We start from the raw sequence: 72089 nt of genomic DNA, 5'->3' as shown, positions 1-72089 counted from the left end.
CTTTATCCAGCATTGTTTACAGGCAAAACACTCAATTTACTTCTTATTTTTACTGCTCCAAACAAATTTATAAGTTGATTTATTACATATGCTACAAGCTATTTTATCACTTGGTTTTTGAGTAGTTTTCTTTAAGGATTTGTATGAGAAAACTGAGGCTGTATTAGCGGGTTTTGACATCGCATCACGTGCCATCTTTTTCCTTCAATAAAACCGATTGTCTCATTGACATTTTTCTCATCTAGATTTTCCCATCCTAGCACCTCTTTACGGATATCCTCATCGGCTTAACCTGTTACCATGACATCTTTTAGGATTATGTCTGTAAAATCTATTATTTGATTACAGCCATCATTTGGGCATTTACATGTGTACGAGCGTGTACTGGCTTTTCCCTTTTTACGGGCAGCAAATCCTGTAATGGTAATGTAAATGCGTCTTCAGTAAAATCCTGTCTTGCACTAAGAAAGTCTGATCGTCGTACAACAACTGAAACAGGAATAACTGCAAGATGCTTGATCATCCTTAAAAGCTCTTGCTCACTTAAATTTACTACATCTTTATGTCCCTTCAGAATAGCATCGCCTAGATCTTCTTCACAGCACTGGTACAGTTGACGACGTTTTTCTACCTCTGTCATCTCCATGCTATCTTTAAAAATAGTCCACTTTTGTACATATATATTCCAATCCTCTTCATTGCAGCCTGTCCCTATTCGAGGACGGTCCATCTTTAGAGGCTTAGGTTTTGAAGAATTTGCATTAATGTGAACATTGTTGTAATACAAAACATAATTGAAACTAGGTAAATACTTATACAATAAGTATAAGAATTAATAAATGAAACTCAAACTAAAGCATCAGGGCTTAATTTTACTTCAATGTTGAACTTATCACTAGAATTTAGAAATTAAAACAAGTTTTAACTCTTTAACACGCCATAGAAACTTCTTGCACCCTTAAATTAGTTTCGTGCACCCTAAAAATTTTGTGTCCCCAAAAAAATTGTTATGTACCCTGGTGTGCACCAGGGGCGTCGCGTGGTGCACACCAGGACGCTAAAAAATTAAAAATAAAGCGTACAAAAAGTTTAAGTTTTAGAATTTAAGCTTTTAAATCAGACCCTTCCTCAGCTGTACAACCCCAAACCACAAAAAATAACTCTTTGGTCAAGCTTAGAAATTGAGCATTAAAATGACGGAAAAATGTTTATGATAGCCTAAAACACAAGAAAGTTATGGTATTATGAAGTTGAACAAAAAAGACAGCCAAATGTTTACATGACCATCGTTAATTTCCCTGCTAAATAGTTTTTATTTTATTTTTTATTTGATGTTCACAATGTTCGTAAAGTTAGAGCTGCAAGCTCAATTTGTGTCAGCTGCATCTTAAATGTTTACAAGTTTTCAATACAAAAAATTTTGACAAGCTGAATTCTGGAGCTGCACAACTTTCAGCACCATGTGAATTAAATCATGATCGTTGTTAAAAATTAACTACAACGTAAGAACAATAAGACAAGTTGAACTTGAGCAGAAGAAACTCGAGCAGGTGAAATCAAACAAAGGCAACTCGAGCAGGAATAACTCGGGAAGAGGAAACTCGAGCAGGGGCAACTCGAACAGAACCAATTCGAGCAGTAGCAATCCGAGCAGGGCAACTCTAGCAAGACAAATCGAGCAGGTGAAATCGAACAGAGGCAACTCGAGCAGGGCAACTCGAATTAGAAAAGGGTAATGATATATATTTTTATAAGTATTACAATTTTTTATTTTTGATATAAGATGTGTTTAAGCTAATATCTAAAAGATCATTTAGCTTAAAAACTTGACGATTTTTTTTATTTACAACTATGTTTTTAATTTAGATACTTCAAACTCGGAACAAAATGCTTCAAACTTGACAATGAAATCTGCAGCATCCACTAACAAAAAGACCACGCGACGCCACTGGTAAGCACCAGTGTACACCTTGACGACCATTGATCTAAACGATCATATAACTTCTTCAGTTTTATTACAAATAGTTTTTAAAGTATTTTCGTTAATATATAAGAATTAAAAACAAATTATACAGTAATCTTCCTTTATTCTACCAATAAGATTACTGTATAATTTGTTTTTATTTATATTCCAGTGAAGTTACTTTACTAGGATCTTTTATTAGCAAACAATTAAAACTATATTTTGAACAGTTATATAAGAATTATAAATATTACATTATTTTGTTAAATAATTATTTTGTTAAATTAAGTATGAATTTAGATTTTTTTGATGTCAATCTCTTCAACAAGCTTTTTGAAAGCACTGATAAAAACATTTTCATTTCAGCAGTGAGCATTTCGCTTGCACTGTCAATGCTAATATTAGTTTCTAAAAGAACAACTAACCAGCAGCTTAAAGAGGCATTAGGAATCGATATATTCAAAAAAGTTCTTGCTAAAATTAAAAAGCTTAATGTTGTACTCAATTCGGACTCGGAAGTTTTGAAAATAAAACTGGCTAACTATAAAATTCGATCAAGAATATTTAATATGGCTGCAAAGTATAAAAGTGTCATGCAAACCACTTTTGGTTTCAAAGTACAAAACTTGGATTATAAAAATGATGCTTGTAATTGTATAAAAACAATAAATGGTTGGGTTACAAGTTGTACTAATGACAGTATAAAAGATTTGTTTTTTTGTATCATAGACTCTGGTACTGCATGTGTTCTAGTTAGTCGATTTGCTTCAAAGGTGATTGGCTTGACGAGTTTCATTATGATGTTGATCGTGATGGGACGTTTTATTCTGCGAAAGAGAAAACATCAACAATCGAAATGATGTGTGAGGAAAAATCATACCTACATGAATCTGAGTTTGATGAGTGTGGGTTTCAGTGTTTGAAATTACCTTATAAGAATCGAAATTTCACCAAGCTGGTTATTTTACTTTATAAAATGTTTGGCATCGATGATATAATCAAAAGTTTAGACGGCAAAACTTACGCAAAAATTAATGAAGACAAGTATTTTTAAAGAAAGCCAGTCTCGTTGAGATTGCCCAAGTTTGAATTTGAGTACGAAGCAAACTTAAACGATGTTTTGAGTTCGTTGGGAATCATAGATGCCTTTTGATGAAAATAATGCAGATTTTACTGCAATTTTCAAAGGTGGTCTGCAACAAAAACGTAGGCTTTATGTGAATGTAGTAGTTCACAAAACATTCGTTGGGATAAATGAAACAGGAACTGAAGCTGCTGCATCAGTTATGACTGTATCAGCCGAAATGTGCAACATAATGCAAATTGGGAATGCTGATTTTACTGTTGATCATCCGTTTCTGTTCATAATTTTGTACAAAAATCAAACTTTGTTCATGGGAAAAGTAAATTCAATTTAGTCAACTTAAACTTGTTTTGTCAAACTTCAAAAGCTACCTTCGTTACTTACCCATTTTTTTTCTGTCATTTCGTTCAATTAAGATAAGTTCTTAAAGTTATATACACCTAGACAAAAAGGTAATTTTTAGCATTATCACAAAAATAGTTGAAAGAGAATTGAAAATTGACTGACCTAAATAGATAAACGAATAACTCAAATTATTGCGACTAATTTTTTTACCTTAAGAAAGGTTTGCTTGTTGTGAAAAATTAAAAAAAAATATTCAACAGATATTTTAGTAGTATTCAACATATTACTGACAAAAAGTATAATTTCCTTCAATAATATTTTCATGGTTTATTTAAATAATTATTTTTTACATTTTCTGTTATAACCGAATAATTATAAAAAATTAGTTACAGTGCTTTTATTATAAAAATAACTTTAAAAAGTTGTTTGCATGTATTTTAAATAACCTTAATCTAATAAATACATAACGCAACCTTTATAGAATAAAATGTAAATGAAGTTAGCGCATACTTTTGCTCAGAAATTGTTTTTTTAAAAAGTCAAAAAATACATTTTCACTTAGTATATAATTTCACGTTTAAGCAAACATTCAAGAATATTCATCAGTAAATTTTTATGAAATTGTATTTTTGATTGTGAATTGGTCACAATAGTTTGACTGATGATTAATTTTACTGTTTTTCATAGGTTGTACTTTCTGGTATTTAAAGCAGCAGTTAAAAAGTGAAATTTCATCACTTAATTTTATTTAACCTTTGATGTACTTTATATAAATTATATTTTTATGCAAAGAAGATTACTACCAAGTTACTTATACTTACAAACTATAAGTTTAATGCAGAAATTTTTAACAAATGTTTCGTGTATGATCTTTGCACCGCAAGCTTATGTTTGCTTTTCTAAGTTATATTTCTGATCGTTTATATATTTGAAACTAAATCTGGCTGAATGAACCTGCTATAAATTAAAGTATTTTAAAAACTATCATATCTGTATATAAAACAGTACAACTTTTCACTTCGGTTTTATTGTTTTGTTATGTTTAACACAATACTATAAAAGATGCAGTCGATACAGCTTTAGTGAATTTTTGCTTCTTTTAATGTCCTTTAAGTGTGCGTGCAATGGTCATTCAACTGATTGCAGGTTTATTCGTTGTTCAGTTTTTCGTACACATTTTTCATTTTCATTGCAGATTTAAACCATTATGATACACATGTTTAATGTGCTAAACAGCTACGTGCTTGCTCAAAATTAGACTGGTGAAACAAAACTATGTAATCTAATTATTAAAATAAGTTAGAGTGGTAAAGTTTAAGAAGGTAAAGTTGTTCGAAGTTTGAAACGTTAAAAAAATTTAAAGAGACAACAAAGAAAAATAAAACTAAATAAAAATAAGTCATTTTTTTAAACAACGACAAAAATTAGAATAATTAGTTTAATTAATACTTGTTAACTAATAGTTGTTTTTTATAACGATTTCTCAAACACAATCTAATAACTATTAAATAAACTGAGGCATACTTTTAATCTTTTTTTTTGTCAAAACAGTACCGACGGACTATTATTATTAGCTTAAATAAAACTTAAAAATTTTCAAAGAGACATGCCTTGATATAACAAAATCAATATTTGAGTTTTTTAAATTTGCGTCTAAACCAGTGGTGGGCACTACTTTTCTAGTTAAAAGAAATGGTTTACCAAAATATTGTTTTATGAGCCACCTAGTTTTGAACAAATTGTCTATATAACATTTTTTTTAACTGCAGTAAAATTAACAACTGTTTATATGCCTTACTGTCTACTTAAGTTCAAAAAAAGCGCACAATTAGTAGTACTTCTTATTTAAAAGCTCAACTTTATTTGTTTTGTAATAAAATCATCATGCTAAAAGCACGTCGCGGTCTGCACGTTGTCCAGCCTTAGTCTATACATTTTGGTTACATAAGCCAAACATATGAATAGATAATATTATTACCACTGTTATAAAAAGCTGTCAAATTTTGTCCGTTTAATAGAGAGGTTTCCTGTCTTAGACTACTAAAAAATATGGTTTATATTAACTTTTTTAACAAATTCTATGAAATATCATAATAAATATAAAATATTTTTTTTATTTTAGAAGTTTGAAGTATGCTAAACTAATGATTATTATTACTAAAAAACTGTCCTACAACTAGTCAACATTTACAAATGCTCAAAATAAATTTTCGTTTTTTATTTTGTAATTTATTAAGCTTTAAATTAGTTTTAGGTATGTTTATTGGCTTAAAATTGTAAGAAATTTTATTATTCATTTGTATATAACTTAATTAGTTAATCTTAGGTTTGACTAAACCTATTTTCAAAGTTAGTATAAGGTAGTGTTTAAAATACGCACAATCTTATATAAAACTTGCGGATTTCAAATACTCCTTAAACTTTGTTTTTAAATTGTAATAAATCATGCGTATTTGTTATCGAAACAAATTGATGAAATTTCGTTACAACATTTAAGATATGTGGTTATAAATAATTTCTAATAAAAATCAAAACTAAACAAATTCATTAGATTACAGCAGCTTTTGAATTATTTAATTTATTATCATTTACGACGTTTCTCTATACATAATTTGTAACTACTTTAAAGGTGTTTGAATAGGTAAAAAAAACTAAAGGAGTATATTTAAATAGTTTTGTACAAATGTTTATTTTTAAATATTTATTTGGAATATGAGACAAATATTAACACGTTAAGTTGCTTAATTCATATTAGTTTGGGATTTTATACAAAAACCACCGTTGTTATTGTTTATAGGTATTTACTTTAAAACGTTTAGCGGACATTTTTTTCTCATTTTTTGAACCATTTAGAAATATAATCAATCTACCCCTTACGTACCTCAAAGTTAATTAAAAAATGTTGTTGATATTTATATAATTTATGAGTATATAGCTTATTTTCATCTTTAACAAAACTACCAAAGTTCTGTCGATAAGCTTTAGTTTAGTTGATATTTGATCAAATAAATCATCTTTTTACAAATGCCCTACAAAGTGCTTAATGAAATTTTTAAGTAAAAAAAATATTCTAAAAGAATGATTTAAAACTAGTCATCACCCAAGTCCAAAAGTTTTGGATCCGGCCGGATCCGGATCCAAAACTTATTTTGAAATTAGGCTTCGAATCCGGGTCTGAGTCCGAATATTTTAATAATTGAAATCCTAAAGATTTAAATTGCTTCTGTTATAAATATAGTACAAGTTTACAAATATAAATTATCTATTACGTTATAACTTATTAACTAAAAAAATAAAAGTTTTAACAACATCTTTAATAAATAATAAAATAATCTATTTTTATTGTAAAAACAAATTTAAAAACACACAAAAACTACGAACGCCTTGCTAAAAAGAACAAAAAAAAAGTAAGTTACATACACAAGAACTTAGTTTAAGTATTTTGATACGCATGCAAGCAACATTAACAACTAACTTGTTCTTTTGTTATTGTTTTATGTAAAATAAGTTAATTATCGAATTTAGTAAATGCTTAAAGTAGAAAACAAATCACAAACAAAATTATATACTTCATGTTTAACTTAAGATTAATTTTTTACTGTTACCAGAAATGAATAAGAACATTAACTTTTACAACCATTGATCACTATAAAGCAAAGTGCAATTGTCTATTATATGGAGCCGTGGTAAGTTTAAAACTGAGATTAACTATAGTAAAGACCTAAAACAATTAGAAATTACAATTTGAAAAAATTCGAGTTAGAGTTACGCTTTTACCATTACGAAAAGTAAATATAAACTAAATTAAGCAACTGTTTAAAAACGTAAAAGGAACTAGATTGCAAAAGATGGTTTTACACTCTTATACAACAAAAAAACTATTCCAGCTTTTTCAAGTTGTGGTGGAGAAATAAAAACTTTTTGCCGGACTTTGGAAGTAATCGATTAGGCTTTTCCCCATACAAATTACCAGCTTCGGAAAATAATCTATCAGAATACACAGAAGATGATGGTGCAGAAAGATATTTCCTTGCAAAGCTGGCAAGATGTGGGTGTTTTAATTATTTCAAGTTCCACCAATTTAAGACTTTAGCGTCTTAAATCTCTGCATTCAAATTTTCTGAACCAAAAAGGTCCTTAATTTCTGTTTTAATTTCTTCATTAATAGGATCTTGTTGCTCGTTCTGCTTTAAACAAAAAATAGTAAGTTGAAAACTTTTTCGAACTAAAATTTGCCGAGGGTTGTGGTTTAAGTTTCTCTGATTGCAATGTAAAGAATCACCAAATTTATTAACCTCACAACAGATATGCTTTTTAACATTTAATTTAAGGAGCTTTTTAACATTAGTTTTGAGATAATAAAAAAAGCGGAAAGTCGATATCGTGGATCAACAGCTTTTGTAAATAACAATAACTTTTTGTCATTCATGTCTAAGTTTTTGTTATAGAACCTGTTTGTTTGTTTTTGTTTACTTACACATAAAATATAATAATATATATGGAAGCTTCTTTACTTCAAAAATTGAAGACTAACATTTTTTAACTTTACTGAAGCTTACAAAATTATTAATGAAATCAATGTCTAGTAAAGTGAGTAGTTGTTGTAGCTAAATAGTTTAACAAAAACTTTCAAGACCGCTCGTAGAAAATATGAAACAGAAAAAAATATGTTTAATAAGTATGTGTTTTTAAAGGAAACTTTTAATTATCTTATGTTGCAAAAAAACATAAAAAAATGGTAGAACAACTTGCGATCGCAAACACGTATTGTCAAGAAGTTTTTCTTACACTTCAGAGCAGTAATTAAATGCATTATTGATTAATAAATTACTTCAATATGGTATAAAAGCTATTTTTGAAATTATATATTCAAATAATAGTTATGCATATAAGACACTTTAAACTTTTCTATATTTGCAATTAAAAAAACTTTATTATCTGAAAAGCAAATCTTTTATTTTTTATTTTTAAGTGTTACACAAGACAATCATGATTTTTTTAGCATATTTTATTAAAAAGCTCAGATAATTTTCATCACAATATTAAAGTTTAAGCATATATTATTTGTAATTTAATTTTTCTGTTAAACTTCAAAGAGTTGTACATTCTTTGTTTTTATTTTTTGTTTTATGTTTAGGATTCAGTACAGCTCTTATTGCCTCTGTAAACACATCTTTTAAGCCTTCTTGAGTCCTAGCAGAGCATTCAATGTACTTTTGTGCTCCAATAGTTGCTTTCATCATATAACCATCTTTAAATGGAACTAAATTGTTTTCGCTCTGAATGGTTATAAAATAACTTTACTTATAAATCTTTGTTATACTTTGTTAAAATAAGTTTTTTTTTTAATTTTTTTTGCATAGTTAAAAAAAAAATAAATTAAATTCATCATATTTCTTGATCAAAAAAGTCTTCGTTGATCACGAAGTTGTTTTCGCTCTGAATGGTTATAAAATAACTTAACTTATAAATCTTTGTTATACTTTGTTAAAATAAGTTTGTTTTGTAACTTTTATTTGCATAGTTAAAAAAACAATTTAAAATTTAATACATCATATTTCTCCATCAAATAAAAGTCATATATCGGATTACATACTTCGTGTCCTCGCAAGTCCATTTTTGTGCCGACCAGTATTATTGGTGCGTCCGGGCTGTGATATTTAATTTCTTCGCACCATTTCGTTTGCACCTTTAGGAAGGAAGCTGGAGACGCGACGGAGAAGCAAACGATGAACACGTCAGTCTCCGGGTAGGAAAGCGGACGCAGCCTGATTTTTTTTCACAAAAAAAAAATCATAATAAACGATTTAAAACACGCAAGCTTTTTCACAAAATTTTTGCATAAAAAAATTCTTTCTTTGTGTTATATAACTTTTAAAAATGTGAACATGTTTCAAAACTTTGCACGTACCTAAAACCTGGTACGTTCGAGAAAACTAAATTACTAAAATACATCTGTCATAATTTTCATGTCCCTCTGTGTTCCAAAACCCGATTTTGTACTCTTTTCCGTCCACAAAAACGTTTCTCTTGTCGTTGTCGAGAACTTTTGGTATGTAGCCTTCCGGAAACGTGGTAGTCACGTAAGTGATAATCATGCTGGTTTTGCCAACACCTTCATCTCCTACCAACACACATTTGATGTCCTATTGAAACGCTTAACTAATTAAATTATATGTTATTTTCTTCATCAAGTTTCAAAAAAAAGGGTTAACGACCTAAAGTTGTTGGTTATCAATTTTTTAGATTGCTTAAAGTTAATATTACGACGTGCAAAACTCTGTAAACTACTACACTCAAAGTGCTGTGTTAAGAAAACAACATTAACCTGCATTGCTGTGTTTTTTTGTGTATGACGTCAGAATGAAAGTTTTTTAAATTCAAGTGTACTATTAGTTTAAAAATAATAGAAAATCTAAGAAAAAAAAAAACAAAAACATTACAAACCTATAAAATTTTTCAAAACAGACTCTAAAACATCTTTTTGAAATGCTGACAGTTTTTAAATACTTTTAATAATCAATCACCCATATTTTAGTGAAGTTTTTTCTTTTCAGTTAAAAATTATAAGCAAAAACTAAAAAACACTTGTTCAGTACTAGTACAAAGTCAGTTTCCTACTAAGTTAACTTTAGGGTACTTTTATTTTTTATTGAAGAAAATTTTACTTAAGAACTATATAGAACTTAGTAGATAATATTTCAATGCAAAATGTTACCACTACTAAATCAACTAAATGTAAAGACTGTATTCTATATTAAAACCTAGCTAGACGTAAATATAACAAAGCCGTAAACGCATTAGATACTAACTATAAAAGCATTCCAATTAACATACAATATGTTTTTTAATTGTTTAAGCTGATCTTAAAAATATACTTTTTTTCATATCATTGCAATAATAACAGCAAGTATAATGTTTTCTTAAAAAAAAAGTTAGATTACGTACACTTATTCTATGAAACATTTATGATTAAGCTAAACGCAGTAAAATGCATATCCGGTTTTTTTTTTTCTATTGTTATTATAACAAAACATACAATTAAAAAAAAACATAAGTAGTAGTTTTTATTCTTGAGCTGTTTACAAGAACTTTAAAAATTTAAGTTAAAGTTAAAACAAAATGCGATACAAGAACTAGTTGCTTTTAAGGCACAAAAATCTTATTTCAGTTGGAAATAACTCTTTAGTTCTAGATTAATACTAGAAATGAAACAATAAGTTACAGTTTTTTATTATGTATTATACGTATAAATTTACGTTTATACCTTGTAAATACATTATAACATACTAAGTTGCTGACTAAACTAGTCGTTAACCTGCTAAAACAGTAATGATCAACTCTTTAATTATATGAAAGTTTTTAATAAATTTAATAAAATAATTACCGGCGTTTAAATATTTGTGTTTTTAGTTTGCCATGTAACATATTACTTTTGTAGTAAACCCTATTTTACTCAAAGAAATGAAAATAGATACAATTTTACTTTTACTGTAGGCATTGTGCTTTGTTTATTGTAAGCTTTAAGTACGCATAAAAAAGTTTTAAGTTCTGTTAAAGTTAAAAATTGGAGCGTTTTGAAGAATTCGATAAATAAATTACTACTTGCCATAAACAATTGAAAACTAAAATTTTTAAACAATCAGACTTATTTTTAATTAACTGACATAATTTAACGAGAATAATTTAGTATACTGTGTTTAAATATAAAATATTTATTTTAACATTATTATGCAACTTTTATTTTCGAGTCGTACTTAATCTGATTTTTCTTATATAGTTTGTAGAAACGATAGTTTTTAGATCCGTATGTAAAAATAAAACAATAAGCAAAAAAAATTATAAATAAATGCTTAATAACTTTTCAAATGTTCTCCTATATAAATGTTTTATAATATAGTTTACTACTATATTATTAGTTGATTACTTTATACAATTCACTGATACAGTGAACTTTTGTATATCTTTGAATTAGAGAGCAAAGAAAGGTTTAATAAAGACAAGGTAAAACTCGCAAGCTTCTCAAAAATATTTTGCTTTATTTAATCCATCTGCGCACAACTGAGTTATTCTAACCTTACCACTGTGCAAAGTTTAGAGTAAACTGGTTTGTTTCTTGGTTTTATTAGTATTTTTCTAACGAACTTTATACTTAACAAAACCTATGTTTACTAATTTTGTATTTCTATATTCTATAAAACTATGTAATTTAATAAATTGATAAACTTGGACAAACTTATTTATTACATTGATGTGTTTTAATTAAGTGTTTGCCTACAGTTAATGTTTTATTACTTTTTCTTTATATCTTACAAACATTTAAAAAAAAATTTATAAAATTTCAAAAGTACATTGATTAACGTTAAAATGAAGACTAAAAAAATTTAAATTATAAACAATTTTATTCGAGAGCTTCTGCGATTCGTTATTTAATTTTCTGTATTCGAAAAACACTATTTTTTTTAAATTAGCTAGAGTACTGTATAAATGAATTTGTTGACTTCAATACAATAAACAGTTATTCTGTGTTCTACGTTTTAAACCTGTTTAATTTTTTTAATGTTTTTTATCTACAGCAAGTAAGATTACTCACGAAAATATTTATATTCTGTATTTTACCTTATGGGTGCACGACTATTTAAATTCAGACAATTAAAACTATTTAAAAAATGTTTAAGAGAACATGTATCAAAAACTAGTATACTTTAAAATATATACCCTTGTAAGCTTATTAGTTATATACCCCTGTCGTGGACAAGACATTAAACTGTATCCAGAAATCGATAAACTAAAGGTTCCTTTGTACACCAGGTCCTAGGATATTATTATTTTGAGTGCTTTTGTTGTCGGTCAATAAATAGTACTTTAGCTACCAAACATTTTTTTGCAAAACTTTCAACATTTTACGAGATATTGCTAAACTATGTTTTAGAATATAGTAATTTTTAAATTTTCTAAAAGTAAATATTTTATACATAAAACAAGTCTTTTTCAACAACACAAATATATTTCAACAATTTTCTTCAGTGTGATTACAATTGTAACAAGGTAAAACAAATTTTAAACTTATATAGCCTTTTTAATTATATGAGAAATTATCAATCAATTAGTAAAAAAAACCCTAAACTATAACAAAAAATTAAAAACAACAAGGAAAACATAATTAACTGTAACATTTAAAACAAAACAAAATTAGTCTAATTTAAACAAGGATAATGAGTAATCAAACTCTCTTTGTTTGCATAATTCTGGCTTGTCTAAGTGAATATAAATAGCTTCTATTTTAATTAAATCAAAAATGTTATGTTAATTAATTTTTGTAATATTAAATATTATAATTATATTCACTTAGACAAGCCAGAATTATGCAAACAAAGAGAGTTTGATTACTCATTATCCTTGTTTAAATTAGACTAATTTTGTTTTGTTTTAAATGTTACAGTTAATTATGTTTTCCTTGTTGTTTTTAATTTTTTGTTATAGTTTAGGGTTTTTTTTACTAATTGATTGATAATTTCTCATATAATTAAAAAGGCTATATAAGTTTAAAATTTGTTTTACCTTGTTACAATTGTAATCACACTGAAGAAAATTGTTGAAATATATTTGTGTTGTTGAAAAAGACTTGTTTTATGTATAAAAATTAAAATTAGCAGACATATGTTTAAAATTTTAAAAAGTAAATATTTTATTTGTTTATTTTTAATATTATAAAATTGTTAATTAGGTTTACAACCGCTATTTTAGATTTAGGTTTTTCAAGTATATATTAATTTTTGAGATATTGCCTACTAAATATTTTTAAAGATTTTGAATTGTTGAAATTTTAATTGTCATTTAGTTGTATCTTATATGCCGTTTCATTAAAGAGAAAATATAAATAGTTTCAACTAACCCAGGGGTCGGAAAACTGCTGTCCATGAAGGGTAAAAATGCGGACCGGAAGAGTTTTTTTAAAGATGCGGTCTATGAAAGGTCCGCAAGTATGTAAATTTGGTACTAGAAAAAACTCATATTAGATATTCTGACGTGAGAAATTCGAAATTTACACTTTGAGTAGCAACCACCAAGTGCCTGCCGATCTCTGGTCTACTATGTAATCAAGCCCTTTAAACGCTATAAAAGCCGAAAAAAGATAAATGGTTTACACAAACTTAAAACTTAACTTGTACTTTATAAAATTAACACCAAAGAGATTACATATAAAATATTATTTGTGAAAAAGGGGTCTATTTACAAGTTTTCTTTGTTTAGAGGACTTTAAATACTAATAAAGTAAAGTTATTAGATATTTCTAAACTTCTATATATACAAATACAACAAAGCTGCATTACACTTAATCAAACCATTGATTTCTAAATCGATTTTAAAACTGTAGACAATAACCAATAAAATGTACTGTTTGTAATAAATTAGTGTCATAATTCAAAACAGTTGTTTTTGTTCGCAAGTACTCTACTGACATATTAACGAAGTTTAGCTACTAATACATATGAGTTGGTCAAAATTTTGCTTAATATGATAAAACTTATAATTTTTTTTTATCAGTCTTACAATTGAAGTTATACTCTTTTAAATAAAAATAGTAAACTTAAGTGTTAAAGTTATTTTGTAATAGGTTCAGCTCCTATTTAAAACAAGACAGTTTTAAAGTTAAATTGATTTATAATGGTCGTTCTTAAGTATTCAAACTTAAAAACTTGTTGTAAAATAGGATTAAGCTTTAACATATTTAAACATTGTAAGATAACGTTTAATTAGTTTTTAAATAAATGAATACCATTTAACATAAATTTTTGTAAGTTTTTTGTGTTCTAATACTTTGATTTTGCTATCTTTTAAAAGAGAAAAACTGTGAAACAAAAGTTAATTCAAGCGTATAAAAATAATAATATAGTCTAATAATTTAGTAAGTTATTATATTTATAACTTCTTATCAAATTATTTTTTACAAACATCGACTACACAATAATCTAAACGTATCTAATTATATTTTAGCTTTAAATACTAAATCACTAATTTTTCTTTTAATACGTGACCTTTTTGCAATTAAAACTAGTGTTTTAACTAAACAATAATTCATATCGTGATTTGTTTATGAAAAAACATATTTCTAATGAGTAATAAATTATTCTATTCGAAAAAGAAAACTTCTTATGTTATTTTTTTAGGATTATTTTAAAAAAAATATATAAAAATATCTTCAATTTTTTATTAATTGACTGAAAAGTCTTAGGTTTAAAATAACCATGAAACAAAAAAAGTCAAAGTTTATAATTTTTTGTTTGTTAAATACAAAACTAAAAACGAGAAAGAGTTTTTTAGTTTTATTTTTTAATTATATAAGCGTTTTAAGACTTATTATTGAACATATTATAAGCTAAGAAAAATATTTTTTAGCTTAACAATATTTTTTTTCAGCTTTAAATTTATGTAAGTTTTGCTGAAGATATTTTCGATATCTTGAACAACTTTGGTTATACAAAGAGTTATTAGCTTAAAAGGGCAAGTGCTAAAGCTAAATTAAGATAGTTCAATACATTTTTATCAAAAATATTTTTTCCTTTTTATGTAAAATACATCAAAACATTGGCAGTAAAAGATAACCAAAAATGAAAAAATTCGTTAAAAAACTTAATTATAAATATAAATAAGTAACAAAGTTTTTATTAAAATGTCTTATAATCATCATTTTTATACTTAATAATAAAATCTAAGTTAAAAAAAACAAACAGTAACAGCTACTGACGCACAAAAACACGTAAAAAAAAGTTAGAATCGTTATGTAAGGTAAAATAAGGTAATTCATGTATAGTCAAAATTGAATGAACTTCAGGCGAGAGATCGCACTTCACAGTGGTCTCAGGAAAGCCAAGCGCATGACTTTCGTCTATTAAGTTTCCGCTTTTGAACAATGTGCCTTTGTATACTTTCAAACCGATTCTCGATTTCTCATTGTGACGTGTCATTTTTAGATCAGTTGTCAGACTAATAATCACTTTGTGTTTTGTTTTGTTTGTGTCGTTGCTACAGCGAAGGTCAATCTTCAAATGATGAAAATAAAAATTGTTGTTGAATCGATTAAGTGTGAACTCAGAACAGTACACTAGTTTGTAGCATTTTGTAATTATGTTTTCCGGGTAACAAACTCTGAGGGTGCTAAAATTTTTCGTTACACAGTCCAGGTCGACCCAAACAATATTTTTCTGTTTGGCTTTCAAAAGCTCCGAATCATCGTTATTGTTTGCATCCAAACAAACTTTACTTCCATGCGGGTTTTTCAGCTGCAACCTGAAATTATCAAGATCGAAACCCGACACTTCGTAGCAGTGCTGGTCAAAAAGAACTTCTTCCACCATCTCGTCTCCGCTTACAGTGCCACACGTCATCAGCGCCCCGTTCGCGTGAGCGCCACCCAGTGACAACACTCGGTCACGTGTCAAGTTGCTGCAGTAGAAAACGTCGCTCGTGCCTCCGGTGAAGGCCAGCATGGCCGCAAGCGAGCTCCCGTTGGTGTTTATGACGTCATAGCTGCCGCCAGTGAGTTTAGCGTAAGCCTTCTCGATAAGCGGGACCAGAAAGTCGTCGCCTTCGGAGCGCTGGGCAAAAACGAGATCTCCGTTGTTTGTCGGCAGCCGGTCGTCTATCACAACACTCGTCCGCTTACCTAGCTCCCAAAACTTGAAGCTCACTTTGCCGGTGTAACTGTTTGACGTGACGTCATAGTTTGTTTCAACCACGTGGTTGAGCAAGCTTTTGTTGGCGACCAGGGCGGAAATGGCGGAGACGAGCCAGCAGTCGCGAGCTTCGGGTCCTTGTATTGCCGTGCAGCTTGCAGTGTTGAAGTTGGGAGTTGGGGTAATTTCGTGGGGCCGCTGCCAGTCGTAGTTTTCTGACAGCTCAAAATCCTCGTCCTCGTACAATTGAACTTCACTGGTTATCACCATACGTTTTTAGTTTTTGTTATTTTTATTTCGCAGTTTAGATTGAAAAAATCTAAAAAAATATGCAATTTTAGAAAAGTATGTAAACTTTTTTTTTTCTAATCTTAATTATTAAATAGTAATTTTCACGTGTAATACCTTTTTTTTGATTTTATTATATACAACTTGTTAATTTATTTGAAAAAAGATTGGTTAGTTTAAAAAAAAAAGTATTCTAAATTTTTGTCTTCAAACAAAGTTTAGAATTTACTACATCTGTTTATTAATCGAATTTTTATTTTTTAATGTACAAGTTTTAAACAACTAAAACTAAATTCAAATGCGTGACTCAGAAAAAACAATTATTTTTTTCCTTATTTACTAAATCATGCTAAACTATATTTCTTTAAATTTTAGCATATACATTAAAAAAAAAAACTTTTACATCGAATTTTTTGAATATTTTTGTTCTAAAAAATCAAAAAGCTGTAGAACTATCGTAAAGCATGTTATATTTAAAGCTACTTAAAAAATTTAGTCTTTCACTTTTGTTATTTCCTTAAGAAAATACGACAAAAATAGTACAACAAATAGTTTATCAAATTTTAACAAAAAACTTCACAACTTTCACTACCTAAACTAAACGATCGAAACAAATTTGATGAACACTTTGAAATTATCTTATGTAATATCAGTCGTGACCGTCTAACCATAACCACGTACCCTTTGAACATTCCAAACATTTAGCTTTGTTTTCCAAAAAGCTGCAAACGCGCTTTTCAAAGAGCAGCACAGGAAATGAATTGATATATAAAGGCGTAATACAGTATATTGAAACTGAAATCAATAAATAACACTATAAATATATATATCGCTGGTAAACGAATTAAGTTTTTTGAAAGAATAAATAATAAAAACTTTTTTTTTTTAAATTATTGCAAAAAATATATTAATAATAAATAGTTTATCGTTTTAATACTTAGAAAAAATCAAAAAAAAAAGTTAGTGTAGGTATTTTAATTTATTAAAAACACTCTTTACTTAAATGTCAAGCTTAGAAACTCAAAAACATCGAAAATAATTTAAAACAAATATAGCTTTGCATTTGAACTTCAACGAGTGTGTGGCGTGTTATGACAACTTTTACGTCACACTGTACGTGTAATGTAGAAATTTCAGTGATTTAAAAAATATTGATTGTATAACTAAGATATAGAAACATACTTTCATAAGAAAAAGTTTGTCTAAAAAGCTAGCGATTATCAATTATATATATTTTTTTTTTAAACACTGTTAAAATCTAAATACAAGTTGTATATTGTAATAGTTCTATGAAATTACTTGAAAAAAATATCTTTTATTCGAACAAGATAAAACTAATAAATTGTTTCGAAAGTGTGTTGTTATTTGGTAAACATGTTAATTTGGAGTACAAAAATACTACTTAAAATTAACAAAAATTAACTAATATTACAGTCAACTTTTGTGTGCTTTATAAATAAGTGAGGACGATTTATAATTTTTGGTATAAAATTTAAGTAATACATTCTTACAAAAACTACAGACATATTTTTTTAGATTATAATTCATGTAGGCAAAAGTCTTCAAGACCAACTAATAAATATTATAAATATTTTTGAAAGTTTATAAATAGAGTTAATGGTAAATTAAATTAGTATGTATACTTTTTTGAATACTTAAATGTTTTATACTTTTAAATTAAAAAACCAATTAATATATCTTTTAAATTAATTTGTTTAGTATCTTTATTGCTAATCTACATTATTCAAAAGTTAATTAATGTTCAAAGTTTTAAATTATGTTTACTTATTTCTACGCTAAGGACAGTTCAAGGTTTTTTAGGTGGAGTAAGACATACTTAACTTTTAAATTATTAGAGAGTTTGGAAAGCTTACTTTTACACTTTTTAAATGAAATAAGTGTTTACTGTTTTATCCAAGCATTTTTTTGTAAACTTATTTAACTACAGATAAAACTAATGTAAAATTATTACTAATATTTACTTAAGCAATAACATTTATTTGTATAAGTAGAAGTTTTAAAGAATTTCAATAAAAATTTTAAACTTTTGATTCCAAGTTTTTATTCTTAAAGTTGATAAAAAGCTGATCATGTCATTCTAACTATTACATAATTGTTACTATTTAAAGTAACCAAAAACTGAGCGGCCAAATACTAACCTTAGTTATACCAAACTATTCTAAGTCAGCTATTCTAATTGAAAAAAATCTATTGAAAGCCAAAAATGGAAAAAAAAATTTTACAAACTTGAATAGTGAATAATTACTTATAGACTCGATTTATGTGAAAAAACATACCTTTTATAAAAAAAATGTTTGAAGTCATTTGAAAACTTTGGAAAAACCCTAAACTAACGTCAATTTTGATAAAAACTGAAAAAACAAACCTGCTTCAGCCGAAGTTTTATTAAAGTTTAAAGTTTGCAACTGACTTACAAAATATACAAAATCAAACTATATCCAACATTTAAGTTGCATAACGTTGTTATTCTTTCAAATGTTCTAAACTAACTCAGCATAACGTTTATCTAGTAAAAAAAGTATAACTAATGATTCAAATAAACTTTTTTTAGACTTACTTCTGACTGCAGTTCTTTATTAATTAAATGGGAAAAGTTATAAAAAGTATTAAGATAATAAACTATTTTTTTACTTTTTTTTTTACATTTAAATGAATTATAGGAGTTGAAACATAGTACTGTTCAATAAACTAATTTTAACATACTTACTCATAACATTAGTTTTAAAATCAACAAAAAAAATGTCTAAAAGATTTTAATTATACCTGACTTGTTTCAAAATTCCTTTAGTTTTACACCTTAAGCTATTAATTTAGAGCTTTCTTAGCTACGAATAATTTAATGTCTACAACTTCTGCAAAACTTTAAATTCAAAAACATTTCTGATTGAAGTTAATTATTAGTTTCAATTAACAAGTACTCAAAAATTTATAAAACTTACTTATAATTTTTAAATATTTTTTGGTATTTTCATCAAAGTTGTCACGCTTTGAAACAAAACGGTCAGCCTCAAATTTTTTTGAATCGTGTAGTACGTGACAAAAAAGAAATTTAAAAACTTTTAATTAAGTTTGAATAAATTTTTTTTTTTAATTATAAACAAAATAAAGTTTTAAGAAAATATTAGGCATCATTAAACTATATTTTAATGATAAAGTAGCATTTATTTTTAGTTTGATTCAAGTTAAATAAATACTGAAATGACATAGCCACTTAACAATAAACTATAAGAGTTAGACTTAAAAAAAAGATAGCATTCATATTTAAGTATCATGATAAACAGTGTGAGGTAACTTGCTTTAGTACAACTCAATTTTTAAAAGGTAGTTTCAACTAAATAAAAATTTGCTACAACTATATTATTAATCAAGCTACTAAAAGTAATTCAGCACTTATATAACATAAATTTTAAAATTTTTGAACAAAATTTTCTGTATTGAGTTTAGAAGCAGTATATTGATATAACTTATACTAGTATTGAAAAAAATATGCAAACTAGAGTAGTGTTTCCTTTTTCAAATAAGCTTTTTTAATTATAAGTGTACTATGACAGTATTATGAGTTTACTATTGAAATTTAATTACAGCTGCATTTTGATATTATGATTGATCTTATCTAGCTTTTCAAATTGAAAACTCAAATGTTTAAACATTAATGAAAGAGCACAAGTAAATATGTTGACATACTTGAAATTGTGATACTTAAATGTTTTCAGTTATTATTTTCAGGTATAGTCCAGGCTTTAAGAAATTGGTCTAAGCTGCCCCTGAACTATAAAAAGTTTGGCTTATTACAATGTTTGAATTAAATGTGATATATTGTTAGAATAAGAAAGTTAGAGTCGATATGAACGTGCAACAAAATAAAATAAAACAAATTTTCATGGTTTTTAAAAGTAAATACAACTTTTATTGACAATATTTGTTATAAGATGTAATTTAAGGTATAAAGGTAATGTTTTTGTAATATTAAAGGTTACTGTAATGTTACTTTAAATAAGTTTTATGACAAATAAGCTTCTAAAAAATACAATGATTATTGTTCTAAATAATAGATATCGTTTTTGTATTTCATGTTATGATGTTAATGTTTCATAATTTAAAGCTTACTATCATAGGCTTAATTAGTACTCAACTTATTAGAAAGATTATTTATTTTACTTTTTTATTTTAATGTAACAACAAATCTTGTTATCAAGCATATTTATTTTAATATTAAAAAAAAACTATTGTAATAGTTAAAACGATCGCCACAGTCAAGATGTACAATAGTGCATAGCAGTACATGTACACAGTATGTACAATATATATGTATCTTGGGCTTTGCGTTGGATGAAGCTTAGAGTAGATGCTTCACCTAAAAAAACTAAAAAACTTATTATAATGTTATAAAACCGTTAAAACCATTATTAAGATAAACTTTTAAAACGAACGATGAATCAGAATTGTAGTAGTTTTGTCATACTAGATTAGCTTTAAGAAATTATTATTTAATTATTCTTTTAATATGTGTAAATTCTCCGCACTTAGTAAAACAAAAACCACACGTCGTCATTGGTATGTATCGTGTCTTATCAGCTTAGAAAAGTTCTAAAAACTAAATAATTTAAGCCTTGTTTTATTGAGTAAAAAAATACTTTAATATTAATTTCAAATTACTATCTATTAAAGGCTATATTTTTAAAATGAAACATCAGCTAACATAATAATTGAAATTAAAAAGTGTTATAAGTATTAAACAGTTTGAAATATATTTACAACATTTAAACATTTAGTATATGACACTATTAATTTTATTTATCAACATTTTAAGTGTTATAAATTTTTAATCAAAACTCTCCTTATGTTAAATTCTTAAAATAAAAAAGCTAAACATAAACTTTTATTTGCAAAAAACTACTTATTGATTTGTTAATCAAGTAAATTTTTAGTTATTTAGACCTTATGTATTTTTTATTTCATTAATAAAATAGAGCTTTGACAAGATAAAATACTAAAAACTAGTTTAAAAACTAAATTTTGAATTATTTTGAAAAGCTACAAGGATTTAGAGAACTCAACTATAATTATTCACTTTACTGATAAAAATGTTAAACTATACTTCTTAAACTAAATTTAATACTATTATTTCTAGCACATAAAAATCACTGTTTTGATTTTTTACTTAACTTTTAAAAATCAATTACTTAAGTTGGCTTTTAGGCAGCTAACCGTCTAAAAGAGCATATGCATATTGCAAATACTTTATGTGAGTTCATAACCGGATCATACGGTTTTTGATAGAAATTCAAACCTTTTTTGTCTAGAATTTTTACTCGAGAAAAAAAGTTGTGAGATCAGATCAACTATTTAATATATTGATTCAGTACTTCGTTAATTTAAAGTTTACAGCATTTTTTCTTGTAAACTAAATAACAAAATACTTGCAAATACTAATGTTACAACTTTTTACACCATTTTACAAATGACCTATTTTAAATATTTCAAATGTTTTTGAACGGTCTATAAGACTACAATTATTTTAATGTATCTTTTATAAATTAGAGCTCCATTGTTTTTCTATAACTTTTAGTTTTTAAGAAAACTAAGATTTGAACTTTTTTAGTTTCAATTACAGCTTTTAATTTTTAACGTCTTTGTCAGCATTTTATACTTACTCTTTTAATTTTGATAGTTACTTAATTGTTGTTCTAATTTTGAATTTCTCCTTTTTATCTTAAATCTTTAGATAAGTAATAATTTGTACGTCAGTTATTATGATACAGTTACAAGCTTCAAAAACAAAACAACAATCAAAACTGAAATAAAAAAGGTATTTACCGCACGTAGGTATGTTTACTTAAACACTCTCTTTCCTCCTTTATTATTGTAATTGACTGGTAATGTAGCTGGTGTAATACAATGAAGCCAAGCCTTTACGGTTGCTTGGAGATTGAAAGTTGTAAATAATGCGAAATTATCACATCGATGCAATGGAAAGTTGAGTAGTACAAAATAGGTCAGTTAGGTACTTGTAGTATTTTTTGTTGATAGTTTTTACTGTTTTTTATTAGAAACTGTACTTTTTTCAAGTTTTAGTTCAATATTTTCAAATATTATACCTTACTTACTAATGTATGCTTTGTTTAATTTAAACTTAGTCGTTTTTTTATACTATTTATTTCTGATTACAATTTGAACTTAATTTTTTATATACAAATAACTTACTTTGTTTTATTCATATTTCTTAACAAAATTAGTTTTATTTAAAAACTAAAACAAAAAAAAATCAATTTATTCTTATATAAATACTTCATATACTTATTTTTTAGTTAATTTAACAGTAAAGTTGTTGTTTTTGCAATAAGATTTATAACGATTAAAACAACTTTTTTTAAAATATATTACAAGTTTAGTCGATAAAAAACAAATAAACATCTTTCTGTAAACATTAAACAATCTTAAAATCTCATTCCTTCACTAAACAAAACTAAGTGCAAGTTAAAAAAAAAGACTAGTTTTGCTACTTAAAGTACTTGACAAAAATTTTGAATATTTACTAACACTCAAATGTTTTGAAAAGGTTAAAATAAACAAAAAAACTACAAAATTTTTAATGAAAAAGATACATACAACAACTAAGCAAGAAAAGTAAACTTTGAATCAGTAGTACATCTAAATAGTGAATAAAAGTAAGTTGGTGAGTAAATAATGCAAAATATATATCATATACTTTTTACTAATTATAAATATTAAAACAAATCGTAAAAAGCGCAAAGTTTATAAACAAATAATTAAAAACCAAAGAAAAAAGTTCGAAGGAATACAACAAAAACAGTTTGAAAAGGTATTCAACTTGTTAAAAACTATTGACGTTTTCTTTGCTTAAAAAAAAGTTAATACAACATAAATAAACTAACAAATTGTTAGTAACTAACTAATTTTTGAGAAATTTGTAGAACTGTGTTATTAATTAAGTAAAGAGAAACGTCTCTAGTTAGTAAGAAATTGAGTTTTTTTTAAGTTGCAATTGTTTTAAAACATTTTAAAAGTAAAACACTAAACTTTCTCTTTCTAATGACCCTTTTTCTGATTGACTAAAGATTTATAAACAGTTTAATTAACTTAGAAGTTTACAATTACCATTAAGAAAGCATATAGTATATTCACATAAATTTATTAACCTAAAATAAATTAAACAACTAAAGTTTTTGGTAGTACTTTAAACAACAAAAAAAAGTTTTTAATTAATCAATTCAGTTTTAAACTTTATATAAAGCTTTGTTTTGATATATATTTACTTAATTTATCTTGCATGTCTGTAAACCAGTTTAATTCATTTTTCTGTCTTTAATCAATTATTTCAGCTTAATAATGAGTACTATACTCCAATATATGACTCTTTAACTTGTGTTAAATTTTTATAAAACAGTTAGCTTTTTTTAAACCTTAAAACTTTCAATTTAAAATACAAACAACTTATACTTTTTTTTATCTTACATGTCTGTTTAAAAGTTTTTCTCAAATTTTTAAATTTCAATTTAAACATTCAAACACCTGAAACTACAAACAAACTTCAGGTATGGCAGCAAGTAAATGCGCGTGGCTGTGGTCAATTTTCTGGTTCTTTCTGGTCATACTCATCGCGATACCGGTTGCGTTAATCTGCGCACTTTTGTGGGTCATCATCGCCCCATTCAGCGCTTGTTGCAAGGGCTGCGTCGACGTGCTAAAAGTTTTTCACAAGGGCATGCAGCTGCCACTGGAGTGGGCGCAGAACATGGTCAAGGGCAGGCAGCCGTGCTGAATTTTATAAACTTTCGTCATCTTATTTTTTATCGATGCTGCTTTTGGATACGATTACTTTATTTTGTGCCTGACGTAAAAGTAAACACGCCTTTTACTGAAACAGTCCGCTCGACCTGCATTTTTTCTTTTTAGAGAACCACGAGAAAGAACCACAAAAAACTTGACCACAGCCACAACGAGCCGCACAAAAACCCCCCTAACTAGAAACATAAAAACAGATCGACTACGACGATGGCGAACAGGTGCCGGTGGATCTTCTCCATCATGTGGTTCTTTCTCGTGATCCTCATCGCAATCCCCGTCGCGCTCATTTGCGCCCTCTTGTGGGTGTTCGTGTCCCCCTTCAGCGCGTGCTGCAACGGGTGCGTGGACGTGATGAACTTCCTGCACAAGGGCATGCAGCTGCTGCTGGACTGGGCGCAGAACATGGTGGACGGGAGGAGCTGCGGGTCGTCCTGATTGGCCGATGACTTGGTTTTGATGGACGGCGATTGGTTGATCTTTGAGTGAAGGTTTTAGTTGGTTTGTATTTGGTGTTTAGCAGAACATATAAAGCTTTCATCGGTTTTTAGTTTACACGTGCTCCTTTAAATTGATTTATGTTTTTGACTACCGATTGTAAAATTAAAAAAAAAGCAACTGTAAGTATTCTACCTTAATTAAATTCAAACACAAAATTTTAGTACATACAACATTTTTGAACTTTTGATCAAAACTGAAAAAATCCTACTTTAAACTTTATCATTTTGTTGATTTATAAACGTGATTTCTACCTACTAATAAAATTTAGATTGACCTGTTTTTTTTGTAAAAACTATATATTTTTTGAATTTGTTTTGACTGTTTATTACAGAATGTATTTGTTTCAAAGGTAATATATAAAAACTATTCAAGCAGTATTAAGTTTAATTGTGTGTTTCGTCTGTTTGATGTTTAATATCATGTTTTATACAAACTGCTACGTTGGTTACTGTACTATAAGTAATAAGTTGGTTATAACTTCTTAATTGTTAAACTAATAATTTTTTTTGATAAGCCTTATTTCTTAAAAAAAAAACAGTAGTTAAAGTAAAGTTTTATTTAATTTTTTAAGCTAACACTAAACATAAGCATTTATTTTGCCAACATTAAATTCAAACTTAAACTGTTTACATCTTTCAGATTTTTAATGTTCTTTTGATTTTTTTATAGAATTATTGATGCTTGCGAACTTTAAACCATAGTGTAATAAAATGTTTATCCGTTATACATATACTTTCTAAAAAAACTAAAAACCATAATCTATTACATTTCAATCAAAGTAGTAAAAATTCTGAGCCACTAAAGTTAAGAAGATATCTTGTTTTAGTTTAAAAGATACTTTTAGAATTTAAACTAAGGTTTTAACGAAAAATAATGCATAGAACTCGTTGAAGCATTTATCTACTTAATAAATTATATAATCAGTTTATAAACACTTTTCTTATAGATGTAAATATAATAATTATAACAATGCAAGTAAATAAACTATTCTAACTTTTTTCTATAATTTATTTCCAAGGGAAAGTTTTTACTGTTACAACTACGTACTTACTTCTAATCTACAGTATCTGTTTTATTACTTAACTATACTATATTGAACGAAGAAAAAACACTGTTCGTAGCAGCAATCAGCGATACGACGAGGTCAATTTAAACTTAAAATAAATTTTTATTGCTAAACTCAACTTAAAATAGTTATTAAGTTATTTCATTTTAATTAGTACAGTAAATGATTTAAAGAAATACTTACCTGTTGTTTTCTTTTAGTTTTGTAAAATACATAAATAGTGAATTTATTAGTACAACCTACCAAATTATAATTTTACAAAAACAAATATTATTACAGGACCTATACATGAAACTTTGAAATGTAGTAAAATATAAACAATTGACAACTAAAAGTTCCTTAAAAAAATTTTTTTTAGATTTTTAGTATTTTTGAGATATATTTTTTTGCTACTTCTGTATTAGTTATTTACCATAAATTTTGTGCTATTTTTATCTTAATTATTTTTTTTCCCTTGACGCATACGTTCATTAGGTATATCACTCTTATAAATAAATATTAGTATAATAAAGCAGAAATGACCTATATTTTTCAAACTTTTCACGGTGGTTCAAATATCAAAGAGATTGATATGAGCTTTAAAATTGTAAACTAACTTTTGGTAAAGTTATTTGAAGATATTTGAGATAAAAGGTAGTAACTTTTTAAAATTAATAAACTTGGAGCAGATAATTTAAAATTGTAATTGTAGTTTAAAGACTTTCTAACGTCGTAGGTTATGTATTATAAAAACTAAAGTGTATCCCTTTTCTCTTTAAATTGAAAAAAGTCTTGTTTATAAGTATATTAATGTAAAACAATTATTATATATATAGATGCTTAAGTAAGTTGTTATTCTTACTGAAGTTATAATATGTTTAGAAAAAGAATAGTTTGATTTTTATAAGATGTAAACTGCTAAAACTGTTAGTTATAACAGAAGTAATTTAACGTTTGTTAAATGTTTTTGATAAACTTCTATTTATTATATAAGCTGCCGCATATTTTTAAAACTAAACTTTAACTTTTTAGTATAAAAAAACGTTGTCATAACTGAATTTATACTGATTAAGCTAAAGTAAATTTATCAGTACTTAAATTAAAAAAAGAAAAGACTTTCTAATATGTAAAAGAAATACAGTTTAAGTTTTATTTGTAAACTAAAAATTTTACTTTACCGTAGATGTTTAATAACAAGAATTATTCTGATTAGTTTATAAATGTCTTTTATTTAAAGAAACATTAAAAACAGTGACTAGACTAGTTGTGATTTGTGAGTTTAATAGAAGAATAAACCTTTAAATGTTTAGTTGTTTTAATAGTAAAAATTAGTAACCATTGCCAAATTTAGAATTGTATTGCTAAAATCAAGTTATATTCATTTAGAAACATATTTAATTTAATTTAAAATGTTATTTATGAAGTTAAATAACTTAACATACTTCACATATTAATTTTTAAATCATTTAACTATACATTCAAAACGTAAAAATTAATAGTTCTGCAAGTTATTTAAAAAGTGATAAATAGCAAGAACTTTTTATATGGTTAAACTAATATATTCATATCCAAAACTATGTTATATTATATACATTTATTTATTCGACTCAAATAAAATTAAAACATATTAATAATAACTTCTGTATTTCGTGCTGATTTATTCATACTTTATTCAAATATCAACTATCGCTCTCTATAAGTAGGCAAAGCTCTACGAAGTCTTGAAATAAAGATTTGTGTTTCACTTTAAGACTCACCAACGGGTTTAAGTTGTCCAACATTTTTAATTGCAAAAGAATTTTACCTTAATTATGGTGCGGTTGATTATTTTTAAGTTGTGCTGTAAAATAAGCCACACTAATTAACTTTCAATTTTAATTAGAACTGTACCATATGTCTTTGCATACAATTACTAAAACTTCAAGCTGCGTTTGTCAACGTAAACTCAAATCATTCTCAATATGTTTCTACTAAAATACCAAAGTCTATTAAGTAAACATTCATAATAAAATCGTAGGAAAAAAGTTATTTAAAAGAGCGCCAGAACACTTCCGAGAAGTGTTAGTCAAAGAAGATTGCCAGCAAAATTAGAAGTACAACACTGAAAACGAAAAAAAAACTAGTGACAATAAGCAAAGGAAAAACATTATACTTTACATAAGTTTTTTTTGATCTTTTTAATTACTGTGCATAGTAGACTACTGGAAATGAATTATGTGGAAACTAGAGTTTAAAATAAAACTTTTTTTCAATTTCATGAGCGTCGTATTATGTGGATGACGTGTTTTGAATTGTTTACTTATATTATATTCGCTTTAAAAGTAACAAAATAAAGGTTATTTTAAAAAATGTTTCCATCATAATCAAATTACTGTGCATAGTAAAATATTTTATACGTAAACAGGGTCACTCATTGAACACCAGTACATACAAAGACAATACCAAACCTCTTAATAGTACTGAAAGTCAGAAAACAGTCTAAAAATATTTAGCCGAAACTTTGGTATTCGTACCATAAAAATTTTAACAGGAAACCCGCGAACCTTACATTGCCAACCTAAAATCTAAGTCAGGGTTTCCCAAACTCCTTTACTAAATCGCCCCTTTTTCAGAAATTTGAAAAAAATCGCTCTCCGTGATTTTATAAAGTTATTCTTTTCATGAGTACGCACTTTTGAAACAAAAAAGTTGTGTTTGAAATGTAATTTGGTCTGGTACTTCTTATGCACGCAATTTTGGGCTGTGTTCTAAGTAATTTACAGGGCTTGAGAAAATAAGTTACAGTTATTTTCTTATAAACCCAAAAAAGTTAAAATACTTAGTTATTAAAAAGCCTTGTGTAGTCTGTAATTAATTCTGTTTAAATATTTTTTTTTAAACTAATGAAACCTTTAGGTTAGTGGTGGACATCTTTTGTAATCAGCAAGTCATATTTATTAAAAAAATCCTTTCTAGTGTCGACTTGTTAAAAAATTTACTTTCGGGCTGCATAATTTTAAAAACTTACATATAAGAAAACTAAAAAACTCGAGCAAAGTTGTAATAAAAATATTTAGTGAAATTGTTATCTAGGAAGTACTATTGTGAACTGAAAACCAAGTTGAAAGCATAATTCAAAATAATAAGTATCAAAAAACTAATTTTTATTTGTTTTGCACAAAACTTACAACAATATCTTAATTAATTACAACAACTTTTTTATTATATATCAATAATTGACTTTAATATAGTCTGGGTTGCCACTCAAATTTTCAAAAATTTTTCCAGGCTTTCCAAATTCTCTCTAGGTTTTTAAAAGTAGACATTTTTGGGTCTATTTTTAGTTTAAAATTCAGTTAAAGATAAGAAAATGTGTTAAATTGTATAAAAGCATTGAAAAAATACTGTAAACCTACTTTAAATGTGTTTTTTTATAAAAAAAGTTTTGTAGATAACAAATTTTTTTTATCTATATGATAGAGTTTTTGTGTCAAATCGAAATTTTACTTCTTAATATGTTGAAAATTCCAGGTTTTTCTATCTTTTTTTTTCGCCTAAATTGTCAAATTCTAGGTTTTTCCAGGTATCCAGGTAAAGTGGCAAACCTGTATAGTTTTACTTTTTAGTCAAACTAAGTGACTTTTCAAAGAACAATTGGAAATATCATGAGGTGATAGTTAATAATAAATAACATCGATTTTTACAAAACACTTATGGTTGCAAATAGCATATATGTCAGGTTATGAAATGGTAAGAAGGATTCCGATCGTCTATAACCTATGTAATTGTTTAATAAAAAAATAATGAATAAAATATGTAATTTACCTGGAAATGGGAGTCATGAGAACTTTTTTTTCTATAATATACGTAAACAAAATAAACTTTTTTGTTTTAGTTTTACCTCAGGGTCAAATATTTAATAGCAAGCTAAAATTAGAAAAATAGCAAGATAGAAAGTAATAATTTTATGACTGCTCAGAATGTTAAAATCGCCCCCTTAGTAGTTGTTGCCCCTTACTAAAATCATCCACTTTGGGAAACCCTGATCTAAGCCATTCCTGCACATATACTTAAAACTGAATAAATTCATCATGTTATAATAACATAGAGACTTTTGTTCAAAAATTGTACATTTTAATTCATGTCTTTTAATAAAATTACTTAATATCTGGCATACTTTTGAAAACCATTAAAATAATTGTTTTGAAACTTTATGTTTCATTTAAACTCTGCATTTGTATAACTTTTAACTTTCGACACACACACACGCACATATATATACATATATATACATAAGCATATGTACTGTTATTTTGAAATTCAAATATTCGCAGCAAATTACATATGTATATAGTTTTTTGCAAATACAGTAGACTACCGCTTAAGTACGCACTTTTTGGTCAGGTTCAATTTGCGTACTAAAGAGGTAGTCTACTGTATTTTAATTTAAAAAAAAACCGTACATATGTTTCATTAAAACAATAAAATTATACGTGTTACACGCAGAAACAGTTGTCCAAGGTATAAAGCTTGTTTTACAAATCAAGATTATATAAATATGTATATAAAGTGCATTTAGATTCTTTCACGAGGCATAAGTTTCTAAACTACTTGGTTTCTACATTTTACTCCTTTTGGAGAAAAAAAAAGATCTTTAATAATGGCAGCCTTAAATGTACCGTGATAATGTTCTACTAATTTAGTAGACAATTTACCGGAACTAAGATTAAAGAGCAAATCAAACAACTTAGGGAAATCTTTGAAAACCTTTTATGTACCAATTTGTTATTGACAGACTTGCTAAATGTAGCTTTAAACATAAAAAATTAATTCTTTAAACCGTACAGAAAACCGTACAAGGTTTGTATAAATAGGAAGTCATGTGGCTCAGAGCATGTGTTAAAACACAACCCAGTTGCAGCTAGCACGCGCCTTTAGAAGGTCTTTACCAGTCCATAGCAGTTCATATACATTCATGGAAACAACCCAGCATTACAAGAGCAATCGGAAACGATCACTAAGAGTATTTTAATATTAAAACAAATTAAGGATAAGAAACTTAAATGTTCCTTTCTGCAAAACTGTAGCGACGCGAGCAGGTAAAGGCTTTCTAAGGATTGTCGATAAAACTCTATTCAAGACAATCTATATAAAACATTTTTGTTATGAATAAACTAAAAATATTTTAATCGTCTTCGCCAACACTATTCATAACACACGATCAAAAATATTAAATAATTAGGGAATACACAAACAAACGAGCGTGCGACTAAAAAAAGCAATTATTCACGTCGAGGGTAAAATTTTGATAAAAAAATTATTTTAAGTCAACTGTAAACAGAAAATAGTATAAAATTTTACATTGGTTCAACAGAACTGTTTTTTTATCGGTACATAAAACATTAATTTAATTTTAAACATGAAAGCAATCTAATGCTACAACTATACCGCAGTACTTATAAAGTTAATAAAAAATGTCTATAAACTAATTAAAAAACCTTAAAATGAACTAAAACAAGTAAAGCTAAACAATGGTCAGTAAAAATAGAGTTTGAAAAATGTTTATTATTAATTACGTAGTTCTGAATGCTAGAAGTTTTAAAGATGAAAAAATCGAAGTCATAAATCACAGTAAAGTATTAGATAAAGTAGTATAATTAAAATTATGTTGAATTTTATAAGTCTTTATATTATTACGTGACAGCTAAACTTTTTATAGTTTTGTAATTTCTCTTCAGAAAAAAAATGCTGATGAAATGGATAAACAGAGAAACAGCTTAGTTTAAAGATTGTATTTTGTATACAAAATTTACATATATGTTCAAATGCTTTATAGACTAATTTTTGTTTTTTAACACTCAAATTATAAATGAACAATACTTAAGTAATTTAAATAAAACCAAAAGAGAAACTACTTTTACTACAAAATAATACTTTTATGTCGTGGTTGTAGAACACATTTTAAACTTTTAAGTCTTAAGATATTTAGTTATGTAATTCAAGGCTGATTTTTATGTTATGCTAATTTTCTTATTTGTAAATATCTAAAATCATTTAAACTTATTTAAACAAAATACTTAACCTTTTTAAACTGTATCTATTTATAAAATGATATTTTATTACTACTATTTTACTACAACAGCTATAGGAGTATTTTACATTTATTTGTCTAGACTAGTATTCAATTTTTTTGTTCTTTGATTTATTTTTCTTTCAAAAAACTTAATTACAAATTATATAGAATAAAAAAGATTTTTCTCATAATTAAACCTTTTTAACAATGATTAATTATTCTAAGTGAATGAATAGAGTATTCTTTTTTTTATCATTAAATGAAAATTATTAATATATTGTGAAAGTTAAAGACTTTAAAAATTTCTTACATATACAGTAACCTGTTGCTTATGTACGCACTTTAAACACGGCGAAAAAGTTCGTACCCAACTGGCAGTGTGTACATAAGATATTTTAGTCTTTAACTACTTGCTTTAAGCCTGATACATTTTCATTTTCATAAATATTGCTTTTTCTAACAATTTTTACAACTATTTTTAACCATGGGGTATTTGAATGTCATTTACTCTGTTCATTGTTTTCGTTTATTTAAACTTTAATTAAGATGTTTATACGCTTTTTAAATTTATGTTTTAATCATGGTGTATGTAAATGTTAATTGCACTGTTAATTTTTTTTTGTATATATAACTTTTTTATGAAACTTTAGATATATTTTTTTCCTATTTGCATTTCTCGTTAAATAAATCAACTGTAATATGTTTGTTTTAAGTATTGGATTTGATGTATAATTTGTAAGTTTATTACTTTTTTTCTGTTTTCATTAGCTTTAATTATTTAAACACAATACAGTACAATTTATTTTAAAGTTATAATACTTGTGTGTTACTACTTTTAGGCTTGTTTTTTTTTTTTTTAAAGTAGTAGAAAATAAAACATTTAGAACATAGCGTTTCTTGGCTGAAATGTGCTATTTACCCTACCTTCAAGTTACTGTGTTTTATATGGAAATGAAAACTTATCAGTTTTATCTATTCATGTCCACGTTACTTTAAGAGTGATTTATAATCATTGACTATCGTGTAACATATAAAATACTCAAATTTTAAAGCTACTTTGATGTATATCACGTTCTTATACTGTTTGTTTGTGTCAATAAAACGTATGACAACTTTAAGGTTTCACAGCAAAATGTTTAATAAGAAATAAATAAGAATAGTTTAAGTTTTCTTTTGGTGTTGACCAGCTGAAAAAAACAAGGAGAGAAAACAAAAAAGGTGGAAAAAAATTAGATGTAAACTGTTTGAATAAACTTTATTTTTGTAACTTTTTCAGTCTAAGCAACAACTTTTATTTTATTAGTTTAAAGCTTTCGTAAAAATGTATTAATTATTTTTATGAAAACAGTCTAAGTTTTTAAACTGTCAACTGCTTAAATAAAAAAGCTAATTGCTTCAATTTCAGATCTAGTATATATTTTTTTAAATTAAATATCTTACAGTTGTCTATAAACAAGTAGTTAAGCCAATCTACTATTCACGTTTACTTTTACACGTATCCAAAATATGTTTACATATATATTAGATTTTGATGATTTTTTATCATGCGATACGTGATCTTCAGAATAATAGAAAAAAAATTGGAAAATTAATAAAATTATAAAATCATATTTAAATAACTTATGAAAAATAATAACTTTGTACCTTAGTTTTCGTAATATCTATACTTAAAGTAAATATAACCTTTCAATCGTTTTGTCATGTAGATTGGACAATAAAAGAGTAAATAAACTATATTATTATCTTGTTTAAACTTTTTGTCTATATATGTTTTAAAATTTTGGAATAAAAGGGTTAAGCAAATACACATAAGAGCTTGTACAACAACGTACAATGTAATTTCTTATAACTATGGGGCCAAGGCGGAACTACTTCTAATAATTGAAAAAGGTTCAACAAAGCTTTTTGGGAGAACGGCTTCTTTAGACCCTGATATTTTCGCATGACAATTCAAATTAAGATAGTTCAAGTTCTTTAACAAATGTTTAGTTGGTTATATCTCAAAAAAATAATGTTCATTTAAAAAGAATAGAAAACCGGTAGTAGATCTAATTGATACGGTTACAGTAGTTGAAACAAATATAAAAAGTTTTTCATTAAGAAAGAATTTTAAAAGTTACTAAAAATTACTGTTATCAAACTTATTTTAGCCTTATCTTATTTTTTTTATTAATTCAGCAAAAATAAAATATTGTTTGTAGATAATCAATAAGATTACAACCGCTTCTTTTTCAAATGTAAGTTACTTTTTGAGATATAACCCCTTAAATAATTTTTAGTACTTTGAATTGTCGTGCACACTGTTGTTTTTACACCTTGAAGAATTTCTGGTTGTAAAACACTTTTTGTGATTTTGAATGCGTGTGCACTGCTGTGAGCACAAGCAACTGAAAACTCGATGACTAATATTTGAAACTGAGCAGCGATACTATAAACTTCCTGTTTACAAAAATGTTTAAGGTTGCTGTTTGTCATAAAAACATTTAGTTAGAGTTTTACACTAAAAAGTGTAAGTAAAAAAGGAAATTTTACAAAGGTTGCGAAGTTTAAGGTTTAATTTTTTTTTTTTTTAAGTTGTGAAGTGATAGATGCTTTGTAGAAATCATTGTGATATAAAATTGTAAAAAAAAGTTTTTTTAACAAATAACTTTGAATAAACTTAGTTTGAAAAAATAAGTAAAATCTTTAACATAAATTGCTTTATAATATAAACTTATTTTAGTATTTAAAGATTTATATTATTTTGAAACATATACATATTTATTTATTTTATAAGTAAATTTTTACTACGTAGCTGTGGTTTAGTCAGAACACTTTTTCCTTGTGAGTTATTTCCTTATAATCAAAAGCGTTATTTGTATTTTTGTTTGCTTAGTTGTTGAAGATGAGATTAATAAGCCTCAAGTACTTAAGATTTTTTTAATGTTGAAGTTATTGTAGTAAAGTTATGTAAAAATACTCATTTATATAGTTGTTAAAAGCTTTTAATTTAAATTTTTAATCAAAATAAGTTAATAAAGCAACTTAGATTATTTAACATAAAATTATTGTTGACGTGTAAATGAACACCTGTTTTTATTTAAGAGTCTATACTTTTTATACTAATACTTCTTACCTAGTTTTTATTTCAATATTCTTTAACAGTTTTAGCTAGTGCTTAAACTTTAAAAATTTATTTCACATATCTAACATCCATTTTTAAACTAAATTTTACTAAAACGTTTTCATTAAAGCTCAGTTTTTATGTTTTTTACTTCATTTAGTTATAAGTATAATACTATATGTTTAGCAAACGTTTAAAAATCAGTTTATGAAATAAATAACTTTCAGTCGGCAGAGTTTATAAACACAACACATAAATTAAATTATAAAAAATACAACCATAGGATAAATTAAAGAAATAGTTATGATACAGAGAAGACTTGTAAACAAACATATTTTAGTTTGATTATAGGTTTTATTTTACAAAATAGTAAAAAAAAATACAATATTACACTCCTATAGTTGTTTATAAGAGATTTTTAGTTATTAAATCTGAAAAAAGTATAAAAACAAATAAATGGAATATGTTGTGAATAAAAACTAGTAAAATAAATATAACAAATAAAAATGAAAATAAAATGAAAGACTAGATATCTTTAGTATTGTGGATAATAACAAGCTAAAAATTACTTGGAAGACTTTGTACTTAATATCTAGAGTAAATCTACTGAAACTGAGAACATACTATAAAAAAGTAGTATATGGAGGTGTATATACTTAACCCTAGACATAAATATATAAAAGAAAAAAAAAGTTTAATATAGGCTAAAATTTTTATGGGTTAAAGTCTTATGCTTATAAAAATGTTTGTAATATAAATTAAGATTTAAGATTCGTAAATTAAAGTTTATAAAGTGATGCATAGAAAAAAGCAAAACTATATATATAATATGAAGCAACGTTATTTGAAAGGTGTTTTTGTTTTTTTTTACTAAAAGCTCTACAAAAACCTAGCTAGTTTACTAGTCAAAAACTTAAATTGCAAAGATCAGTGTTTTTCAATGTTTACACTGGTCAGAAATTTTTCTTATTATTTTTATTTTAATTCTATAATTTTTAGTATAAGTATTGTTGGCTGTTAACAATTATTTCTGTACTAAAAATTATTTTTTCATAAAAATTCTATATTTTTCAGTAGTTTAAATAGCAAAAACTTTAAACAAAATGAATCACAATACTGTAATTTGTTAACATTAAAGATCTTAAAAAGGTTTTAAAGTAATCTTTTTTTAATTATTTTACTTTTAATCTTTTCGAACAGCTAAAATATTGATAAACTTAAGTGTATTTAAAGGAAAGCAGCCTTAAAATAAAAATCACACAAGGCAATATGATTGGAGTACGAAGTAACAATATGAACTCAAAAGCATTGATATTGTTTCTATTTGGTTTAGCGATGATGTTTTCTATATTTCAAGTCATTATTACACCTATGCCTAAGTAAGTTATTAGATGTTGTACTAATAAATGTTTTTTTTTCATTTTTAAGTTTAAATTGAAAAACTTAAAGCTATCATTGACCTACTGTACTTGTACAAGATGATTTATTTGATTTATTTGAAAGCAAACAAGTTCGCATAATTAAATTTTATTTAGAAGCTCAGTGATCTGTTTGTTCAGAAAACAAAACTACATTTATGATATTAAAATATTTTTTTTTAATTTTGTAAAAAACACATTATTTTAATGCTTTATATAACTACATGGCTTTAACTTCATACAAAGTTAAAAAATTTAAAAATGTTCAATGTATAGCTTTAATTCAAATAATAAATAATGTTATTTTTTCACCTAGTTTAAAGTTGGCAAAATAATAATAAGATATCTATAGTTAATATATATTTTTTAATGCATGTAAACATAAATTTTTTGTATATCTTTTCAATTTTCAATAAACTTGAAATAACAATTGTTATACTGTTTAACTGGTTTATAAAATTAAAAGACATGATGCTAAAGTTTTTAATAGCCTCATTACGTTCTTTTAGTTTACTTCTTGACTAATTTAAACTTATAATATAGCTAATCTAAAATATTATGAAATCATATTTATATAATCAATGTAGTAAAATAAATAATAAGTAATAATTCATAAAGTGTTAATTATTACAATGTAATTTTTATACATTAATAAATGTTTATTAATACGTTGTAATTTTTAAAACTCATCAAAAACCTTAAACATACTTTAAATAGCAGCCAAAGTTTGTTTTGATACTTAGAGAAGTCTTAAAACTTCGTGTTAGCACTGTTTATAACCGGTTACCAAGCTCAAACCTTTTCCTAGTTTTAAATACACAAACTCAACATTTTAATTAACAGCGAAACGACACGGGAATTCGAACTTTTCCAGCTTCGCCTGCAGCAGCTCGAAAAGCAGAAAGGCGATGATTTTTTGAAGAACAAACTGATTCTGAGGCGGACTAGCGCGCAGGAAGAACTCGAAATTCAAATGGAAGCAACGAACGAAATTAAACTGAGAGGCATAAAGGAGCTTCCTTCGCAATTTAAAGTTTCGCAAAACGAAAACAGTCAAGTGTTGGAATACGAGTTTTTGAACGTTCCACTCAGGGTGACGAACGCGTACGGTCTGCTGGTTAGTTTTACAATTGTTTGCTTTAAGTTTTAACGTAAGTTTTCGTATTCTAAATGGCATATTTTGGCTTGCATAGCTTTTTTGTGTGAATTTTAATAGCTCTTTTGTGATTTTTGACAGGTACAAGCCGCAAACTTTTGTATAAAACTTTTTTACAAGCTCAGTAAACAGTAAACAATAAACACGGAAAAGTTTTTTGTAAGCAAGAGATTTATATCTTAAACAAATAGCTTCTTTAATACTAAATCAGATTTCACAAAACGATATATTTTCGAAGTTTTGTATAAATATTTACTTTTAGAAATTTAGGCGTACAGAAGATTGGAATTTTAAGAAAATTTATTTATATCTAAATAAAATAAATTACTTGTCATGCTATAAATTTTAAACTTTAGGTTTTCAAGCTTAAAGCAAAGATTATTGTACTTAAAGCGTTTAGAAATAGAACAAAACACAATTGTTACAACTTTTATTTAAAAGGGTTGAAACAAAAATGAAAACAACCCCAAAAAATCAACAACCAAACTGCATTCTTGTTAAAGCATTATTCAATTGATGCGTTTATTTTAAAATCATTTGACTAAGGCTTTACAAAAAATATTTCAAGTAAGGAGCTGTTGTTTAATTAAAGTACTACTGTTTGACAAAAACCTAATATTTTGCAGCATACTCGCAACCTTCAAGGACACACGTTCGCAGGATCTTTCATGAAAGGCGCATTGGTTATTTTTGTAAAGTCGGCGGCTGATCATGTCTTCAGAAGAAAGATCGCCCGCAGCACGTATGCCAGCATCAAAGATGTGCAAGGATGGAAGTTAGTTTGGTTTGCAAGTTACCGTGCATCGAACACGTCTTTAGTTTATCACGTGTTTATTTTGCTAATTTTCTTACAAATCTACACTTTTTTATCAAAAAAGCTTATTTGTATATCAAAATTTTATTGATCAATTTAGAAAAAAATAGAATTTGTTTAAGACTATGAATATTATATGGTTATATAATGTTTGTATACATAAATTACTTTAGTAAACATTAAAAATCGTTTTAATTGATAGCTTATTTAAAAAGAAGACATCTATGCAGCTGTTTTTTGCTTGTAATTTAATTTAATTTAGAGGAAAATGTAACTATAATAATTAAAAGTTCTTTTTTAAGGTAAGAACTGTACAATGTACATATTTCTTACATATCCAATTAAAAACCTTTATTGTTTCATTAATCAGTTTTATTGACTAAAAATACATAAAATATCAGTCATATGCCCACAGTTCTATGTATAAATAAAACTTCAGATGTAAAAAATGCGTAATACTTGTAAAAAGTTTAAAACATTGCATCAGCGTAGTATCTAATTAGATATTGTATGAAAATGATAATACAGCAGAATAATAATGCACCAAAGAATACTGTAGTCTTCTTTGGTGCAGTAAAATTTTCATTTTTAAACGAAATTTATTTACTCAGAGAAAATATTTTACAGCTAAAATCACAACTTTTTAATGGAAGTTTATCACAACAAAACATTAGCTCTGCTGCTTATAGTTCACTAAATTTTCTCTTTTGTAGAAATTTTAAGTGGTTCTAATACCAGCACAAAAGAAGTTTATAAACTAATTGTTTGGATAGATATTAATAAATAAAATTTCAGTAGGTTTGACTAAGATTTTTTTTTCAAGTTGACCAAGTTTTAAAAATTTGTTAGCAAACTTTACATATTTAAAAGTGACTCATTAATCTAACAAAATTCATACTTATCTGAGTTTAAGTTATCTAAAAAAATAAAAACAATTATTTTATGCTAAACTGCTTGCTATAAAAACACACACTCTTCAAGCCTGTGTCAAAAATTTTTGAACTTTTAAGTTTTTGTTTCTAATAAAGTTGAGTACTTAATTTCTTTATTTCTTATTGATGAAGTAAATGAACGCGTTTACTCTTTTCCCTAAATCTCAGAGTATTTTTTTATTTATTTATTAGCAAATTAAATACAGTAACTATATGGTTTAACGTTTAAAACTTTTACAAATGAAAGTATTAAGCATCGTAGTTAATTCACATACACGTTATCTACAATATTAAAGATAACTTGTAGCTAATTAACTAATAATTAATAGTGAATTGTTTTATAACAGTTTGCATAGCTTTTATTGTATAAATGTAGTTACCCAAAGTTCTTCCTTACAATTTTTATTCTATATCTTGTGTTGAGTACGTTTAAAACTAATTTCCACAAACTTACTGAAGAATATTCTATGAGTTTTGTTGTAAGATGTTTAACTTTATCAGTAAATAAAATTATTGTCAAAACTTCATAACTTTGACGTACAAAATAAGCACGTTTCACAAACGTAAGTTTATATTTGTTCAAACAGAATAGAAACAGTGTTTGTAATGGGCGAAAATGAAAACTTGCAACACGAAATAAACGAAGAAAATAAGCGTTATGGTGACATACTACAATATAAAGGAAATGATTTGCCAAAGTTTGTTATATGAAGATATTCTAAACTATTTCATTTTAACTAAGATAATCAGTTTTAAGTGGGCGAAGTTATATTGTCAATAAAAGTCTATCGGAATATTTATATAACGTAATTATAAAAAGAATTTTCACAAACAAATAAACGTGCAAACTTTATGCATAGAAAAGTTTTCGTAGATCACATAAGTTAATAAATTTTAATATATAGGCTAAAGTATAAAAATAATGTAAAAAAAGTTAAACAAATTGTTTATTTTTGTGTTTATTTTTTTATAAATTATAAAAACAGTACTAGAAGTGCTAAAAATGTTCAATATAAAAATTACGATTAGACAGCATTTATTTTGTGTAAAAAAAAAACAAATTTCTGACACGTATAAATAACATTTTAAACACTGTTAAAAAGTTAAAAACTTTGTTTATTGTAGTGTTTTTTTAATAGTTTTTATAAAAATAATACTAGTTATGCTAATAAAGTTAAATATTAAAATTACATTTAGAAAACAAATGTTTTGTTTTAAAAAGACTAAATATTTCACAAAACAAAATATTAGACAAAACAATATTTCAAAAGTGTCTAACTTTAACTTTTCGAATGCATCAAATTTGACATAAAAAAGCAGACCTCTTGTATATTTTTATCAGCGAATCCCTGACGAAACACATCGCGTGCCTCCAGTGGACCGCCAACACATTGCCCAACGATTTCGTCGTCGCTTTCACGTCAGATGACGTCATAATCGACATCGGTTTGCTGCGCGATCACGTGGACAAACATTTGACGACGGTGAAGCCTCCCGACCGCTTGTTCGTTACTAACAACGGAGACGGTTCGTCGATTGTGACGAACCAGAGGCAGTCGGTTTACTGTTTTGACAAGTACAGGGAGAAAGACAAAGTAAACAGGAGTGCAAACAAAGACAAGCTTGTCAGCAAGTAGGTTGTTGAGAGTGTTTAAAGTAGTTAATCAATTTGTATTATTAATTTGTGGTTTAACACTTGAGGCTGTTAAGATATCAGTTTTTGGTAATTAACAATTTGTGTTATTAGTTGTAAGGCTTGAAAAACAAAACCCAAGTTTGTGCCTAACATTGTTGATATATAAATTAGCCTTTAACTTAGTTTTCTATTCTAATCTACATCAGGTTTATACTATAGTAGGACTAAGACAAAACATAAAATCTCTTTAAACACAAGCTTAAATGTAAAATTAAAATTTTTTAGAACTGACTACGGTGGTGACTTCTGGCCTCCGCACTGTCAGGACGGGTTGTACTTCATGCCAGTTTTGCTTGCCAACGACATCCACCAAACATTACTTTTTCTGGTAAATTCCCCCAAGTCCAGAGTTCCGGTGGAAATCCTGATAACGGGCATAGTGAGAAGGCTTCTCGGCCGAGGAGATGATAACATTCAGTGTTCGTTTGAAGATGTGCCGAATAAAGATGCGGTGGCTTTCAAACGCTTCCCTGATCTGTCGAAAAGTCTTGTGAGAGTAAAGGAAGAAGACAGGGTTTTGGAGTTGAAAATTTTTGAGCTATGGAGCAATTGGTATGAGAAGCTTAAAGGCGTATTTCACGTGTATGTGACTTTAGAATAATTTTTATTAGTATTTGAGTATGTTAAAAATATACGTACAATTAAATTTAAATTTAAAACCTTAAACAAAGTTCAAAGTGTTGAAAGATAATTTCAATTAGTTTTTATACCATTTAGTGCAACTTAGAGAATTTTGTTTCTATTTAAGATTTCATTGTGCCTAGCATCGCTTGTATTTGTAAAACTACGTGTTTTATTTTATTATATTTTTGCATACAACTAGATTCAAGTCAAGCTTTAGTTTTAACCAAAATAACTTATAGCATGTTTTGAGTTTTTTTAATAAATTTTGCTTTCGATGATTTACATTAGTTTTTATAGCTAGAAAGCTAGATATTTTTTGTTAGCAGATGCTTTTAAATAAAAGTTGTTTCAATTTGATATACTGAACGTAAGAATGGTTTAGAATATAAAAATCTTTTTTTTTTAATTTCAAGTAAATAAGTTTTCTTTTTTAGCGTAGGTTATAACGCAAGAATTCAAAGTTGATGATATTCCTTACATATAATGCTTTAACATTGATAATTTTATCTCAAAAAAATGCTGCCTCATTTTTTCTTAACGAAATATGATTTATTTTGTCATTGTTCTAATATTAAGTTTGGAATGCATACTACTACGTGGAATTATTTTTCTAACGAAATAAACTTATTTAAAAAAAATTCTTTATACTAAAAAATATAATATGCTTTTTATAATAATTTTATGTCTGTAAATTAAAAAGAAACCTTAGTAATATACTTGCATTATAGATTAAGTTATCTTCTTTTCAATTTTGAGTATTGTTTCTGTTTCAATAGAAAAACAAAAGTTTAAGGTTAAAATTTTAGTTAATACAGTCTCAGGTAGTATATGCACTTGAGAAAAATAACTTATACTCTTTATTGTACAAAATAAAGAGTACTTCTTGTTTTTTTGACTTTTTTGTTTCTCGTAATAAAGTCTTAAACTTTTATTTAAAAGCATATAATAATCCTAGATTTATTTTTTTACTTTTAACTAAAAGTTTTTGTGTTAGATATATTGATCCCTCGTTTTCTTTTAAATAATTCTAAGTTTAGCAAATTCTAAATCTATCAGCTCTATTTAATATAAAACTTATATTTGAACAATCACGTCATTGTTAATATTGTTTGAAAATTTTTTTGTGCTAGCTTTAATCTTTTCTTGATACATTAAAAAAAATTTGAAGGTACGTACTAAACTATAGAAATTGATAAGACATTAAACTGTATCCGTGGTGAAAACCGAAATATTGTTTAATACACCTAGGTCCATAGATTAAACTTTTTGAGCTCTATTTTGCTGTTTGATAGACTTTACAAAATAGAAAATATTTGTTTCTTTTTTTGTTGTCAACTTCGCGTTTCAGTGAATCTAAAAAAATTACAAATATTTTTATCTCACAGTGAAAACCAAGCAGCTTAATGAAATTTACCTTTAATTACACATAATAAAACATTTATTATTAGGTTGTAAAAACAAAAAATGTTTGCTAAAAGTAAAAAGTTAATTTGTTTATAGGCGTTTTGCTACTAGCTTTTAAAATATCAGCATAAAATATAAAACTATAAAAATAATAAACTGAAGAAACTGAGTTCAAAAATAAATGGTCATGATTAGATTGATTATAAATCAATAATACTTTTTTTCCAATAGAATTTTTGTGTAGACGTTTAATTTTTCTTTTGATTTGCTGATAGGTCTATTTTTTTAATATCAAGCAATTATTTATAGTAAGGAAAAGCGGTATGAAGTTTTAGTCAATTTTTGAAAAAAATTTCATTCAATGCTGATAATTGGTATTATGTTACTACATTTGCCTAAAATTAAACTGATTAAAGCTTATGAAAAGTAAAATTATTCATTTAACCTGATTAAAACTTGAAAATGATTAAAAATTAATTGCCTTAGTGCTTAAAAACTGGTTAGATATTTTCAAAGTGAATTATTTTTTTTTTTATAGAGCAGGGATAGTCAGCCTCTTTTAAGTCGCAGGCAGATTTTCCTAATGATATTTCTAATAACTTTAAAATAATATTTATACAAATAATAACTTTTGCTACTAGTGATATTACTTCCGCGGCCTGCGGTTTTTAAAAATGCTCTCAATAAACAATAAAATAACATTAATGTAATACAAAAATATGATAAAGCTTAAACTGATCGTAAGTAATTATTTATTTAAAAACCTAAATTGTTAACAAATATCCCAAAAAAAACTTTTATGTTAGTATGCTTATAGCTAAAAGGTCCACTGCAAGCCGCAGTCTCGCTTTTTCTCTTTTGCGTGCCGCATCTAGCTCGCCAAATCATAGTTTTAGCTCTATTTAAAGTATTTTTCGTCATAATTTAAATTAAATCTTATTTAGTAAGCTACTACGATAATATTTGAAAAACTCCTTATATCATTAAGTTATCTGTTATGATTTATTCAACAAAATTTTAACTGTACTTTAATATTTTTTAAAGCTATACTATTATTATGACATATTACAACTAACATTGTGCTGTTTTAAATAATTAAAACATATTTCTTAGAAACAAACATTTTATTGAAACATAGGAATAGAAAATCATCAACTAAAACTCGTACTGTCAACAGTTATACACACTTGCAAGACGTTTCAATCATTCACTAAATATTGTTTCCGACCACGCGGTAAATTTTCTATCATATGCAAAGTTGCTCCGTTATAAACAGGAATTTTGAAGAAATTCTGCTCGTCAGGAAACGGATTACCACGGATGTTGTTAGACATCCCTGTTCAAATTGCCCTGCTGAAAACTGTTCACTTGCATCCCTGTGTCAGCAGAAACTTGTTCCTTGATACCAGAAATTGAGGTCAATCGGTTAAACCTGTACCTTACCGGCGTTCTTTCACCGTTTTCAAGCAGAATATTGACATAGAAATGTGCCCAGGAAGACTTTGCTCCGAGCTTAAGCACGAGCTCAAATTGTTTGTTACATAAAAAATGTCATTATTTACTAACGCTCTCATACCAGGAAATGGAAGAGGTTTCTCTGGATAGCGAAACATATTCTGGTCTTTGACAGGTATACATGTATCCTTGTTCCTTGTTCGGTTACTTTTTTTAACTGAAGTACGGTAAAATGCTGAATGGAAAATTTATATGCCAACCGGTTTTCATCCAAGTTTATGAGAACTCGCATTTTAACTAACCTTCAAAAACTATGAACTGTTTGTTAGTGCAAATGTAAACTTCTGAAAAATCTTAATTTGTACTTGAATTCAAATATATTTCTCTTTCGGAATAAAACTAAATAACTAAAAAACATTTTAATTCAATTAGTTCTTCATCGTTTATGTACAAACTTTTAATAAAAGTTTTTAAACTGCTATTTATTTAAGCTTAAAGCACATTTCAGAAAAAGAGATAATCAATTTTTTTTATAGTGTAATATTATTTTTTGTTTTAAGTTTAGTTTAAATAAATACTAAACTAACTAACATTGTTTTTTGCTTAATAAACTAGTTTAAAAAAAAAGAGTAGAAGAATTTCGATTAAGTATCTAAACTTTTTTTAAATGTTTGAAATATTGGTAGAATATTTTCTGAATATGATTTTTTTGGTACTTTTTTGAATGTAGTGTTTCCATGTATTAACAACTTATAATACTCTATGTTTAATATCAAACTTTTTGTTTTATTTCCTAACAATTCCAATGTACTATTAATATTAAAACAACAATTTAATAATTAAAAAAAAAACATCAGTCTATAACTCTGCAACAATAACGTTTTCTCGGCAAAAGCGAGTGTTTTACATCAATAGTAATTTTAGCTGCCTCGTTAACATTAACTTTTAATTTACCAAAAAAAAATTTTTTTTGAACAAATTAAAGAAAGATCCATTTGAAAAGCCATTACAAAGGCAGCAATAAAAAATGCAACTGTGAAAAGCAAGAGGCTCGAATCGCCAAGCAAGTATCTACCACAGAAATATCACAACAACAATCCAACCATGTCATCACTGTCTTCTATGACTTGATTACAAAAAAAACCTAACAAAGTTTGTAATGAAGAAAGCTTTAAACATTTTTAGAAATTTATTTATTATAACAAAAGACTAACTTTTAAAAATTTTAAATTAATGATATAAAATCATTCTAAACTTCTTAGTTAAAAGGTTTAGAACAAAATGAAAAATTTAAATATATTATAGCTGATTGATATTCCGCAAAACTTTGTTTTATAGTGTTCAGCTTTAGTTAAAAAATTAGTACAATATTTTGGCTTTTTGGTATATGCTATACAATAGTTTTAATTTTTGTTTATATAAATTCAACTAACTTTAAACAAAATTAAATTTACTAATCATTAAGAAGTTTTTTACATAAAACTTTACTTAACAACTATTTTCCTTAAATTTTAGCAGTCTACTAATACCCTTAATATAAATTTATTTTTAGATTATACTAATTTAAAGTGCTCATTTTCGAAAGTAACTTTTTACGATTTGTTAAAAATAATGAATACAAAGTGTCATTCATCATAATTAGATTTTAAATTCGTCTCCAACGTCACAAAAAATAGTATCACACTTAAAAACTACTAGGCAAAAGTTTCAAACAAAATAAAACAATTTAAGATCTATTTCAGTTAAAATTCTGTGTACATTTTACAGTTAAAAGCAGTGAAATTAGTAGTATTGCCATGAAAGCACAAAACAACAGTCCATAATTAATTTCAGCGATGTAGTTTATTTTTGAATACATTTAAGCACTCAAACTTAAAAGATATTCGTAATAAGTCTGTATTAACCTGTACTTTGGTAGAACTTTCAATTGTTCAGTATATTTACAAAAAGTGTGTAAATAATTTATCATTTTTTGTAGTTAATTAGCTCTATTTGTTCACAGTCAATTGTCGCACAAATACACATTCATTATAACCAAAAAATAAAATAAAAAATCTAGCGGTTTTCAAACTTTTTTTACAGTAAGTGTTTCAATATTTAGTGAATGACGATTCAAAAGTAGGCAAGTGTTTGCTATTCATAGAAAATTTAAATTTAAGACAACCATGATACCAGTTGATAAAAAAATGCGTAAATGAATGGGATCAAAATCTTTTACATAAAGTAATATTTCTTCGTTTACATTTAGATTCTTAGCTTATATAACAATTAAACGAGACAAGATATTAAACTAAAGATTAGATAGCTTAAACTAGAAAAAAAGCTTTAAGTGCTAAATTAGTTAGTATTCAAGTATGTTCCTATTTAAAAAAATTTCAGGTAGGTAATTAATAAATTATCAAAAACTCAAGTTATAGTAACTATCATACACCTTGTTTGAACGAATGCGAAATGTAACGAGGACAGATCCGGGGTCAGCAGGCATTAGGTGGTCGCGGGCCAAATTTGGAACACAATAATGTTCGCGGGCTGCAACTGTAGCTTTATTCAAAACGTCAGCTTTTTTTCAAGTCTCCTTCCAATTATACCTATGACTTTCTTTACTCTTTGTGTCTGATCACAAAACATCTAGTGTAAGTTTCGATATATCTACCGTAAATTGTACCTGTATTTTTTGTTTTATCTTTCTTACGATCTTAGCAAGTCTAGTGTAATTCTTTAAAGTTTACATACTAACAGACAGTACTTTTATCCTTCATGGACCACAGGCCTCAGTCTGTCAATCTCTGATAAAAAGCTTCCTTTTGTAGTATACAAAAATCATCATTGTATATATTTCTAATAGTCACTAAAGGTTTTTTTTTCAATAAGTTTGACACTATTCAAAGTATCTACGATGAAATATATTATAAGAAAGTTATGAAAAAGAGAAAATATATTAAAAAAAAAATAATGGGTCAAAGATTTAACATTAGATGCAAAAAAAGAACGACATCAACTTGCTTTATCAAAGTCTAAAAATTAAAATTAAAAAAAAAAGCTCTGTTTATCAACTTCAGTTATTTAACTATTTTAAAACATTATTTCAATCTTTTTATTTTTCAACGTTTAACAAAGATTTATATAAATATTTTTGATGTTTTGATAAATATTGTTTTTTTTTTCAGTTTTAAGTGTTTTAAAGTTGATAAACTACTCTATACTTATTTAAAAAGTTTTGTGAAAAGAAGTTATAAGTGTACTAAATAAAGATGTAAACAAATAGGTTAGTCTTACAATATAAAAAAATAAAGAGCTTATCCGAAATATACCCTAGTTTTAATGTATATCAGTATTTTAATTATCTTTTAAAGTTTAGTAGCTCTTTGTCGCTGTTTTAATGCTGAGCAGTGGCTTTATTCACATAAACTTCACTGGAATATTTAAAAAACGTTAAGTGTAATTGAAACTGAAGTATTAATTTCATCCAATTTTGCAAACTTATCAAAAACAAGCTATTCATCACAAAATATAATCAAATGAAAGTGCTCTGCACGGTGCGTCACCTTAAAACATTGAAACATACTGTTTTCTTTTATTACTGCCTATTTTAAAGTGTAGACTTCTTTAACTGGTCAAAGATAATTAAATAAGGAATTTTAAAGTTTTTTTCATTGATAATATAAACTTTCTGCTTCTTATCTAATATCGAACTAACAAATTTGCCTTATAAATGTCATTTGCAAGATGTTTAATGATTGATTTAAAGCAACTAGAGAAAAACAGTAAATGGTCTTTTTTGAACTTGATTTAGACTCTGCTTGATGTTATTGTTCGTCTGTTATGAAGTATGGACTAGATTTCTATCTTTAGTTATTTTGTACCGCAATATAATTTGGGAGCGGGTCTGAATAACACAGCGTCATTTTGGTACGGTGGGTCAATTTTGCACAGCATCACTCTAGAACGGAGGGTCTTTTGAGGACGGTGTCTATTTAGCACGATGGGTCACTTTAGCACAGTGGGTCACTTTGGCACAGGGCATCATTTTTACTTGGTGTTATTTTAACACGGTAGATCACTTTTGCATAGTGGATTACTTTTGCACGGTGCGTCACTTTAGGACGATGGATAACTTTTGCACGGAGCGTCACTTTTTCAATACTTTATTTAATTTATTATTTTAATTTCGTCAATTTAGCACGGTGGATCATTTTTGCATGGAGCGTCACTTTTTCACGGGTTCAGCTTATCACTGAGCGTCATTTTTGCACTGTTTTTTGTTCTTCTACTTTTGCTTGAAGCGTCTTAACAGTTTTTCTTTTAGACTGAGCGTTATTTTGCACAAAAAAAATCTTTTTAAATCTTTATTTGAATTTTTTTTGATAATACATTTTTAATTATAAATATTTAGAATTCTCTATTGTATAAAACACGTGTTTAAAACCTAAACTAAAAAATTAAAAGTAAACACAAAATATAATCGTAAAAATTTTTAACTTCATTTAATTTTATTTTTTTTAAATTTAGTTTTAATTTTTTTTTGACACCAGTTACAAAATTTATATAACAAAGTTTAATAAAAAACATGTCTAAAAAGATCAAGCTTACTTAAAAAAAAATTCGAACATGTAACTAGTTTTACTGGTATGAGCATTTAAACAACTTATTGTTTATTCAAGTTATTATCCAGTTTTATAAAGTTGAAATATTACAAACTTAGAAACATAGTTAAACTTACTCCTGTTATTTTACTTTTAATTATATTATTTTAAGTTTTGATGTTAATTATTTAAACAAAAAACTTGTTTTAACATTTTAAAGTTATAGTTGACTGATACATTAGTTTTAAAAATACTTTAAAATTTAAGTAGATAGAGAACATAAAGCAATCTTGAATTACTTTTTTTAAGTTTCACCGCTTTTCATATTTATTTATTGAATAAAAGCCTTATAATGAAAGTGTTGCAGAAATAATAAAACTAAAATCAAGAAAGGTGTAATTCAAGTATTTATAATTAAAAACAAACGTTAAAAAATTATTAATTGCTGCAAGAACTACAATAAAAATCTACATAATTTTTAGAATTGATACGTCTTAAAAAAATACTGAGTTAGTAAACATACTAAATTATGGATTATTATCAAGTTAATGCTAATCAGCTTAACAGTTTTGTTGACTATTTTTAGTTTTGTTTTGCCTTTAAATATTCAAAAAAGTACTAAAAACAAGGAACTCAGACTTTAAAAGATAATTAAAAGTTTTAATTTTCTTTTCAGCAACCTTTTAAAAATAAGGTGTTTTAAATATATGTTATTTATAATTTTTTTAATTAAAAATCCGAACGAAACAAGTTTGTTAGAAAACTGAAAAAGCAATTATATTTTGTGTTGAAATTTGTTATTTAAGAAAAATGACTAAAATTTCCTTTATTTTAGAACGATTTTGATGCTTTTAAGTTGTATTTAATTTTAATTTTCAATACAGATTTCACTATAGTGCAAATTATTAAGTAATTACTGTTATTTATGGCTAAAAAAGCTCTCTACCAACTCTGGTTAGATGTTTTATAACTCACTAAGGCTTTTAAAGTTGCAAACAAGGGGCTTCTACAACAGTACAGTATAATAGTATTGCATCTGCCCTGCTTAAGTTAGGATGCAATTAAACTCAAAGACTTATTCTGTAAATCTATTTAAAAAAGAAAACAAAATTATTTATTTTATACCTTTATTTTTAATTAATTGTTTCAAATTCTGATTAAATTATTTGGACTATCTCTAATTTAGTATAAGATTTAATTTATACTGCTTTGTATTTGCTACTTAAATTTTAACAGCTAATTGTGGAATCACTTAGGTGGCAGTTAAAACATAATTGGATTGTTGTTATTGTTGTTTTGTCCAGAACGTCGGCAGCACTGATTGGGAATTTAAACTTCATAATTTTCCTACACTTTGTTGTTTTTAGTGTTGAGATTTTAACCTTGTGAGTGTTTGCCAAATGACGTGTCACCAGAGGTTTTTTTCAATAAAGGGTTAGGATTAGTTTTTATTTTGGTTAGTTAAAAATAAAAGTTTTGCATTTTTTGTTTATTTATACATAGAATTAGTTTTATTTTAAAATTTAAAGGTCTTTTTTTTGATGAATTTAAAGATAGGGTAGGTGCAACAGCACAAGATAAGCTTAAACTAACTCGCTTGAACTTCAGAAAATGTTTATTGTTGCAGAGGGGAGAGTGAGTTCTTCTGATGTTTTTCTACCTAAAAAAAAATAAAATAATAAAACTTTTCTAGAGTGCTGTAACTAAAACTTATTATAAAAAATAAATAATTTTGTAATGTAAAAAAGTTTAAGTTTTTAAGTTTTTATAGCTTACTATATTCTAAGTTGAGTAATTTTCTATAAGTTTAGTTGTATATATATATTTTTTTATAAATTAATGGTTATAATTGTTTATATAATCAATTTGTAAACTGAGGACTTTGAGCTGTTTTAAAAAACAAGTTATTTTACTATAAATGTTGCCACACACTCAGGACACTCAGGATATTTTGAAGTTTTTAAATATATCAGGATGACTCAGAATAACTCAGTATATTAAAATAAAGTTATATTCTAGTTTCAACATTTTTCAAAAATCTCAGGACAGTTTTTTTTGAAGACTTTGAAGGATATTTTTCATTATGGTAAAAAAAAACATCAGTTTTACTCTCCCTCCTCTACAACGATAACTGTTAATTTAGTTACTTTATTTTCAGCGTTTTGTTATTTATAACCAGCTTTGTCATTTGTAATTTATAACCAAAAAAACTTTTTTTTAAGGATTTGAAAAAATTCAGGATTTTTCAGGACAGTTTTTAGTAACTCAGGACAGAAAACATGGGGAAACTAAGAACTCAAGAAATTAAAAAAAAACTTTGATTTATGAACAAAAATCACTAAAAAACTTGATAAATCCTGAAATTTAAAACAATTTTTAAATACAGGGTTGTCATTTACCTGAAAAGCTGGAAAAACCTGGAATTTGACAATTTATGCAAAAAATTCTGGAAAAACCTGGAATTTGAGAAATTTTGAAAAATACCTCAAATTTTGAACAAAAATCATAAATATAACCTGGAAAAACCTGAAATGTTAACAATTTTCACAAGTTCATTAGTAAAATTTCGATTTGATTCAAAAAATCTCTCATATAAATAAAAAGTTTTTGTCATCATTAAAAATTTTTTTTCTTAAAAACATACTTAAAGAAGGTGCAGAAGTTTTACTGTAGAGTTCTTTTAAAACAAATTAATATACCCAATAAAAAGTTTAATTAAAAAAAGATCAAGAGAGGATATTATGTACAATCTTTATGGTAGGTTAACTATATCTCAATATCAATTGCTGTTGCAGCAGATAAGAGATTACAGCATCAAAAGTATAGTAATGGAAAAGACAAAAACACATCAAAAGTAGCTATTCAACTTGCGGAACAAACAAAGAAAAAGTAAAACATCAAACTGTATAATCAACTTAAGTTCCTACAAATTTTCACCAAGTGAAAGATCAGCATTGATGTTTGGTTTTAAACGAAGCATAATGCCTAAACATATTGATGAAATAGAAACTAAAGCTTCAATTGAGAGTCCCAAAGAAGTTTTTTTAAAAGAAAACAAAACTCTGAATCATGACATGCTAGAAAGTACCACAAAGTTTATTTCTGAGAGCAATAAAGCATAAGCAACCAACACGTGCAGTTCGTATAATGATTTATTATCTTCAGAAGCTTTACAAGTTAAAAAACCAAGTTTGAATGGTCAACTTGGTCCTGATAAAGGATCAAGAGTAACTATTAATATGTTTAAAAAATCTATTTTGCTTAAGTATTTATAAAAAATCCATTTTTGTTAATTATTTGTCGTTTTAATTAGTTGTTTTTTTTACAAATGATTTAATTTCACTCTATTTATATTATGTATAGTTAACTTGTGAGTGTTTAGTATTTTTGACAAGGGAGTTTGTGAATTCCAAAAGCGCTTAAGTTTTTAATAAAGTTTATGATAGAAAAAGTTTTGTGTCTTGCAATAAAGTGGTATTTAATTATATTTAAATAAGCTTTACAGTATCTTTTTAAGGTTTTTACACTATTTAACACAGTTTCTTACCTTAAACTTTACTTTTAAGTAAAAATAGACCCAAAAATGTGTGCTTTTAAAAACCTGGAAAAAACTTGGAAAATCTGGAAAATTTTTTGAAAAAACAATTGGCAACCCTGTAAATATTAAGAAATGAAATTTTTATTACACAAAAAATCTTTCAAACAGCTTTTTTTTGTTATTATTAAAAAAAATATTAACAAACATATTTTAAGTAGCTTTATAGTTTCTTATCAATGTTCTTATATTAAGACAGTTTTTTAACTTACACTTAATTTTATACTAAAAACAGACCAAAAAACTTGTACTTTTAAATCCTGGAAGAAATTCAGAAAACCTGAAATAAATTTCTCAAAAACCTTTGGCAACCCTTATTTCAGTTATTTTTATAGATCTTGAATGAGGTTTAGTTGTTCCAATTTCAGTATATTGATATTTCATATTCAATTTTGTTCAAAACAAGGTTGACACTATTTGAGTCAAAAAAAAAACTATCCCGAGTAACCAAAAAGTTTCCTGAGTGATTTTTACTGACCTGTGTGTTCCTGAACTTTTTCAAGTCCTTAAAAAGGTTTTTTAATCAATAAAAACCAGTTTCATCCAGAAAATAGTTTATAAAATTACAAAATAATAAAACTAATTCAACTAAATGTCTTTCAAAATCTGAAAAAATTGACCTTATTTAAAACTATCATGAGTTTTATATAAAAAAAAAATTAACATGAGTCTTCCTGAATTTTTTATAATTCATAATATCCTGAGTGTGGCAACCCTGTTGAAAAACTGATTTTTGTTGTTTTTAATTGTTTTTGCTTACCATAACTCTAAGCAGCAGTTGTTCTTTTTAATTTTACAAATTTTATACTTGTCTTAAATGTAAATTTAAAAAGTTTTAAAGGAAAGTAAAAATATTTATTTGTTTATAAACATGTTTGATAAAAAATATATTTCATGTTTGTGTTGTTAATCAACTTGTTAAAAATTTTCTTAATTAATTTCCTTAGATATGAGGTTTTTTTTTATTGCTACACATTTAAAATATAATATAAATAAATGCATTTGAAATTAAACTTAAGGTTATTTATAACATTTTAAATTTTTCAATAAAATTTAAAATGACATCAAAAGTAGCAGTTTAATAGACATCATTAATAACAAACAAAATTAATTTTATTTTTTGCCCTGGTATAGAAGGAAAATAGAATAAAACTAAAATGTTACTGTGAAAAGTCTAAAAAGTTGTTGAACAACTGCTTTAAAGTCATTATAACCAATTTTATAAAATTTGTTTAAGATTGTATTTAAAGGATTTAAAAAATATTAGGATCACTCATGATAGTTTTTTTTGACTCATATAGTGACAATCCTGGACAAGTTTAAAAAATTAACTAAATAAATACCTGAAATACTTACAAAAGCCTGGAATTTTGACCAAGTTTTTTTACTAAATAAAAATTTTTAGATAGACAATAACTATTTTAATTTTTTAAAATTTATTCAAAGTTTTCTAAATTATGAAACACATTTTAAGTAACATTGCAGTAAGTTTTTATTATTTCTTTACTATGGATAGTATTTTTTTACCTTAAATTAATTTACTACTAAAAAGGGGCAAGAAAACTTGTAGTTAAAAAACTATAAGCCATTAAAGAAATTTCTCTTAAGCCTGATGCAACCCTGTACAGGGTTGCCAAAAAATTTCTGAAACCTGGAAAAACCTTGAGCTTGACAATGTAGGCTAAAAAACCTGAAGTTTGAAAATTAAAAAAAAAAAAACCTAAAAAAACTTAAATTTTGAACAAAAATCACTAAAAAATCTTGAAAAACCTGGAATTTTAAACAAATTTTACATTTTGTAGAAAAAATTTGACTTGACGCAAAAAATCTACCATATAAATAAAGTTTTTTAGTCATCATCAAAAATTTTTTTTTATTGAAAAACTCATTTGAAGTAAATTTACAGTATTGTTTCTATGTTTTTATACTATTGAACACAGTTTTTTTTTTACTTAAACTTTACTTTAGACTAAAAATAGACCAATAATGTATTATTTTGAAAACCTAAAAGAAGCTTTGAAAACCTAGAAAAAATTTGCCAAAAAAATTTGGCTACCCTGCCCTGTATAATATTTCATCAAAATTGATTTCAAAATATATATTGTTACTATAACAATCAAACCAGAGTGGTGTAAAAAATAAATCTGATGAAGAGGATTCAGAATAGTTTATAGTTAAAAGGAATTGTACAAGATATAAAATTCATCAGTTTAATTTTAAGATGCATTTCTAAAAACTATATTTTAATTCATTTTATAAAAAGTATTTCTTATATGTGTTTTTGTACACTAAGTTTTACTTATAAAATATATTATTACTTATTAATTAATAAAATGATAACTATGTTTTGAAAAATATTTGGTTTTTCTTTGTAATTTTGTTAACAAAATTTATCCTCATACAACTTATATAAATTTAAAAATAAAACATTTTCTGATAAAATGATGAATTTGAAACCATTTTTTACATAAATTTATCTGTTGAATTTATAGAAATATTTGCTGAAACAATAAGGTTAAAAACTATTGACTTAATAAAAATAAGTATATTATAGCCCTTCAATTAGAAGTATATATTATGTTGGTACCCACTAAACTAAAAAAAACATTTTTGTTTCACAAAGTGATGATATAGATGAAGTATGATGAAAAAATTATACATCATCCTAAATAAAAAACTAAATAATTACTATTAGATTTTTTAAATTTTTCATAAAGTGTAACTAATTGAAAACTTTAATTGAAATAGTTTGCCAAATTATCTGCAATTTAGCTAAAAGTATTAAATGAAATAAGTGTAGAAATTTGAGATAAGCTATGAGAGCTAGAAGTTACAGCTTATATTTTAAAACTGATTAAAAATAAAAGAAGTTTTTATAAAAACCAATTTAAGTTTCTAAATAAATTGTTCTGATAAATTTAAATAATATTATATACATTAATAAGTTTGTTAAGATAAGTTTAGTAAATAGTAATATTCAGGGTGGCCATTTCACCTGCAATTTGGAAATTTAGGAAAAAAACCTGTTATTTGATACTTAAAAAAAGCCTGAAATTTTAAACAAGATTATTAAAAAACAAAAAACCTGGAATTCTAACAAACTTTACCTGTAAAATAATAATGTTTAGATTAGATAAAATATTACTTTTAAACATAAAACATATTGTTTAGAATTTTATTTGCTATAAAACACGTTTGTAGTAGCATTAAAGTGTCTTTTCAATAATTTTAAACTATTTAGATTAAACTTTAATTGTAATTTTATATTAAAAAAAGACAAGAAAGTTTGTACTTTGAAAAGTCCGGAAAAGTATCAGAAAACTTGAAATAAATTTATAAAAATCTAGTGGACACCATGACTATTAGTTTAAATTATTATATGTCATCAATGTTTTCTGTAAAAATTTTTAAGCTAGTTGTTATGCCCTTCCAGGCCTGTTTGAAAAAAATAAGAACTAGATCAGAGATAAAGAAATAAAAAGTGTTGACATCATTAATTTCTACTTTTTAATGTATAGAGTTGAATTTTTGCTTTTGTAGTTCTTAACAATATAAAATAGTGTTTGAATGTTACTTAGTTGTGTTTGTTTTTAGCTCACTTCAAAATTAAAAGTTGTAGTAACAATAAGAAATTGTATTATTTTTTATGTAAAACTCAGACTAGCTTGGAATTGTTTTAAAAAAATTTAAGACTAGCTTTTATGAATTCAAAAATTTTTGCTTTTATTTCTTACTTATTAAATCTTTTTGTTGATATTATAAATTATTAAGTGTTTTAGCTTAGATAATAGTAACATTTTTAGTTATGAATTTTATTACTAAATTTTATTTATTTCTCATAAACTCTGGCTGAATCAGTAACTCTGGCTCAGTTTTAGTGCCAGGCTGCCACACACTCATAATAAGTTGGAACAGTTTGAAAGTTTTGAAAATATCACCATGTCTCTAGATCAGGGTTTCCCAAACTTTTTTGCAAATGGCCCCCTTTAAAGAATTTGAAAAAGCAATGGCCCCCTTCAACAAGATTGCTCATAAACTACAATAAAAATAACATCAAAGACATTTTTTTTGCTCTCCATCTGCAACTCAAGAATATCTAGTGTAAGTTTCTAAACTACCATAAAATACACCTGAGACCTTTTTTTTTCTCTTCATCTGCAACTGAAGAATATTTAGTGTAAGTTTCAAATTATGATCTCATGGCCCCCCTCTTATCCCTTTGCTACTTGTGGCCCCCTGAGTATCTGACATGGCCCCCAAGGGGGCCACTTGGCCCACTTTGGGAAATTCTGCTGTAGATAAATCAGGCTGATTCAGGCTAGTTTGATTTTTTTTTAATCAGGATGACTCAGGCCAGTTAGGTTTTTTTATAACTTATGATAGCTTGGAAAAATTTTTAAATCTCATTTTAGTTTTTTTTCTTAATCTTGAATTATATTTATTTGTTGCAGTTATAATATTTTGATAATTTTTTTACCAAATTTGTTCAAAATCTTGATTTTTTCTTACTTATAAATGTTTATTCATTAATAAAAATATTTGACGTTTTTTTAAAGGATTTTAAAAAATAAAAATGCCTCAGGATAGTTTAAGGTCACTCAGGATAGCATCTTTAACTTAGACAGTGGCAACTCTCTTAATGACTAAAGCTAATTTATAAACTTTGAATAATTACAACATTTATTAAAACATTAAATTATTTAATTATTTGTTTCAGTTTAATTAATCTTTATAATTATATTTATTTATAAATTTGCATATTTTAATGTGAGTTGAGAATAACCATAAATATTAGTCAATGTTAACAGTTCCCATATAGTTTTTTAAATAATTTTTTTTTTGATTTTGTTGCTTACTTTTAATTCCCTAAAGATACTTTGAGTTTGTTTTAACTAAAAACTGTTTATGTTTTCATAGTTAAGCATATTTTTTAACTTGTAACCTGAAACAAAAGATGGACATAAATATGAGGTGCCTGTTTATTTGCACTGGTGAACTTGTTTTACTACCAGGAGGCACCACTGATTTCAATGGTTAGTTTTACTTTTTATATTTATTCATCTGATTAACATTAAGTAAGTTTTTAGTTCTTATTTTTTTAGCTGGTGTTCATAAAAATTTAATTAAAAACACTTATAGAAATACTTGATGTTGGTGTTGTTTTTACTGACAATATTTTTAAAGTTAATCACTTATTGTTTCAGTTTTTTAGAATTTTTTTGGTAAGGCATTAATAAATAAAAGTCTTTTCTACATGAGTAACTAATGTTAAATTTAATTTGTTTTCTCTTTTATACAATGATTTTTATTTAATCTACTGAAACAAATATATCTTTATATATTTTTTTTTGTTTTAGTTTCACCAAAATCTGGGGTTTTTAAAATGAATGAAGTCGAAGATCTTCTGCAATCACACATAATTATAGTACCTGGAAAATATCCTTTGAAGAACGAAATAGGTTTTATATTTATTTCTTGTCTTATATAAATTTAATTTAAATTTTCTGTTCAAGCTTATATGGAAGGATTTGAATTTAACTAGAGTTACTTTTTATTAGTAGTAATTTGTTTAGTTTTGAATAATATTTTACTCATATATAATCTGAATTAAAGTAAATATTTTAAATAAAATGTAAGTATTTGTTGTTGTGAATTTTAAAATATACCTAACCTGGTTGTTTAAACAGCATTGAGATTTTTGCAATTAATCAATAATATCTAAAGAAAAAAAAAATTATGAACAGTTGTTTTTTCTTTGTATTAGCAGTATTAAGTAATGAAGTATGGTTTGTTTATACTTATAGTATACCAAAAGTCTTAATTTTTGTTTGAAGTATTGGAGAAATTGTTCTTTTATACTTAAAACTTGTGCCACTAAGGGGATCTAAATCACAATGTTTAACTATGTTAGTTTAATATATTTAAGTACGTATTAGATATATGTTTAATATTTTTTGTTTTCCTCTTAAGCATGTTTTTAATTATTATACTCCTAACATATACATAAAAAATTGTAACAGATCAAATGGATAAAAAGGTCGGCGTTCTAAGTAAAATTGTTTCACTCGAGTCAGTGTCTGACAATGTTGGTGAAAAAGTCACGATAGGAGTCAAGAGAATTGCTCGTGTGCTACTCAAAAATCCAAAATTTGCTGAGAATAAATTTACAACTGAGGTTGTTATAAATGTATTTTAATAAAGTAGTAATATTTGTGACACTTTTGTTTAAGTAGTTTGTCAAGCTAAAGTTTTTTTTTAATGCTCAATAGTAGATTTAGAAAGTTTTATTTTGATTTGAATCCTGCTGTATTAAAAATAAATAGCTATTAATAATAACCTAAATTAGTACATTACAGAGTATTAGCTTGTTAGTATAAATATTTTTACAATTTTAAAACTCATTTTCAAGTAAGATACAATTTCTAATTAAATACACAAAAAAAAACACTGTTTAAACTTTTATTACAACACATAAATATACTCCCTTATTAAATGATATTTTAATATTCCAAAACTTATATTTGCTTAATTTTTACAATCAGTCCTGTACAAAATATATTTAATTTTAGTTCGAGTTGAACGCGGAGTCGAGGCACATGCTGGGACTCGACGATCTGTTTCTGACTGACTTGTACGTGAAGGAGCAGGCGTTGTACATCAAAGAAAGTCTGCTCGATCAGTACAGCAAGGCTTACGTCAGTAAAAAAATTCCGTTCACCACTCCCGATCATTGTCTTCCGGACCTTGTCATGGATCACATAAAAGCTAAAAATAGTGAAAAATTACAAGTTTGTTTTTGATTAATCTCATATATATTTAAATTCCAAACTTTAAACTAGTAAAATTAATGCATTATAAAATAGTTCTACAACTAAACTCTGTATATGAAAGGAAACCACAAATATGTCAATTCAGAATTTTAATGCTAACCTGAGATTTTATATTATTTTTTTAAAATAATCTTACAATTTTCTGGAATGTTGTTAAAAGTTGTGTCCAGAAAAACTTATTGGTTACACAAAATTTTACATAATCGGTTTGCATAAAAAAATTCTAAGTAATGTCTTGAAATTGTTTTGAAATTTCATGTAAGGTCTGGTTTGCAATAACAGAAGTTTGTTAATTTAGTTTGTAGTAAAATCATGCATTTAAGAATTTAATTAAACTTAATTTTTTTAAAATAATCTTAAGTTAACTACTTTTTAATTTTACGTTTATTTTGTTTTTTGATGTAGGTTAAAAATAGTTAGTTCGTTAAACAAAAATTTTTAAAATAACAATTTTAATTAAGTAAAAACCACATTTTATACCTAGTTTTTTATTCAAACCTGTTTTGTATTCTGGACTATTTTTATTATGTTCAAGTTATCTAACTACTAACTTATTTCATTTCAATTCCAAGTTTAATATAAGTGCTTTAGTGATTAGTTTTGGTTGTTTTATGTGAACATTTTGATTAATAAATTATTATTAGAAAACTCACTTGTTCACTACTCCTGGTAATAACTAGACTTTAATATTAATTTTAATTCAAATAGATTTTGGAAACAATGGATCTAAAGAAAAGAATGTATCTTGCAGCAAAATTTCTATACAATGTTGCATCAAAAAATCATGATAAACAATGTAAGAAATATAGTTCATTATCTAATTTAGTTTTGGATTTCTATTAGCAACTTAGTAAAAACAGTAAAATCGTAACTAATATTTTTTTTAATAAAATTTTTGTGGAAAAGTTAGTAAAAAGTTTATTAACTATTAAAGTATTACGTTATAGTCATTATAAGCAAATAGTTTTTTAAAAGCCAAACTTAATTTAAACAATTTAGATACTTATATATAAAAGACTATTTTTAAAACACGAATTTATGTTTTATCAAGATTTTTATTAGCTTGAACAACTTTTTGAAGTATTAATATATTTTTCATTCCTTTAAAATACGAAAACGTATTTTACAAAATAATATACCATTCCTTCGACTGAAGTTTAAACTTACTTTTTTGAATGTCTGTAAGCCTCACTACTCACAATATTCAAATAGCAAATCCAACTATAAAGTACCGAAATAAATCAACCCAACCCAGGATTATTGGAATTTCGTTGGGAAATGTTGGTAACTCAAAGCAAGGTTTGCTTACTGCTTGAACAGTATGTGCTTGCCGTTTCAAATCATCTGATTAAAATTGCACACTGGAGTCTTTGCTTTAAAAGTGACAATTAATTTGTAGAGAAAAGATTGCCATTTTAATTCTAATCAAGTTTGTTGTACATCAAACAATATTTTAAAATGTTTATAAATTTAGATTTTAGCTAATTCAGCAGACACAGAATGGCCTGTACATACATTTTAAAGCAATGTAGTTTTTATGTTCGATTATTATGGTATAAAGCATGAAATTGATTGTATTATTTAAAAATAAGTTAATTAACAGTTACAGTTGAAAGTTAAAAGTTGTTAGCAATTATTTGTTGATTTTTTTTAATTAATGAAACTGCGTGTAATAGACTGCTTAATTACTTATAATTTTTAGTTTGTTTATATGTTTTGTAAAATTAGGACCAATGTTAGTTTAGTATTTCATTAGTTTATATACACTAACTTTTAAATATTGCAAAGTGTACTTTCGAATAATTTTTCTTTTGTGTGTTTTAAAAAAACTTTCAGTTATTAGAAACTCGTGTTATACGTTATTATTTAAGAAAATGTCACTACCTTTATTATTAAAACATTTTTTTTTTAAACTCATTCAATTTATAAAAGTATTTTATTTAAATTTAAGGTTTAAAACAAAAAATCTTGATTATTAAAATTAAACTTAAATTTATTTTTATAAATTTTAAATTTGCATGTTGTTTTTTTTCTGTTAGATTGTACTGAAATATTTTACTTTTTCAGGGTTGCCACAAAGTCAGGAAAAATCAGGGAAAACTTTAAAAAATTACAAAAGTCAGGAAAAAATGGGGATTTTTGAAAAAAGTCAAGAAATTTGACAAAAAAAAAAGTCATATTTTGTCAGTTTAAATTTAAAGTTTTAAAGCCTTCAAATGGTAAATAAATTAATTAAAAATTCTTTAAAGTCAGATAAAAATTGCAAAATTTTCCTAGAAACTTACAAAACTATTTAATTTCCAATGCTTCATCTGGTATAAATTAATAAAATATCCTTTATAAAACTGTTATTTTTTTATTAACATTTTGAACAAGTACCCTACTTGAACAAGCATTTTTTGAAAGCTTGTTAGTATTGATAATCTGTAGTAAGGACATTTCCATAGTGAAACTGTGAAATATATACAAAAGTTTATCTAGCCTTATTTTAGAATCAAAGTGTTTTTTAAGTAAATATAACTGAGTTCTTTGTAATTTAGCAGCTTGTTTAGTATTTTATGTAACAAGTTAATGTGTATACTTAACCTCTTTGTAATTTTTCAAAGTTGTTTAAATTTGTAAAATAAGTTATAAGAGAGGTATATGCAATGTTAAGTTTACTTATTATTGTAGAAATTCCTTATATCTCGTTTCGTTTATTTAGATACATTTATGTTAGGAAATGCTAAAAAATTGTGTCTTTTTTTCAGACAAACTGTGTTTATAAGGTAATATTACAAGTATTTTGCTGACAGAGCTGTTTATTGCAAATACACCAGTCATACACAGATGGTTCAAGTGACGTAATGGAAGTTTGATAATTGAATTTAGCAAAAAATTGTTTTTTTAACCTGTATTAAAACTAGATTGAAAGCTTTATATAGTTTCAAGTGTTAGATTATGTATTTTAGAATAAGTTTAAATTAAAAGTTGGATTTAGAAAAGTTAGGAAAATTTTAGTAAAAAGTCAGGAAAAGTCAGGAATTTTTCTCATCTTGATCTGTGATAACCCTGCTGTTTTCTTTAATAAAGCTAAAGCTAGTTTTTAAAAGTTTTTTAGGCAAAAAAATTTGGTGTTAAAAATATAAAATACAAGATCTTTAGTTACAGAGCTAATAAAAAAAACATGAATGTTTTAAATTAAACTTTAAAGTACTAGCTATTTAAATTTACCAAATTTGTGCCAATAAAATTAACAAGCATGTTCGTTTTCCTTGTTCATAAAAAAAAGATGTTATTTAAAAAAAAAAGTACGTTAGAACTATTGCTACTCACAATGAAAGTTATTGAAAATAAATCTCGTTGTAGGCAGTCTACTGAATTCAAAATCTAAGCCGGAAGTGGACAAATTGAAAGAGAAGTTGGAAAATGCTGGACTGCCTAATGATGTCCACGAGGTTTTAACATTTTAGTATGAATTTTCATGTTTAAATTAATTTATAACTAAATTTTTAAACAATTTCTTCAGTGTTAGATACATTTAAGCAAATGTTTAGCTTAGCTAAATTGTAGACTTTTTGTGTATTAACAATGTTCCGTAACTTTTATTATGTAAAACTGATCCTAGATAGTTGTTTATAATAATATTATTAATTGATAGATTCTAGTTTAATCAGGGTTGGAAAAATACTTGGAAACCTGGAATATTCTGAAAAAACCGTTATTTTGACAACTTAGGCTAAAAAACCTGGAGTTTGAGAAATTTTGAAAAAAATCTAGAAAAACCTGAAATTTTAAACATTTTTTACATATTAAGTAGAAAAATTTTGATTTGACGAAAAAAACTATCGTATAGATAAAAACATATTGTCATCATCCAATTTATTTATTTATTTAAAAACATAGTTGAAGTAGCTTTACAGTATTTGTTTAATGTTTTTATTCTATTTAACACTTTAGGTTTTTTACCTTAAACTTAAATTTGAACTAAAAATAGACCCGAAACTATGTACTTTTAAAACCTGGAGGAAATTTTGAAAACCTAGAGAAAATTTTCCAAAAAATTTGGCAACCCTGTTAAATACTGACTATACAATTATTTTTAGTTACATTTTTATCAACTATTTTTAGCTTTATTATGAAAGAACTGCTTAAGTTTAAGGGAATAATTAGGCAAATTCTAATAATAATTTTAAAAACCTACTATCGAATTTCAATTGTTATCAAGAGATTTTAAAAAGTTAATTTTATAAAAAATTTGTAACATTAAATTATTGAAAAAATAATATCTCTCTGCCAGACGGTTATGAAGGATTTTGACTCAATGAAAAGGCAGAGCCCACACAGTTCTGAATATCAAGTTATGAGAAATTATTTAGAACTTGTCAGTGATTTGCCGTGGAACAAGTCTACCAAAGATTGGTATGATTTTAGTGATAATTTATTAAATAATATTTGCTTTAAGAACTGAATAAAAATAAATGAAAGAAATTTTTAATTGCCATGGATTAACTTCTTGATAAAGTTGTTTGTTGTTATACTGTAGATTTAAATTAGCACATTTTAAAATAAACGCTTAGATCTTAAAATACATCTATTATAAAATCTTATTGTTTTATTTTAAGCTAAGCGATCTAACACAAAAATTATTACTGCGCAGTTGTGACATAGAAAATGCTGAGATGATCCTAGAAAGAGACCATTATTCCATGGAAAAGGTGAAAAAGAGAATACTGGAGTATCTTGCTGTTAACATGCTTAAAAGTGAAGTACAGAAAGAAAATGTTTGTTTTTTTGTTTTAATTTTTTTAGCTATTATTATTTTTTTTTTATTATAAAGTTTTTGGTTTTTTATTTGAACCTTGTTCTAAAGAAAGCATAAAATGGTACTGATAATGTAAGTACAGTATTAAATTTTAAATGTTTAAAAACTTAAGATAAAAGTTTGAAAAGTACGTAGTAATTTAATGTAAATGTCTTTCTTACATAATTTAATTAATAACTTTTTGTAAACTTTTATAAGTTATACTATGCAATAATCTAACTTTAGTGCTAACTTTTTTTTTGTTTTCGTTAGTTATTTTTTTAATAAAACAGTGAGCTTTTACTTTTTTTAATCATTACTAATTTGACCTTGGTAAGACATTAGTAGTTTAGAATTTCACAAATAATTTTTTTTTATGATAGTTTTGAACAGATTGATTAATATAAAGTTTTTTATTTTTTAATATTTAAAAACTAAATAAAGCTTGAGTTATAGTTCTTATGATAAATTTAAGCTGCATTATCCAGGAAAAATCGGTAATGAGAGCACCAATTTTGTGCTTTCTAGGACCGCCTGGCATCGGAAAGACTTCAATTGGAAAGTCGATAGCCGCTTCACTCGGCAGAAAGTTTCACAGAATTGCCCTCGGTATGTTTAGTTGTCATCAGCATTTTTCATGGTTTCGATTCAGTTCAATATATAATACATAGTAAAACCTATTTATTAAAAAATATTTTGTTGTAAACTACCATCAGTTCAAAAGACAAACTTATTAAAAATTAAAAAATTACGGATTCAAAATTTTATATAACAATAAATAAGTTTCATTGTCACTCGCAATTTGCACAAGAGCAAACACTTATGTTTACATTTCATTTAAAAATATTGACTTAGTGACTGCTTAAAATAAACTCTTATTTGCACGTATCTTATTTTGCTTTTATTAATTTCAATCAGGCTTAAACATAGTTTTAACTTATATAATTTTTAATTCATGATTTAAGTTATGTATATTTTTTAATTGTTGTACGAATGACTTATAAAGTGTAACAGTGTTGTTGTGTGTAAATGTTTTTTAATTGTTTTTTTTAACTATGTAAAACTAAAACTAATAGTGATTTATCATAAGAATCTCTGTATCAAAACAAAAATATTACTTAACTAAAGTTTCTTTATCATGTGTTTTTATTTTTTATAAGGTAATTTTAAGAAACTAATCAAATATTTATGTATTAAATTGCCAAATTTACTTTTACTTTTATTTATAAAAAACTTATCAATATAAACAGGTGGTGTATCAAGCCAGGCGGTTATTCGGGGTCACAGGAGAACTTATGTGGGCGCCATGTGTGGACGGATAATCGAGGGTATGAAGAAAGTGCAGGTTAACAACCCAGTCATGATGCTCGATGAAATAGACAAAATGTGTTGGTTTTTTACGTAATTAAATACTTTCCTGATCTGTAAAAAAAAATTGTTAAAAACTTTCAAAATTTAGTTTTGTAATGATATTACTTTCCTTTATTAGATCATTTAGTTTTTTTATAATTAATCAAATATCTTTTACGGTTTAATATTACTATTAATTACAAAAAAAAGGAAAACATTAAAATAAAACCTTTAACTTTATATCATTTTATCTAAGTTAGCAAAACACTAACCTAAAAACCAAAAAGTTAAATTTTTAGTTTTTTAATTTTTCTTTTCCAACCGAACAGCAAGAAACAGCCTCCAAGGAGACCCGACAGCCGCCTTACTGGAAGTTCTGGACCCGGAACAAAACGACACTTTCACCGACTCCTACCTGAAACTACCCTTCGACCTCTCCAACGTGCTGTTCGTCTGCACCGCCAACGACATCGGGGGAATACCCCGCCCCCTCAGGGACAGAATGGAGTTTATTGAGGTTTGTTGTTTTTATTGATTTTTGATAAAGTTGTATGACCAAGTATTACTAGAAACAATAAAATTCAGTTTTGCAATTTATTCCGCTTCTGCCTAAAATTTTATGTTTTTGGATTCAGTTAAAAATGATAAATCACTTTTAAAAAGTTATTTACTAACTGCTAAAACATGAATTATGTCAAGCTTTAAAGTATAAAAAATATCTTCACTTGATTTATATTTTTTTAATCTAAAACACTATGTTTTCTAAAACACTATGTTTTCTCTACATACTTGGGTCCTATGTCTGTGAGAAATGTTTTAATTAGTTACAAAAGGAGATAAAATTACAGGAAGAAAGCTTATTAATTACTTTCTAAAAATGTATTCATTGTTGTATTTAAACTAACACAAACTTAATTAAAAGTTTTTGATGCTTTGATTTATATTTGATTTCAACAAAACTTTGATTTCTGTTAAAATCTTTATATTTTAACCTTAATTGTATCTACACCTTTTGATGCTTGTATACCTTGTAATTTTTTAATAATCAATAAAGTAGTATTACAACGTAAATTGGTTCCTTTTTTTCTACATTTTTAATAATAAAGCATACTTCACACAGATGAGTGGGTACACGGACAAGGAAAAGGTGGCGATCGCCAGAAAGTACCTGATACCGAAGCAGTTCAAAATTCACGGCATCGACCTGCTGAGCAACGTAACAGCGGAGATAACCGACGATTTCATTCTCAGCGCCATCACTCACTACACGCACGAATCGGGTGTGAGGGGCGCTGAAAGGCAGATCGCCAAAGTTTGCAGGTACATCGTGCTCGAGGTTAGTTTAAATGGTTGATTTTTTTTTGTTTACCCTGACCATTTTTGTTGTTTATTTTCAAGTTAGTTGTATAACTGTTTATTTGTTAAAAACAACTGTTTAAATGACCACATTCACAACATAGATTTTAAAAACTTCCATAATTAACAATTGTGTTTATCAACATTAGTGGTAATTTACTTTTAATTTAGTTATTTTATGTTTTCGTTGAAGTATTTTCATAAAAGCTTGAAACTAGTAGATACTGATTGTTACTTTCCAAAACTATTGTTCATTCTTAAAAATAAATAAAATATAGTGTAGTTTTATATTTAGATTTATGAAAACTAAATAAGTTTAACTAGATTAAAAACAAAAAAAATATTTTTTACAATAATAATGTTTACATTCTAATATTTATTACTTAAAAAAAACTTTTTTCAGAGTTCTAAGCGTAAAAACGAGGAAGTCTTCATTAAACTTGACACAATTGAAGATGTGGTTAAAGTGTTTGGTTAGTTAATATTTTACTTGAAAGAAATTTGCACAAGAGATCTGTTGGAACTTTAATAACTAATCAGTGTTTTAGTTAATGATTTTCGCAATTTACGTTTCAAACCACAATTCGAGCATGTACTCATTAAATACTTTGTATAACAAACTATGTATTAATGCTTGGTGCAAACAGATTTATAAAGTTTTATTTTTCAAAGTAAGATTATTTTTAGATAAATTTCATATTGTAATTTTTGAGTAGCTTTCATGCCTCTAAAAGTAAAAATAAAGAATGCAAGTTTTTACAAAATACCTTTAAATAAGAACAACTTTTTTTTTACCTCAAGCAAAGTGGTCGAGCTGAAAAAAGTTTACGCTTAAAATTCAAACACCTTTATGCTATTTAATTGAAACATTAAAGTCATTCATGATGAAGCATGTATTTAATGCAACAGGTCCGCTCAAGTACATATCGGACGGGCGACCGAAGCAGATGAAGCCGGGCATGGCCATCGGCATGGCGGCTGGTGCATACGGAGGGTCCGCTACCGTCATCGAAGCTACCAAGACCGAGAATAAAAACAGTAAATCCCCCAAAATAAAACTGACGGGCCGCCTGGGCGAAACTCTGAAGGAATCGGTGGACATCGCAATTTCAAACTTGCTGTCGAGCAACGATCCTAGGTTCAAAGTTGTTAAAGGTTGGTTTGTCTTTTGCTATAAGTTTGTATTAAAAAACGTTTTAGTTGCAAAATATTTACTTAAAACTTAAAGTTTTTTTTTTAAAGTTGTTGGAAGATAAACTGTTATATTTTTTTTTACTGAGTCCTTAAAAATTTAAATCTGAGGATATTGAACAAAATTGTAACAAAGTAAACTGTAGAGTTGTTAAATTTATTGATATGAGTATTATAAACTTTTTGCAAAAAAAAATTGTTTTAAAAATTTTAAACCAAAAATAAAATTATCTTAATTTAGGTTTTCTGACTTGTTCAAATAAAATTATTATATACTTTATACTATTATTATATAAACTTTTACTATATAAACTTGATAAATTGCTTAAATAATATTTTTTGAACAGATAACTTTTACAATTACAATTATCACATTCATCTTCCCGCTGGAGCTGTTAAAAAAGACGGCCCATCTGCCGGAATCACCATAGCAACCGCACTCTACTCGTTGCTTAGCGACACAATAGTTGACCCGAGAGTTGCCATGACAGGCGAGCTTACCTTAAGAGGAGAAGTTACCCCAGTTAGTACTGTTTCTATTCAGTTTAATTTGAATACTACAATTCAATTTTTACAGGTTATGGTTGTTGCAAGTTGTTTAATAAAACAACTTTTAAATGATACAGGAAAAGCAAAAATAATCTTAAGTTCATAAATCCATTAAATATCTTTCATATTAAAAATAATATGTGGTAGAAAATAAACAATGTCAAGAGAAATATATTAATTTATTTTTGTTATTTTTCCAGCTATCATTTATGCTTTAAAATAGGAGATATTGTATGATATTTTTTTAACAACAATCTACATAAAACACATTTATTTAGATTTTTTCGATTTATTTTTTTATTTCTGATGTAATATTTATGCTATATAGGATAGCTCTCACACTCTCAGGATAGCTCTGATATTTTGAAACTTATTAAAGTTTCAGGATATTAATATATTTAGGATAACTCAAGAAATATTTTTTTTTTTACTCAAGCTGAATCAGTATATTTTTGTTGAAAAAACACAGGTAAGTTTAAGATTTTTTTAAATTTCTGAAAAGTTTTTATTAAATAATTTAAATGAGATTTAGTTGCAATTTTTGTTAATTTAAAACCATTTTTTTTAAGAATTTACTTCTTATTAATTTTAAAAAGTTAAAAATATTTTTATGATTTAAATTCGATGAATCAATACAGTTTAAGGTCGTTCAGGACAGTTTTTTTTGACTCCTAGTTATATCTTATGTTTAAAAAATTCTCATACAAATATCTGTCTATCTGTTCGCCACAGTGACTTCAGTTTAATTTTCCTAAATACTGATTGAAACCATTTTAGATTCTGATTATACAACGTATTTTTCATTAAAAATACAAAAACAACGTTTTAATCAATTTTAAATGTGCACTAGCATATATAGTTTTGGAAAAAAAAGTCTAGATTTTAGATCAAAAAAAAGTAATAATAATCAATAATTCTAAAAACCGCAACATATACGTAGTACACATACAGACATAGTAATATAAGCTCTGGAAACTTATAAGTTCTTAATTTATGGAAATCGTAGATTAGAATAACACTTACTCAAAAGTTTAAACTAACAAATATGCAGATCGGCGGAGTGAAGAAGAAAGTGATCGCAGCCCACAGGTTGGGTTATCGCGTCATAATACTCCCCACCGCCAACAGGAGCGACGCTGAAAACGAGCTTCCTCAGGAAGTTTTGGAGGACTGCCAGTTCGTGTATCCTGAAAACCTGATTCAGGTGTTGGAAGTCGTCATCCCCGGATTCGCCGACAAGAAGATGGTTTTGGCTTCTAAATTGTAAGAATCATGCAATACTTTCTGATCGTTTTTTGAGCATATCATGAACAACTGTCGTCTTTTTTCAATATTTATCTTCATGCATAAGAAAAATTTCACTGCTTAAAAATTTTATGAATTAAGTAGTTTTAAACTTAGTTTTTCAAATGCAGTTTCTGTATCGTATTTTGTATGAAGTTATATGCAGTTCGTATTTAAGTAAGTCAACAGTATGCAAGTGATTATTTTAAATAAATAAGCTTTTTGATTTTATTTCTTCTACTAAAGGTACTTATTTAATTTTTTTTTAATGTTCTTCTTTACATGCAAAACAATCCATTCCTACTCTAAGATGAAGTTAGTTTCATTTTTGAATAAAAGCTTAATGATTAATTTATTCTTGTATTGTTTTTTGAAATTATTTAAAATAAGTGATTTTTATACTAATTTTACTTCTGTGACAACTCTAATTTGTTTGTAATCGTAAAAGTTTTTGGAAATTTGTTGAAAATTATTTCAATGTTAGTGCAGTTAGCTGAGTTATTCTCTTTAACTTTTTAAGTAGTTGTTTATTACTAGTTGTAACAACTCAACTTTAGAGTTGATCAGTTTTTGATTTACTTGTGCATTATGATGTCGTTTGAATATGGAAGGTAACGGAAATAAAAACAGCACGTAGTTAAGTGATGAAAACAAAGAACATAAGTATATTTATAAAGAATATTTATATGTAGGTTATATGTTTCCAAATTAATTCAGTATTCAAAATTAACTTTTTTTTTACAATTAGGTAAGTTTTTGTCATTGTGCAGTGCAACCAAAAAATGATTTTAATAAATTGAAGAAAAACAATCTTTTTGAACTAATAGTAAGCTAAACAACACAGAAAATAGTTCACGAAATTACTCTAAAATTAAAGCCGTAATAATATTAACTTTTTAAAATCGTTTTTCTGATATGTCAGTTATTATTTTTTTGTCTTAATCGATATATGTAAAATGGCCTTTTTAAGATACTTTAGATTTGTAAACAAATCCACTTTTAAAAGTTCAGTAACTTGGAGTTTTAATAAATTCGTTTATTATTGCAGCTCTTGGTTAAATAATAATGTATAAGCGAACTTTTACACTCAAAGAAAGGTTTTTGTTAAAAATAAAGATAAATACAAGTAATTACCCTAAACTTATTGCTATATTAGGGTTTTTATTTTAGATTTTCAATTAACTATGGGTAGTAAATGGTAGATATAGGGGGAATTTAAGACAGAGAGCAATATATATCTCGCACTTATGAAATCAAAATTTTTGCTTACTACTCTGTTTCATTTCCTGAGGTAAAGATGAAAAAATAAACTACTTCGTTTTATTAAGTAAATTTGCTTAAAATTTAATGTTTAAATAATAATTTTAATTTGTACTACCGACTTTCTCGTGTTTTGCAAATTTAAGCAAGACAAATAAAAACTGTCTCAAGGAAAAATCAAAACCGTTCACTCGCTATAATCAATGCTCAAACACTTTTTAACAAAAAAAAATTAATCTGATAACCCTACATTTTCTCGAAACTTCACCGACACTTTTTCCTCCAATTTTCTTTTTACAATCTTATGTCTGCTAGATTACTTAAGATTAAGACTTTTATACACTTGAAATAACTTTTATTTTAACTAAAGCCAAACAAACCTTATGATCATCTTTTTGTTAACAGCCTTACAATTTAGTTAGAGGAAGTATGAAAATTTCAGGATTAATAACGAGATACTTTACCAAGACCTAGTTTTAATTCGCAAGTATACAAAAACTTTAGATTAATAACACGACGGATTATAAAAACATACATAAGTATATAAATGAGTAAAGAAACACAAATTAATTCAATATAAAATACCATCATAGACTTTATTAATTAACTTAAGTAGAGACCGGTGTTGCCAGAGTGCTATCGCTGTTATGCTAACTAAATATTTGAAAACCGTTAATTTTTTTAAAGTCTGATAAATAATTGCAATTTATTTATGCAAGTAGGATAGGGACATACATAACTTATGCACTTTAATTTGTTCGCACCAAACCTCAAGAATAAGTTTAATAGTTTTTTTTATTTAATAAAATGATATTAAACGATTCACAGAAAACGAACTAAAACATGATCTTAATACCATAAACGCAAAAATTACAAAACTGTTTTTCAGAAAAGCTTTGTAAAAACTATTCAGATTGTTTTTTA

General features: G+C 26.1%; 3 protein-coding genes and 1 pseudogene across 3 annotated transcripts; 2 read left to right on the top strand and 2 right to left on the bottom strand.

Annotated features, from left to right (window-relative positions):
* Positions 1-7489: 7489 nt before the first annotated feature.
* Positions 7490-9726, bottom strand: LOC145832395 (ras-related C3 botulinum toxin substrate 1-like; annotated as a pseudogene).
* A 5083-nt stretch (positions 9727-14809) lies between these two features.
* Positions 14810-17035, bottom strand: LOC145831684 (calpain-8-like). The gene is made up of 2 exons (XM_082938996.1): positions 16950-17035; positions 14810-16388 (listed from the first exon to the last, which is right to left on the bottom strand). The coding sequence occupies exon 2, from the start codon at positions 16337-16339 to the stop codon at positions 15134-15136; it is 1206 nt and encodes a 401-aa protein (XP_082795122.1). The 5' UTR covers positions 16340-16388; positions 16950-17035; the 3' UTR covers positions 14810-15133.
* A 19058-nt stretch (positions 17036-36093) lies between these two features.
* Positions 36094-41789, top strand: LOC145831740 (uncharacterized). The gene is made up of 6 exons (XM_082939063.1): positions 36094-36264; positions 37147-37420; positions 38086-38234; positions 39793-39903; positions 40548-40838; positions 41127-41789. The coding sequence occupies exons 1-6, from the start codon at positions 36155-36157 to the stop codon at positions 41500-41502; spliced, it is 1311 nt and encodes a 436-aa protein (XP_082795189.1). The 5' UTR covers positions 36094-36154; the 3' UTR covers positions 41503-41789.
* A 16798-nt stretch (positions 41790-58587) lies between these two features.
* Positions 58588-70067, top strand: LOC145832394 (lon protease 2-like). Its single transcript, XM_082939713.1, has 15 exons — positions 58588-58737; positions 59132-59350; positions 60101-60188; positions 60605-60691; positions 62741-62829; positions 63672-63793; positions 64032-64155; positions 64664-64784; positions 65426-65563; positions 65855-66042; positions 66646-66861; positions 67285-67354; positions 67791-68036; positions 68420-68595; positions 69673-70067. Exons 1-15 carry the CDS (start codon positions 58588-58590, stop codon positions 69886-69888), a joined length of 2250 nt encoding a protein of 749 aa, XP_082795839.1. The 3' UTR covers positions 69889-70067.
* Positions 70068-72089: the final 2022 nt, after the last annotated feature.

The sequence above is a fragment of the Thalia democratica genome, chromosome 3 (assembly GCF_965202585.1).
Source record: "Thalia democratica chromosome 3, ktThaDemo2.hap1.1, whole genome shotgun sequence".
NCBI classification, from domain to species: domain Eukaryota; kingdom Metazoa; phylum Chordata; class Thaliacea; order Salpida; family Salpidae; genus Thalia; species Thalia democratica.
This window is presented reverse-complemented; position numbering and strand designations above follow the sequence as displayed.

What these genes read in the sequence shown, in the direction of transcription:
- LOC145831740 (XM_082939063.1), top strand. Translation starts at nt 36,155, where the DNA reads ATGATTGGAGTACGAAGTAACAATATGAACTCAAAAGCATTGATATTG. An exon ending in ATTATTACACCTATGCCTAA is followed by an intron (nt 36,265 to 37,146) that starts GTAAGTTATTAG and finishes TTTAATTAACAG; the next exon opens with CGAAACGACACGGGAATTCG. An exon ending in AAAGACAAGCTTGTCAGCAA is followed by an intron (nt 40,839 to 41,126) that starts GTAGGTTGTTGA and finishes AAAATTTTTTAG; the next exon opens with AACTGACTACGGTGGTGACT.
- LOC145831684 (XM_082938996.1), bottom strand. Translation starts at nt 16,339, where the DNA reads ATGGTGATAACCAGTGAAGTTCAATTGTACGAGGACGAGGATTTTGAG.
- LOC145832394 (XM_082939713.1), top strand. Translation starts at nt 58,588, where the DNA reads ATGGATAAAAAGGTCGGCGTTCTAAGTAAAATTGTTTCACTCGAGTCA. An exon ending in GTGAAGTACAGAAAGAAAAT is followed by an intron (nt 64,156 to 64,663) that starts GTTTGTTTTTTT and finishes TGCATTATCCAG; the next exon opens with GAAAAATCGGTAATGAGAGC. An exon ending in CGATGAAATAGACAAAATGT is followed by an intron (nt 65,564 to 65,854) that starts GTTGGTTTTTTA and finishes CCAACCGAACAG; the next exon opens with CAAGAAACAGCCTCCAAGGA.